Here is a 60,948-nt window from a genome sequence, read left to right as displayed (position 1 = left end):
ACGGCGAAGGAGGGATCCTGCTGGGCGTGCCGGGGGTAATTGCTCATGCAGCTCTTTCTCCCCCCAGCACGGCCACAGGTCTGGCACAGAGGGGGTCTTTTTGGAGCCCCCATCCTTGCAAATGGCTGGGCTGGCCTGGAGCGCTGAGCGGGGGCTTGTATCCGCCTCCACCCATGGTGAGAGGGGAGGAAATGTCCAGGCAAGGCGTTAGTGCCGCTGTGAGCCTCCCTCTCCGACATGCTCGGTGCCTGCACTGCTCGCCAGCCCCGCTCTCCAGCCCCTTGCTCTCCCTCCCGTTGCCCTTTGTGGCAGGATTCAGAGCAGGGAGCAGCCTCTCCTCGTTAGCTGGGCTGCGGATGTGCTCTGAGCGCCCTGAGCCAGGTAATTGGCCTCAAACAGGGCCGTGCCAGGAGAATCGCGGGAGTTGGCTCAGGGATAAGAGCTGAGACTCAAAAAGTGGTCCCAACAGATCTGGTCCTGCCTCCAGGATCTGCCCTTGCACCGGGAAAGAGAGAAAAAAATGGGTTGAGGTCTGGCAGTGTGGCAGTGGGGGTCTTTTGGGAACAGAGCAGCTGCTGGGGCTGGCCCTGGGTGCAGTCCTGGTCACCGGGAGATGGATCTGGGTCCAGGTGCATCCTCTAGCTGTCTCCTGCCCCAAAGCTCTTCAATATCAGAGGTTCCCCAGCAAAGAGCAAAACCAAGACAGAAAGGGAAGAAAGAAGAGCTTGGAAGCTTTGCTGACACCCTTGGGAAGCTGGGAGAGGAGAGGTGGCACCATGTCCCCATGTCCTGGTGGTGACACGAGCTCTTACCCCCTGTGGCCCTGGGGAAGCAGCAGCTTCACTGCTTCACACAAGCCAGAGCCTGGGCAGATGCCAGCAATGCTGAGCAGCCTGAGACCTGCCTGCCTGCCCCGGGGCTGGCTGCTTTCTGAGCTTTTGGGCTGGTTTGTGTTGCGACTTCAAGGCTCTCTCCATGAGCAAGAGCTCCAGCAAGCTGCTCCTGCTCAGAAGGAACGCCGAGGGACGGGGATAGCCGGCACTCGAGAGACGCAGCGAACCTCACGAGGCTGGTGCGAGTTGGCTGTTTGCGAAATGAGACTTGTGAGCAAACTCACGGCTGGAAGCCGGCTGCAGGTAGCCCTGAGGCAGCCGCCTGCACAGCAAGTACACACACACACACACACATACACACATGCACGCAGGGCTCAGATTTTGAGTCCCATTTTTTGCATTTGTTGAAATCCTGCAAAGCCAAGCTGGTGAGAAACCCCTCTCCAGCCAAACCGCAGCAGAGACGTGGCCTTGCCCTCCTGCAGCTTCCATCCACCCTGATGCTGGGGGGGGATTTTGTCAGCAAAACCGCTTTGTTAAGCTCCTGCCCCACTCGGAGCATGGCAGGTTTTGGTCAATGAAGCCCACCCCTGCTGAGCCCATGCAATCAGGAGCATCGCCAGCAGCGAGACAGAGGGGAACTCAGGGGGCTGGGAGAGGGAAAGGTGCAGATTTGGGAAACAGGGCTCTAAAATGAAGCAGAAATGCACAGAGAAATTTTTCTTCCCTCATTTGACTGGCAGAAGGTGACACTGGGCCTGTCACCCCCTTTCATTACATCTCCAAGGCTTTTCATGCAAATTCAGGCAAACAATTTCTCGGTTCCATTTTAGCGCTCCAGGAGGGCCGATTTCATTTCAGGAGCAGTGGGGGACAATAATCATCTTGAAGTGTCTTCCATCCTGAGAGACGCAGATAAGAGCCACGCAGTGGACTAACAGCACTAATTTGACGTTTTCAGCTGATAGCTTTGCAGATGACAAAAATCAGGCAACATAAAAGGACGGTAAACCCCAGAGCGGCAGCGTTACCTCCTCCTGTGCCCGCCGCCTGCTCCCCTCCTGTACCCCAAGAGCAAGATCAAGCCTCATTCCCTTGGGGCATCACTGCTCTTGCTGTGTTTTCAGCACGGACGAGGGCAGGTTTGGCTGGGGAAAGCAGGGGAAAGGAGCAGGACCTCGCTGAAGTGCACGGGGAAATGCGGGGCAGCCTGGCGCTTGGTCCTGCCCACTGGTGCTGCTCCAGTTCTTGGGTGAAAACATGCCTGCTATCTTCTGCTGTCTTTCTAACCAAGTCCCTGAGCACTTATCCAAAGGGAAAGCGATCAGTTTCAGCCCATCCCATCCTGTCGTAACCAGCAGAGGACGAAGAACAGACGCTTTCTTCCTTGCACTCACTTTTCCCATTATCACTTTGTTACTTCAGGCTAGTTTTGAGCCTAAAAGACCAGTTTTCTCAGCCCATTTTTTTTGTTTTCCACCCCTACATGGTAGAAAATGCCCAGATGGTTTTCTACCCCTACATTTCTTGCTGGTGCACGTGGGAGTCCAGCACAGCCAGAGCAACCTGGGTCATTCATGTGGGGTCCAGCCGGGCTGCAGGCATCCAGGATGGCAGATAATTAAACTGGCCATGCTGGGGGCAGGACACGCCGGGGAGAGCATGGATTTTGCTGATGCAAGTTCATTGCTGCCAGTTGGAAAATGAAGTCCCATCCCATGCTTGAGAATGTGATTTCAAAGCAATTTTTTTTGACCTGAATTGGGGCAAAATGCAATATCAGATTTTTTTTTTTTTTTTTTTATGGGAGGAGATGCTCAGAGTGGGTGGAAAAACAGCTTTAGGAGAGCTGCAGTGAGGTTTCACAGCACGACGCGTGACTGCTCAACCGGTGCCCATTAATTCTGTTTTCTCCCTGAAGGCAGAAATGGGACTAGACGAGTGTCTCCAGTTCTCCCATCCCTTCTCCCAGAGGAAATTCATAATTTTTCATCCATCTTGAAATTTTCCCAAAGGAAAAATTTTCATTTTTATGAGAGTGGCATTTTCAGCCAGCAAACTGTTCTCATGGGAAACTCCTACCTGGATTTAAATTCACCTCACTCTCCTGGGCTTCAATTTCTTCCTCTCTCCTTTTTTTTTTTTTTTTTAAATTTTGACCAAAGGCTGCTGAGGACAGGCACTGTTCTCCTGGAGCTGCTCTCAGCCTCCTGTGGGATGAAAGACAGACGTCCAGGACAGCCCACCAGCAGTTTGGGAGAGGTGAATTCTCAGCTGAGCCTTGACCAAGCATTTCTTTTACCAGCGTCCACAGCTCTGTTTTTATTGCACGTTTGCTCATGGTTTTTTTTTCTGATTGCTGATTACACTCCTTCAAGCATCCCTTCTCTCTGTTAACTCCTCCTGCCAAGCACGCTGCCTCTTCTAAAGCCTTGAAATGTCATTTTGCTCATATTTCCCCTGCTTAGCAGACTGGGTTTCAGTTGCATTGCACGTGCTGAGCCAGGCTCCGGTCATCCCTCACATCCTCAGCATCCCTCGCCCGGTGCTGGCAGCGCCCTGCCCTCTCCTCTCGCCCTCTCTGATGTTTATTGTGGCTCTGCCAAAGCTGGAAGAGAAATCAGGCCTATTTGTCCCTTGCAGGGAAACCACACAAGATTTCTTGTCTCGTTTCCAAACAGAATGGGGTAATGTCTTGCTGGCCTGGCTGGTGGTGGCTGTGGGGAGGGAGGTTTTGCTAATGGGGCACTGCTGCCCCACTGAGGTTGGCTATGTGTCACTGGGGAACCTGGGATCACTACCATTATTATTATTATTATTATTATTATTATTATTATTATTATTGTTTTGTTGTTGTTGTTATTATTGTTATTATTGCTATAATAATAATACTTATTGTTATTGTTATTGTTATTGTTATTGTTATTATTTGCATTGGCAGATTTGAAAGGAAGGGATCACGAGACATTACCAATTTCTGACTGAGAGATATTTGTCCACCCTGCTCTTAATTCCCCCTCCATCCCCCCTTGGGGTTGGGCTGCACATCCCAACGTCCCCCTCCTGCCACTCAGCTCCAGCCCCAGCCCCATCATTTTCCCCTCGCCCAGAGGCTGGGGAGGGCACCTCCAGCCCGTGAAGGCTGCTGGAACCCCAGGAGCAATTTCTGACAGCCCCTGGCTGCTGGGAAGCCCCCGAGGCTTCCCGTGGTGGCTGGCACCTGACAAGAGCTGGCTGTGACCATCCCAGAGCCCCGGCTCCATCATGTCCCCAAAGCTCTCCATCAAGGCAGAGATAACCAGCCCCGCTGGTCACTTCATCCTGGCTTTGGCTCATTCAGCATCACCCTGATCATGGTGTGGGGCCAAGCGATCTGCAGGGCTTTAGGAGCATGGAAAGCACGAGCAAAAACAACTTTTATTTTTTCTTTCTTTTTCTTTCTTCTTTTCCTTGAAGTCTTCTGGCACCTTGACGGAATTCCCTTCAGGGCGGCAGCTTGGTTTTGCTTGCACATAGCAGCCCAATCTCCCGGAGTGGACAGGGCGCTTAGACGTGTGAGATGCCGTCCTGAATTATTCACGCTGCCCAACGAGCAATTTCGCATTTTGCCGGAGGGAAGGACTTAATGACTCAGCCCTGCCATAGCCCAGCTGCTGCAGGGAGTGCTCCTGCTGGGGGAAAGGCTTTTTGTGCCAAGGCAGTTTGATCCTCCAGAAATCCCCTTTTTTTTCTTTTCCTTTTTTTTTTTCTCTGCTTGGAGTGGCCAGAAGGGAGCTGTGAGTGCTGGAAGTGCACCTGGAGATGAGCAGAGCCCATCCGAGGCGGGCAGCCCGCGTGGACCGAGGATGGGCCGGCCAAGCCGCTGCTTTTCCAAATTCTCACCGTGATCGCAGCTGAAGGAAGCTCTTTGCTCTCCCCTCCTCACAAAACCTCGGGGTCCTGTTAAGAAATAGCAGCCGGGTCCTCGTTATCCCCGTGCCAGCTTGTAGCCCCTGGCTTTGCTGCAACTCTTGGCTGCTTTTTCAGTCCCGTCCGGCCGTTCGAGGTGGCTGTGTTCATCCATAGCCTTCCAACAGAGCATGCTTTTCACTCTTGTCTCCTGTAAGCAGGGCTTCATCCAAGCTGATTTTAATGGGTGACAGCAAAAATACCTCAGGATACTTTTAAAACCCTGCTGTTCTTGAAACTTTTCTTTAGCTAGAGCAGCTCCTGCTTGGGTTGCTCTAACAACAGCTGGAGACTAATGTGTGCTGCGTCTCTTGGGGGCCACCAAAGCCAGAGAGAAAGGCCAGCAAGAGCAGTGACAGAAGTGATGATCTTGCTAAGAAAAGCTGTAATGGAAAACTCAGAGCTGCCCATAAATCCCATTGTCTTGTTATGCTGCTGAGCGAACCCCCAAAACAAGATAAAAACCCATCACAAAGCATGCCCTGCTGTAAAACCGGCATACTGTAAAACTCGGGATGTAAAAGTAATAACAGAACTGCAGGAAAATGTGGAGGCACGGGCTCAGTCCATGTGACGGTGGAGCATCGAGTCCCGTTGTGGTGGGGCAGGCAGCCCATCGGGTCCCCCCTGCCGGGCTGCAGGTCCCACCTGTGGAACTTGCTCTCCTCTATCTCCATCTAATTAAAATCCCTTGGACTACAGAACAACCACGTGCATTTGGAAATGTTCCCCACCCCTGCTAATATTTGAATTGCCGGCCACTCCCTGTTCCGGCTGGGGAAAGGGAAGGGAGAGTTGGAGGGAATTTTTGGGAGCAGCAGCCGGGGCCACGGGGCAGGGATTAGCACTCGGCACACGCCTGCACGCACGCACGCAGGCACAGCAGGGCTTCTCGCTGCGTGCCGAGGAGAAACCAGTTCAAACAACAGGTCTGGCATTAATATCTCCTTCTCTATAAATAAATCAATACAAGGAGAGCTGTTCGCCTGCTCCTCCTCCGAGTTGCTTTCATTCCACCCGATGCTTTAGGTCCTGCTTCATGCCTGGACTTTTCACTGCCCGGTCTGGAGTTAGAGAGACGGGGACATCGCTGTCCCCCTCTTGCATGGGTGGCAGTGGCGGTGGGCAGGACGCAGCCCCCTGTGGACCCCCAAATCTGTAGGTGCCCCATGCACCTCTGGGGGAGCAGCCTGGCTCAGGAGGGGGCCACCCCAAGAAGAGGAGCCTGCAGGTGTAGGGCTGTGCAGTCTGTTCCTATTATCAGCACTTTAAAGAGATGGAGCCAAAAAGGAGTCGTCTGAGCTTGTTTCTGAGTTAGAGAAATAAGTGACTCGGCAAAATTACTGGGGGAAAGGAATTTTGAGGGTGGTGGAGGGGCCAATGAAGAACCTCGAAAGACAAAAACATCACTTTACAAACTGCTGTGCAGGGCCAGGAGTAATTCCTGCTGCATGTTGAGAAGCAGCTGCACTTTGGATCATTCTGCCTCCAGTTGGTTTGCAAATTTAATAGGACACTCAAGAGAGCATAGACGGGAAACCCAAAACTTGCTTTTCCTTTTCTCCATATGTGCTTGCAGGCTCCCTGACATTTTTTTTTCCTGTGTGTTTGCTCTTTTTTTTCCAGCAGCTTATGTCTTAGTGAGGAAATCCGACCTAAAACTGAGGCTCTGACGGGCCGAGGCTGCACTCAGAGCAATGTCACGTAACGCCTCCCGTGGTGGGAGCTGGCAGATAATGTACTGAAACAGGGAGTTCAGGTGGTTTGAGATGAATAACATGAGCTGGGTTTTAATGTATTTACAGAGCTGATCTGGTTTTTGACGAAGGTGAGGAACTAGCCTTTCTCAGTCTGCAGCTCACCACGACCCTACAACCAAAATTATTGATACAAGCCATCAGCATGCAGCCCATGATCCCTGATGCTCCTGGGGGCTTCAGCATCTCTTGTATCCCGGCCTGACCCTACAGCAACAAGGCAATGTGCACAGGGGGAGGGCAGAGCTGAACTATTTATACTTGTGGAAAAGAAGGAACCCTTCCCTTGACCTCCAGCAGGCAATAAACAGCCTCCAACCCAAGTTAGGGCTTCATCCCAGGACCTGCTCATCAGTCTTAGGATGAGTCAGGAGCTTGCCGGTGCCAGCTTCATCACCATAAAGTCATAGAAAAGGGGGTTGCCCCCTGGGGATCCCCATTTGGGAGCTGCTGGAGGCAGCAGCAGCAGCGTGTTCCTGTGCCGGGGGAGCTCTGCAGGAGGAGCAGTGCTGTGCTCGCTCGCCTAAGCCATGCCAGCTGCAGCTTTGTGACAATTTTCAGGCGAAGTAACTCAAAGAAGTCCTTGGAGGAGGTCGCAGCCCCAGTCCCCAGGAGGAGCTCCAGTGGTCCTTGGGTGCTGGTCAGCCCTGTGCTCAGCATCTCCGAGGGCTCACGGCCGGGGTGGTGCCAGAGTGAGCCACACACCCGCGTGCTGGGAGCTGCGTGGGTCTGTGACACGCTGGGCACACTGAACACACCATGCTGGGCTCGCTTCAGATACACCGTGGCTACGCTCCTGACCCTAAAAGTCTTTAAGACCATAAATAAACAATACTGCTCTGTCTTCTCCTCTAGCTCTCAATGCCTGGTGAGTTCACCAGCGGACGAGCTGTGCTGTACTTGTGGAGAGCCTGTGCTCTGCTATCAGCTGGTAAATCCCCCCCGGACTGGGGGGTAATGGCTTCAGTGGCTGAATTTGGGACCGCATCCTGCCGGGGCAATGACAGCACAGGGAGCTGGAGCAGTGGGAGCCCTCTGCTCCTTTTGTAACACAGGAAGGATGTTTTGTTGGGGCACATCCTTCACAGTGGCCAGATATTGATGGCCTTCTAACTCCTGAGCGCTGGAGCGCAGCACACTCCTGGTGCGTTACAAAGTGATCGATAATGAGTGGAAATTAATGCAGTGGAAACGATGCATTCAGAGCCAGCTGGGAGTTTTGCCGCGGGCTGTTAGCATGGCTCTGCCTTGTGGGGACAGCAGGACATGGCACAGGATGCAGGTGGTGCCCTGGGCATCTCCCTGCATCTCCCTCGGGTCTGGGATGTGCAGGTTCCCAGAGAGAAAAACAAAGATTGTTATGGACTGGAGAGAAAGTTCAGCTCCTCTTCATGCTTTTTAGGAATAACTGGCCGCAGCCCAGCTGTGCTCTGGCAGCAGGGCATTTGGGACCTTCCCCCATCCCGTGGCACAGCCTCGCCTGCAACTGCTGCTGCCCTCCTCTTCCTCCTTGCTGCAGCCCTGGGGCAGGGCTGGGGCATTCCCAGCTCTGAGCAGCCACAGGACATAAATGTTGCCCTAATAATCAGATAGCTTTTCATCCTTTTAACTCACATCCTGCTCATGTTTCCTGCAGAAACAACCCAGAACCCATCCGCTCCCACCCCACTCATTTTCCGCTTGGTCTGCCCCTTTATTGCCCAATAAAGAGCTTCTGGTTCCATTTTGTGATCAGCCTGCTGGGGCCCCAGCCCTGTGCCCTGGGCGGGCTCCTTGCCCAGCCCCTGCAGCCCCAGTGGGTGGGGGGCTCCCGGTCTCACCCTGGGGACACGGGGACGTCGGCTGTGGGTCCCCTGAGCTCATCGGGGCATCGGGGAACCCTTCAGGGGCAGAGAGGCTGTGTTGTGCCTTTCTTCTCCTTGCATGGCCGGGCTTTGCCAGCCTTGTTGTCATCTGAGTAGCGATTTCGGTCTCTCCATTGACGTCTGCAGTGAGCAGAGACAGAGGGGCATGCATTTTTGGCAGCTGCTGAGACCGGGAGCCTGCAGGACGCCCCTGCCATCGTCTGCCGAGGTGAGCCTGTGGCTCCAAACGTCACCGCGAGTGGAGGAGCGAAGCGGCTCCTTGGCGGCTGAGCTGCTCCTCCCGGCCTTCACTGCAGCACTGTTACAAACATGGTATCTCCGGCAGGGCTGCGAAGGAGAAAGCTCAGCGTCACAAATACCTGCCCTTATAGTAAGATGGCCAAGCAAACAGCTTCCTGAGCAGTGCTCCCTTTTAAATGTTCTCAGCTGGGGTCTGATACAGCTTCTCGGGCTTCTCTTGTAAGGGAGGAAATGATTCTGGTTTTATTTTAAACTACAAAATCTTGGTCACTTTTCCTGCCCAGCTGTAGACTGGAACAGTGCTGGCATGACGAGTGCTTCGCCCAGGAGTGAGACAAGGTGCTGGTCTTGGTTCCCAGCCCCAGCTCCCCCTGCAGCCCTCCCCGGCTCTGCGCATCGCTCTCAGCAGCGGCACAGTGGCGAGGTTCCCTGAACACTTTTAGTGCATAATAGGACTGGTTCAATAATCCCATTACAGTCTGTCTTCGGGATGCCAGAACTAATTGGCAGGCACTGGGACCTTCTTCCCCAGCTGGAATTTTATTGCTCATCACAATTAACCACGATGCTGAAGTCTCTCTGCTGCACATGTGCCATTAGCTCAGTCTGGAGCTGTGTCCTCGCTGGGCACTTTCGGGTCCCCAGTGCACCCTGTCCCCAGCCTCTAGCAGGAAAAGTACATGGTTATTACCGTAGCCGATTTGCCTTTATTTCATGCCGTTTGCACTAATAGGATTTATTTTGCGCATGTCCAGTTGGAGCATCTTAATGCCTGAAATGCTGAAGGCGGCCGTGCCAGAGGCACTGGGAAGCTGGGGACAGCACTTGACATGTGCTCCACTCTGAGCACGGGCAGAGATTCAGCTCTCTCCAGCATGATGGACACATTTGTTTAAGCATTTTTTTTCCACTGAACTAAAGCTGTTAAACAGGCTTTGCAGCTCATCCTGGCTGCCTGTGTTCAGCTGCTCTGGGACGTGCCATTTCTGGGGCCCCGGGGAGAGCGGAGGGCTGAGGACGGGCTCTGGTAACGCAGCTGGGGCCATTTCGTTGCCTTTTGAGCAATTCTGACTTCAGAGACTCTGCTCCCACGGTGGCACTTTGCAGTGATGAGGAGCAAACTCTTGGCTTCAGTGTTCGTATTTCCCATCCCCACACGTGACCTGGATCACAGTGCCACCGACAGAGGCTCTGAAAGCACACGAGCCAGAGGAGAAACCTCCTCTTCCAGCGTTGACCAGAGACTTATTACCGGAAGATACTGCAAAAGCCCAAACTTTACAAGGCTTCAGAAAGTGATCAGACAAATTCTAGGAAATAAAAATCCATAAGGGGCTGTTAAGTGCCAAGACAAGCTCTGAGCTACAGGTTGGTGAAGCCAGGAGTCGTTGTGGGGAAGCAAGCCCAGGTCTGCGCGGTCCCTCCTGCTCTCTCCATCACACCCACGCGTGGCCAGGACTAGCGCCAGGGTGCTGGGATGAAGGGGCCTTGGTCTGTGCAGGGCTCGCGTTGTCATTTTAGCTTCTGGAGTTGTTTTAATCAAGAGCTACATGATATTTGAGCAGGACAGCAGGAGTATCTGCAGCACTGCAAAGGATGAGGCTCCACCAATGGAGCCAAACAGGGGAAGGCAAAGTGTGCCACTTCAGAAGACACTTGTTGAAAATAGGAGCAGAGGGAGGTTGGAAGAGATTTGTCTTGTTTTCCACAGCTGGCCTGTGGGGTGACAAAACCCCAAAAGCCGTGGGATCAGGACAGGAGGGCTGGGACACCAGGCTGCACCCTCGGCTGGGGCTGGGCGTCAGCAGCAGCCAGAGGCACCCTGCCTCAGTAACGATGGCATTTGTATTAAACACAGGCTGCAGGATCAGATTGCCACCCAGCAACAGCCTAAATTACACTTCATTCCTCTGTTGATTGCCTTTTAGGTTGGCTAAAACCCTGCCTCAGTCCATTTCTCCCAGCGATGGCTTTTAGTCAAAATAAAACCCTGCCCTGAATTCATTGCGCTCTGGTTCACGCTCTCAGTCCCCAGCTATCACCTCCAGCACCCTACACAGTGAGTTGCTGCGTGCCCCTCTGCCCAGCCTCAGCCCCAAAAATACAGCGGGATTGCTCCCTCTTTAGCATCTCCCCTCCGACAGCAAGTGGCTAGGGAATGCCCCCAGGATTATTTTATTTCCAAATAACTGAACCAGCCTCTTTTTCCCACTTGGGGGTCGGTCACCGTTTGGAGCAGAGGGATGCTGCTGGCGGCTCCGGGCTGCCCACCCCTGCCCGCTCCCATGCTGGGGGCCGGGGGGGGGGGGCTCGACAGCAGCTCTGGGGCCAGGGGAAGGTTTCCTTGGTCGGTGCTGAGGCTTTGATTCCAGCGTAGAGCCGCGTGCTGGGGCAGTATTTCATGCTTGCCGGTGTCGGCTGATAAACCTTTGATTTTCACTTCTGGGAATAATGGCACGGTAATGAATTATATTCACAAGAATAACTGTAATAGTCATAAAACTGCAAATAGAAGAAAACTGTAAATCAGTCATCCCCTTGTAATGTGCTTACTTCATTTGAATCACCCTCCCTGGGCAGATTATCAATTTTATTTGACTTTTCCATCCTAAACTTTTATTAAGTGGGGTGCCTCATGCGTAAAGATCCAGAGCACGAGCCATATGTTTAGGGGATTTATCTGTTTATTTTGCCTGCCTTCCTGCGTTCTCCCCCTCCTGCTCACAGCTCTCCAGACCTGCAGGCGGCTGACGTGGGCCCATAAAAGACACACATCCCTGGTGTGGCTTTACCTTTATTATGCAAAAAAATAGATGCCGTCATGCCGCACGGCGATGAGCGTGCCTTCCTTCGTGCTGTGCAGAGGTACCCAGGCACTGCTGCACATTCAGATTTCCATGTAATTAAAGCAGAAATCCATTAGCATAGCCCCAGAGTGATCAGGGGGATACATCGTGGACCACAACATACCTTGGGCTGGCAGCACGGAGCTGCTCCTGCCCCGTGGCATCGCGGGGAGGCTGGGGCAGCAGGGTCAGCATCGTGGAAAGGACGGTGAAGACTGACTGCTGCTTTGCTGAGCTGGAGCCCGGATGGGGAAGGTGGCTGTGAGGGCAAAGCTGCTGCACGGGGGGCTCCAGGTGTCCTCACTGCAGCATCTGACCTGCTCTCTCCTCAAAGGGAGGGAGCAGCATGGATCGGCTGGGCCCAGGGGTTTTCTCCTGCTGGGTGCAGGGAAATAACCTGGTAGCTTTTAGCAAAGAATCGTCACCTCCATTCCTCTTTTCTGGGGGGGAGTTATATAAAAAAATGCCTTTGTGTTTCTCTCACAACAGACCCCGCATCCTTTTCTGTTTCCCCTCAGCTGAGATCCACCGGTTAAATCAGTGTAAAACCACAGCAAGAGTAATGCTGAATCTGGCCCAGATGCAAAAGGCATTGACGCAGCCAAATGAGGCACAGCAGAGGTGCAAACTGCACCCAGCAAGATGCAGCTGCGGGGCTCAGGGACCTTTCCAAAGCCAAGCAGGGTTTGCTTCAGCTGGACGTGAACCTGCCAGGGCCCGCACCGCTTTTGGAAATCCCGGCTGCAATGTTCCACAGCCGCACAGCAGGGGAAAAGAGAAAAACCACAGAATGGGTTATTTACGAGGAGCTTCTCTTGGATATTTCTATCTGTGGTCTGAAATCACCATGTAATGTAGAGATCCAGAACTGCAGCTCCAAATCCTCCCGTCAAGCTGTGCTTTTGCCATCGTTTTCCTGCCCACATTGCTCCAGTCCTGAGTTCCCAGTCTCACTGGAGGAGGTCACAGCTGGAGCCTGGAGAGGTCCCAGCTCACCAGCCCTTTCCCAGCTGCTGCTGGAGCTGCTCCGGCTTTTCCAGAGCTCCTGTTTGGCCTGTGGTAGGGAAAACTGGAGCTGGCTGTGCAGCTTGAGCTGTTACCAGCTTTGGCAGAGCTGGAGAAGAGACAAAAAACAAACTGCCGAGGTGACTGAGATGGGGAGTGGGTGGAGGACAGGCAGAGAGCTCCATTATTTCCGTGATTCATGTGGGTGCTCCACTCGACACGCAGCAGGCGGTGTGATCCCGCACGGATCCCATCACGGAGCTTCAGCGGGGGAATTAAAAGCAACTGGAGCAAAGCTCCCGTGGAGCAATGGGGTCTGTGGGGTTTGGCTTTCCCATGCTGGTTCATGGCTCTGAAATTCTATTTCTGAACATCCCCGAGGCTGGGGGCAGCCAGCACAGGAGCTCAAAATCCCTCGTGGGAGCCATGTGGGGTGTGCAACCTGCCTCGCATCCCCCAGGCAGGTTTGGGGACCTGTATGGCCGCTTGCACTGCTCCTCAGCAAAGAGAGACTGAGCGGAGTCATGCTCAGAAGAAGGGGGAAAAAAATCAACCTCGTAGGAATCGGATTTTAAGGACAAGCCAGAATTTCAAAAGTAGCTGCGATTTGAACATAAATCTGCTCTTTGCAGCCAATTAGCCAGTCTGCGAGAGCAGCGGGAGCATCTCGTGTTGTGACAGCAGTGGAAAGGCACCGAAGCCAAACAGCGCGGGTTGTGTGTGCCTCCTATGCAAGCTGCTGCTCGGGCAGGCCCAGCCCCAGCACCAGGCCCCAGCACCAGCCCCAGCACCAGCGCCCAGCACCGGGCAGCAGCAGGATCCCACCCGCGGGGTGCTGCCGGCAGCTGCAAACAGCCTGGTTTGGGGAACTCTGGTGTCCGGGGCTCATGCGCATGCCCGTGCACAGTCCCTCTGGGATCTGCTCATAGCAAGGGCCTCTCCGTGCAGTTTCTTGTGGTTTCCTAGGGAAAAAAAAAGAGCTGATAACGCCGTGCAGGTGTGTCCATTGGTAGCTGTATTTCCTTCGGTGCTTTCAGATGCAGACAGGGGACAGCCGCCTCCCTTACCCCCAGTCACCAGAACCTCTCAGAAGGTCGGCAGCCAAAACACCCCACCTAGAAAAGAGGGCAGTGTGAGCTCAGCCACTGCAAGACCCAGGAGAATCTACACCCCCCAGCACCAGGGCAGGGTCCCTGGGATGTCCAGGCCCTCCCTGCTCATGCAAACCCCCGCGATGTGTTGGGAGCCTGTCCATGAGCATCCTCCGGGCAGAGCCGGCCAGGAGCCTGCAGCCTCCACCGGCCACCCATGCAGCTCGGAGGCAGGGCCTCCCCGAGCAGCTCCTGCTGCTGAAATCACATCCCCGATCCCTGCTCCGTGACCAAATTAGCGAGGAGCAGCCACGCGAGGCGCATCGCCCCCGCCTGCGCGCAGCGAGGGGGCGGCGGGGGAAGGCAGCCAGGGGGATGCTCTCGGTGAGTCAGTGCCCAGCTCCCGCTCGGGTGCTCGTTTTGGAGGTGAAGGCTGGAAAGCGGCTCCCTCCCTCCCTCCCCAAGCCAAAAAAAAAAAAAGCTGTGACAGCTTGATTTAGTGCTGGATAATGAGGCAATTGTGAGGAGGATGGGTACAGCGGGAGCCTGCGCTTGCCAAATCGTTTGGCTTAATTGATCAAATATTTTTATGCATCGTTTATTCCTTTAAGGCCTCCGTAAGCCGCCTCTCCTGCCGCACTGAACTGAAAAGAGCAGTGCTGGAAATCACCCAGGCTGAGCCCTGCTGTGACGGGGAGGGACGGGTGGCAGCTGAGGACCTCACGGACACCACGGACCCTCCTGGCTGCCCCTGCTGCCCACCCTGCTCATGCTGCAGGGCCAAGGAAATGGTGGGCAAGAGGATCCAGCCTCCCCAGGGCTCCCCAAGGCAGGCAGCAGGTGGGAACACAACCACGGACAGTATCCATATATCCAGGCTTGTCCTGAAGTGCTGGCCAGGGCACGCGGACAGCCCCGTGTGCCACCTGGGCTGTGCCTGCCCGTCCCCGCGCCAGCCCCGGCGTCCCCGCTGTTCGCGGTGCGATGCAAGTGCCCGGCTAGCCAAGCTGGGCAGACAAGGAATTGCTAGGAAAGGTTTCCCCCATGCAATTAAGTCACTGTAATCACTAAATCCTCCCGTCAAAGCCGGATCTGTTAATCTACGAAGAAAGAAGGACAAATCCTTCTTTGCTGGCTTTTATCTCCTGCCCTCCTGCTGCCAGGCTCCCCTGCCGTGCTGGGGGTCTCCTTGCCCCCCCCCGGCTCTAATGTGCCATATGTGTCCCCATGGGGAAAGCCGCTGCCGGATGGGACCCCCCGGTGGGCTGGGGGGCTGCAGGCCCTCGCTGGAGGATGGTGCTGGGCTCGGGCAGGCAGGGAGCCCCGCAGGGCAGTGCCTGGGCAGCCGCTCGGTGCCTGCGGGCTGCTTTCTCCATGCTCTAAACAAGAGCTGCCTCTAGCGGCAACGGAGACGGCCCTGGGGCTTGTGCCAGCTCCAGGAGAGGCAGCTCCTTCCCCACCTTGTGCTGGGGTTGGGGGGATGTGCCCCTGACACGCAGCAGCCTGGGGGCTGCACAGAGCAGGCCCCCAGGGCATCCCGGCCTGTCCAGCACCAGCATCTCCCCCAGCACTGCGCAGTCCCCGTCACGCCCTGCTTGTGTCCTGTCCTGCCCCTAAGGTAGCCTTTGAGGCCAGGAGATGCTGGAGCAGGCTGTGGCTGAGCTGGGAGATGGGGCAGCGGGTGGGTACAACATATCCCGCAGTGCTACTTTGGACTCTCCTGACACCCAAATTCTGTTTTCTCTTATTTAACCCCCCTCCACAACAAACTTTCACTCTAATTCTCCTAGAACTGTCTCAGAGCTCTCCTAGGAAACTAGCAGATAGAAAACGTCAGCATCCTGTTGGAGCTCCCCACTTGTTATCCAAGGCCAGGGGAGCTCCACCAGCGCCTCAGAGAGCAGAGGTCTCTCCTCCAAGTGCAGCCGGACCCTGCACCTTCCTTTTTGTGCAGCCGGACCCTGCACCTTCCTTTTTGTTCCCAGCAGGTCCAGTGACGTGGGATTTCCCTGACGGCACACCCAGGGGTGCTCCTCTATACTTCTATTCTCTAGAAATAAGGAAGACCATGAAGAAGAAAGCTGGAAATCCTGCAGACACCTAAAATGAAATGCAGGTAGGGAGATAATCGAATGGAGGTGTGTTGACAGCCAGGGCTGGGACTCCCAGCCCCGAGTCCCTGGGGAGAGGTGGCCGGGCTGTGCTCGGTGCCGCCAGGCGAGGACCCTGCTGGGAGCACGTCGGGAAGAACTGCCGTTCTTTATGGCCACTAATGGTATTTGCAGCTCCCCATTTAAAGATGATGATAAAGGTAATCAAACTGTCAGGGACGAAGACAGATGGGGAGCTCGCTGCAGTCAGCGAGGGATTCCCCGCCTCGGGTTAGCAGCTGTGATTTATATTTCCTTCGTACCTGCGCACTCAGAGCAGGGAGCAGGGCAGCGGGGCTTCACAAAACCCTGTACGGAGTGCAGTGACACTGAATTTATCTGCATTGAGCTCCAAGGCCTATTATGCTTTCTTTAGCCATCACCATGAAATATCGCTGGGATTATAAACTTTTCCTAGAAAATATTTAGTGAGTAGGATTGGCTGACAGCGATGAATAGCTCAGCTTCCTGCAGCCAGATGTGTCCCAGCCAGCAGCAAGCCCCTTTCCCTTCCTTCTCCATCCACACAAGGATTCGAAAGGGCCCTGGCAGAGCAGGCACTGAGGTCCTTATCACCCATCTGAGCTATGAAGTACTTGGTTCACTCGGAGGTGCAGGTTACAAGAGCATCAGCCGTGACGAAGGAAGGGGATGGAGGTGCAAGGACCCCCCCAGATGCATTGCCATTGACCTGGACCTGCCTGCAAGCCACGGCTCGGACCTCTACTGGCTGTGGATCCCTACCTGTAAATCAGAGAACAAAGGGCAGCCCTCCCTTGCTCTTCTCCAAGCTCTTGCCTCATCATGGCTCTGGCGTTCCTCCTTTTCTATCCCCAGACATTGTCTCTTTTCTCATCTTTCCGTTGTGCACTGTCACACCGACAATAGGGACAGCCACCAGCCTCGCCCTCGTTGTAACACAACGTCACTCAGCGGGGCTCTGTGCCGGCGCTGATACCGTAGCCATGCAACCCGTGTTTGTGTTTCAGGGATTGTGTTTGCTTTATTTCCCTGGATTAAAAAGCGGTAAGAAAACAGCCTCACCAAGAAGAGTTCGAGCAGTTAATTAGTTTCAACATTGAAAGGGCCGCTGCCCAGCAGCTAAAAAATCATCGTGTTTGAATGGTGAATTAAGTCAGCCAGCCAATAAATCTGAGCAACAAAACAGTCCCTTTAGCCCAGAGGAGCTCTCTTTCCTCAAAACACTGATAAATGGCTTTTTCTCAGAGCCCACAAGGTCATCAAATTAATAAAGCATTTCAAGTAATGTACGGAAGCGAAGTGACACCCTGTTGCAAGAGATTTGCTGTTGAAACCGACTCTCTATAACAGAGTGTGATGCATAGAGGATTTCCAAAGCAAACCCATCCTCTAATTTAGGGCAGTTGTCCAAACTCCTTCATGTCTTCTGGTCCATTGTCTTCCCCCCTAGTCGTTACTTAGGAGAGCTAAGCTTGGGAAAAATGCACAGAAAAAAAAAAGAAAATGAAAATTCACGATTTTCCCATTGACCAGGCAAAAAACTCAAGATACTTACTGTGAAATATAAGAGAAAGTAAGTGAAATGCTGAAAAGCTCTTAAAATGACGGCAGGACACAATCCCATCCTTTGCAGGGGCTCCTTTCCAAGCCCACACGAAGCCAGGTCTGGGCACCGCGTGGTGCTGGGGATGTAGCTGTGGCAGGCATGGACAGGACGAGATGAGTGATGGATTTAGAGCTGCTCGGGGGCAGATGTTAGGGAAATCTTTCCAGCAGTCAGGATAGTTTAGCAAGGGAACAGATTGCCTGGGAGATGAGGCAGCTCTGCCCCTGGCTCTTTCTACGGCATCTGCCAGTGGCTGCGAGCGCGTCCTGGTGGCCTTGCTGCCTTCCAGCCCAGGGCTCTTCTCAGTGCCCTGCTCTTCAGAGGAGGTAGCACGGGACACAATTTTCACTTTCCCCTCTTCCAGATGGCCGTAGCAGGCCTTGCAGCAGACGCAGAGATGGAAAAGGCACCTCCAGCCAGCTATCTCCAACTGATTTACTTGAAGTTCGTGGTGGGAGCCTCTCCCCTAATCTTAAGGCTGGGTATGTCCCCTCGCTCTCCACTGTAATAGCTTTCTGCAAGCTTCTGTTACACTTGAAACAATTTAATATGAAATATATACTTAATAACAGGCAGCACAAAGAGGCACCCAACAGGCCAAACATAAAAAATCAGAGCTAGCAATAACCTCTGCATGTTGTATCCACTGGGTACCCTTCGTCATGAAATCCTAGCCTGGCTTTCGTTTGCCTTTGAGTTACTTGGAGCACAAACCTCTCGAGGCAGCCTCCGGTCCGTGCACACCCCGCAGCATCCTGCGAGTGCTGTCCCAGCACACGGCTCCTAACCACGGCGCTGCCTGGGGCGCACGCGGACGGCGACCTCCGAGGGGACGCGCATCTCGCCCAGCTCCTGACATCCAAAGCTGGCAGCACGCACACAGCGACAGCTCCAGCCTCTTTGCGAGCTCATTGACATGCAGCAGGAGCCCCGGGTAGCATATGGAGCGTGGAGGCAGATGGATGGACATATGTATAATCTGTGTGCATCTCCGCTGATGTAAACGTCCCGGCACGGGCGTTAACACTCGACTACATGCCTTGCGTTCGGGGCACAAGAGAATTTTTCTCCCATAAAATAAATAAAGTATGTTCCGAGCATCTTGGGATGCAGCCATTCTAATCCTTTTATTCCTTCCAAAGGAAAATGATTCCATATTCAGGGCACTGTGCAAACAATTAATTAGCCTAATGAAAATGAAAGGCCTAATTGCTTGATATTATTATGATCATTGGCAGCCAGGCGTGACCAGGCACTGTCCTATCAGTGAGAAAGCTCCACTTTCTGGCTTTTCAGGTTTTTTATGACATTTGAATATCTAAAAATATATATATATATTTTGTTTTCTTTTTTTTGGGAGCGATAGTGTAACCTCCCTTCCACATGCAAAAAAGCTGGCAGTATTTGGGGACATCTGAACGAGCTGCTGTATAATTAAAAAATGAACAGAAGAGATACCCAGCTGGTTTGAAATGGCCTGGCTGAACAGAAGTCAATAAAGCTGTAACTTGCCTGAGTTGAATGATATGGTGGTGTCTCCAAAGCACGTCTCCTGCAGGAGACTGCACTCACAAGACAAGAGCGCTGCAACATGAGAAAGGTTATCTTTTTTAAGGAACAAACCCAAAATTAAAGTACAATTGCCCTTAACCCAACTCCCTTTTCAATTATCTGTTGTTATCCAAATGGAAAAGTGCTGTAAGCTCATGCAGATGAACTTTTTCACTGTGGTTAGGATCATGAGGAGTCCAGTTACAGGAGTCTAAGAAAACGACCCTTTATCATTGATGCTTATCTCACAATGTAGGGATAGAAAGCAGATGCTGACTAAACACTGACTCAGCCTGAGGAGCATGGGTCCAATAATTCTTCCTTTAAGCAACTGATTCTCACAGGAAAATCCCCAAGATTCAGCTTTAATTCTACTCTCTTCCTTGTGCAGAGACTGGCAACCAGAGACTTTAAAAACAGCGTGGGCAAAGTCAGCTCTCGTTTGCTCAAACAACCCCACTGACTACACTATTGAGGGTTTCTCAGGATGCTGTATTTTGGGTGGGGAGGGAGAAATTGCAATTTAAGCTTTTTTAGGGGTATTTTTACTCTGTGCTCCAGGCTGGCACCCAGAGCTGCAGGAGAAGCCCATACAGAAGATGTTCATAGCCGTGCAGCATCAGGTACTCAGAGGGGAAATAGGGCTCCCTGCTGCAACCAGTGGTGATAGGTCAGCTCCTCACTTACAGCCTTGGGATATCCCTGGGCAGAGTTAATGCTTTGAATTGATTGCAAAGCAATCAGGAATCCAAGTCTGGCCACTGAAATGAGGTGAAGTCTAGTCACCAAAATGAGGTGGAGTGGGCCCGCTCCCTCATGCTCTTTGATGTTTTTCCTTCCCCAGGTAATTTAACTTACTGCTGGCTAGCAAAGAGGAAGGGCAAAGTCAAACCTACACCTCTGTTAGCACGAGGTGAGAGCAGCCCACATGCTCCTCTAGGCACAGAAGAAGAAGTTTCTTTATGCCATCTCAGCAGCTTGCTGGGAAAACAGCAGTAGACTTGGTCACTTGAAGACTTTGGCAACTCCACATTTGTATTGTGCTGACTTTTATGAGATGAGCTGTCCCCAAATATATAATTTTCTGAGGATTAAAATAAAAAGAGGTGATTATACTATAGACTTGTACAATCATGTAAAAATGTAAGAATAGAAAATAAAGGTTTGTGGCTGAGGGTCCCTGCACTCCACAATTAACTTTTTACCTTGCAAAAGTGAAACTGAGAATGCATGGGCCTTACTGAGACCATTTCAGGTCTGCAACTATTTGTTTTTGCAGCTGGCAACAATTACTACAGATGCTGCTGGGGACTTTGAGACAGGGAAAACATCAAACCCAAAGACATCATAGCAGGAACTGTCTGTCAGATGGCTGAATGTCCTGGCAACCTTTATCAGGGTTGCTAACAGCATTTGCAGAGTTGAACACAGCTGCTACTTAACCTCAGACGGACTGTTGCTCACCACCCCTTACTGATAAAAAATAAAAAATAAAACCCTAACAAAACAAGGTTTTTGTTTTTAATTTATTTTGCAAATCTACCAATTCATTTTATGAAAGTATGAAATCCTATGTGGTTACATTAAACAGTTACATTACAATCCATGTAATACAAATAACCACTACAAAGTTATTTTTAGGTACTCTTGGGTAGCAAGTAGATTTTACGTTATTTAAAATAAAAAGAAGTTACAAAGAAGAGAGAAAATAGCCTTGCGATTGTCAAAGAATTTAGTTTAAACCAAGGAAACCACTGTAGAATCTCCTTGTGCTACAAAAGGTTAGAGAGAAACACTGATGTTTACAGAATCTTTCAATGTTAATTTTCAATTAGTCACATCAAGCAAATTTAAGTGCACACATCTAGTTAATGTAACAAGAATAGTTCACAAGTTGTTTGGAAACCACTGTCGGGTTTCATTCTCTGGAAATTACGTTTACTGTATAACATCACCACCATCCTCGCTTTCAGATGCATAAAGATCCTGCGATACTGGTTGTAAAACACACTAGAGCTTCCACTTTGCTCTAATTGAGTTCGGTGGGAGTAGAATCAGTTCCTACATTTAATAAGTAGCACTGATATGCTGAAATTCTTGCAAAACAGCCTCATTCCCAGGAATGAAATTAATTCAGTGAACAAAATATTGTAATAATTTAGGACAATTCTTAGTTTTACCATTCTGGCAATTGACATGGCAGCTGCATTTCTGAGGACCTTTATGTACGATCATTCCTTCCTCTCCAGCAGCAACAAGGACACACGAAGACAATGAGTATCTGTGCTTAGTAAGTACTCGAAGCTATGTAAATAAAGTATAAAAATCAAAGAACAGATTGAATTAATCTAGAAACTGCTCTCCTGACACCCATCTGACACACCTCTAGTGTCATTCTGCTGCCTGTAAGCTGCCACGTCTGATGAGACATCTGTCAATCACAGTTGCATAACTGCTTCTTCAGAAGCAATTAAATGGAGCTTCGATTTTGTAGCTGCACCTCTACATTGCATATATAGTATGCGGGAAAATGTCAAAGATGCTACTGCTACATGTAATGCAACAGCTTCACAGAAGCAAGGAGAGCTGTTTCAGGGAAAAAAAGGCAGGTGTGGATACAATCCCAAAGGCATGTGGCACAAAGGAGATTAAAACAGGTTATCCTCTCTTGCGGCCACCATCTCTTTCAAACAGGACATCCAAAAATGGTGCAAACCGCCAAATCTACACTCATGCACGTGCAATAAACCTGCAGAGCTGGCTGTAGTACAGAAGTGAAGCCAGCAGCATCTCAGCAGGGCTTCTAAGAGAACTACGCCTTTATCCACAAGAGTATCTTTTAACACTGATCACCAAAAACTTTTGAAGAAACCAGACAGGTTACACAAAACTACACAAACTTCTCACCTGGACATAAAGTGCCATCAAGCTATGGAAGCTAAGAAGTTACTGCTGAGGGCAGTATCTATTGTAAGTGTCTACAGCAGGCTTTATTCCCCTGAAGCAGATAATGTTTGCTACAGACTGGGAAATGGCACCAGGTTGGTCAGAGCACTGCTATAACCAAGGCTAGCAATTTTAATTCTTCCTGAAAAACACAGCTCTTACCCAAAACGCCAAAGCCACCCAGGCTGCATTTACCGGTGGTGGGCTGCAGAACTTTCCCCAGGAGGTATTTTAAAATAGTAATAGATGCTTCAGTTTCCCGTCCGTTGATATGATATGATATGATAATCTGTTTAGACCCTTTTTTATGAGGAAGCATTACAACAGGAGGCCCCATCCTGTTATTACCACTGTGCCTGCTTGTTTTCCATCTCTAGTCATGTAGTGTCAATTCCTGTTAAGAATCCTGAACAGCCTTCCAGAATCACTTTTCAACTGACATTTCTGTAATAATAAGGAAAAGAAAAAAGAGTTGTGGGAAATTAAATGGTGCTCCTGTTGCCAAGTTGTTAAAATTATATGGCAATATGGTTCCAGTAGTTGTACAAAATTAATTTATGGAGTGCTTGCAAGCCTTACATCTACTAAATCTCAACAGGATATAAAATGCTATTTAAGTGATACAACCTATAAATGCTAAGGAGAAAAAAATCAGCACCAACGAGTGAAAGGAGAAACTTGATTCTTGTCTGCACTCAACTTCCACAAGGCTGGATCTCTAAGGCTGAGGAAGCCGTGCAGGAGATCCTCGGTGCAGTACATCTGTGCTGTGTAGGCAGGGATGTGAGCACTCGCACCTCACCCTTCTGCCACTCCTTCGGCAGACAGGAGAGGGCATGCTACCGAGTTACTCCAGTCCTGTAAGCAACGCTGGGCAAGCAGCTCAGTCAGCCCCTCTGCTAAGCTCTCTCTCTTCCGCTGCTTTCTGAAAGTATGAGCCAGAGCAAAGTGAGTGTCGTTGCTTTTCCCCTCTTTTATTATAATTCTGCTCAGAAAGAACTGCCTGAGATATCATCTGTAGACAAATTCATGTTTAAGTTATGTCACTAGATGATTACTGTCATTCCTTTCTCACAACAATGTCAAAAACAACGCAAAACTCTGGATTTTCTATAGTGAGTGAAATCAGCAGAGGCAGAAGACAGACGGTGCCAGCAGTACCGCTCACTGCTCTGCAAGACAGAACCAGGGTAAGGCGCTTTGGCAGTCAGCACCAAGGTTAAGTGACAAGCTTTGTAACAACTCGCTTTCCACACACCGGAGTACACACAAGTTTTCTGCAGACGCATGGAAAACTGAGATCCCCTGGTTGTTCTCTAAGCTGCTTTGAAACTATACCAATGCGTTTCATGCACCAGCCGATCCTGGTACCATTCTTTTTCTAAGTACAGTACATTGTGATAGCAACATAGAAGCACACCACACAAAACAGATTTGTTCAAGCTCACCGTGGTTCTGACGGGCTACACGCACCAAAAGGCAATTCAAAAAGAGCACACAACTCATCAGGACAGTAACATTGGCTAAAAGGGATTCTGGTTTCGCTTTGTGAAGGAAGTAAGAGTTCACAAAGGAAAAGATCTTATTGCAAGTTGTTTTGCTCAGCTTGACCACTTCTAATACAGATCAGAAGTGTCGGAAACTACCAAGGAGACAAGGACAAAGAATTCCTGTCTTGTAAATATTTTAAGTTTAGTAAGCTTGCTTCAAAAATAAAAGCCACAGATATTTCAAACGGCCTTCTCTAACAGACTTGAAACTGTTAGATCAACACAGAGGAACACTGGTGGAAAATACAGATTTCAGTAGTAGTTCTGGCACCTTGAAATTTGGAAAAAAACAACTCTTGCACACATGGGATGAGGCAGCTTGTTTGCAGATCCCTTTCTCACAGTGTCCTAGAGTCACTCACACTTCTTTCACAAGTGTGTCGCTGCTCTCAGCAGGTGCCTTCCTCAGAAGGAGCAAACTGGCAGCTGTCATGAGAAACAGTGTCGATGCTCTGCACTTCCGACTGCGGGTGGATGGACACCTGAACGGCTATCTCTTGACCTTGCTCATTCATGGATCCATCGTCTGAATCCCCGGCTGGCGAATCGCTGCGCTTGATCTCTGGGTTGATGGGGTATATCGCAGCTTGGGTACCACACGCCTGGGTTTGCTTTTCCTCCTCGCCGACTTCATCAGGGTCATCAACTCGCACAGCCTCAAAGATCTCTTCCATGAACGCCCTGCAGTTAAGGATCAGTGGTGGAAGGGGAATGCTTCTGGCAAGCTCTTCAATGTACCGAGCGAACTCCATGGTCTTAAACTGAGTGACTTTGGCCAACTCTAGCGTTTTGGCAGATGTAATGATAGGGATACGCTTGGCTATCTCGAAAGCCTTCTGAAGCTTCTCAGCCCCTTCCGTCCTGAAGAACTCATTAATAGCCTTCTCTGTTTTGCGGAGGTGGCTGCTCATCATGCACAGACGGGTTATGTTTAAAATGAGGGTGATAGCAAAGGCAACGAGGCACACAATCATGTAGTAGATACTCATGTCTCCCGAGGTGAAGATAACTCTCAGGGTGACTGTGTAGTACGAGGTGTCGTTACGATTAACGGCTGCACACGTGTATCGCCCTCGATCAGCAAAGCTGACCTTTGTGATGTTAAGGGAATTATCAGCAATCTTCCACCGTCCACCTGGAGATTCAAAAGAAATAAGCTGAGCTAATGAAACAAAAATGACTAGGCGAGCTAGACACGTGCTGCTTGCTCCATAAACAGGAGCCAGAGCTTTGAAGCAAGCAGCCCACTCCTAGCATTCCACAAAATATGCCAAGAATGGAAATTTCCTTTTCATGCTTGTGACACGGAAAGCCCTAACTCAGGTACCAATCGTACTGCTTAATGGTAAATTATTCTGTGCACTTGCTACTCTGGTTCTTCTGTTTTCTCTCATCTGCACTTTCTTGAGCGCTTTTGCATTTCTAGTTCTTTCTGGCGAGGAACCTAATTCTTAAGCAGAACTTGTCACCCACTGAAATACAGTGCGTTGAAAGACTGTCTGCCATAAAGCGTAATTTTCTGTATATTCTCAGTCAAAGGTCAAGTGACCCAAGAAAATGATCAGAATCTGTAAATGGCTCAGCTGGCAAAAGAACACAGGATTTTCTTGAGATGCAGCTTTCTGCTGAGCACGCAGTGCTGATATACAAAACTCGTGTAAAAGGAAATCAATAAAAGAAGCTAGCTTTATACAGCATTTCCTACGGGTTTATAACTTGGAAGAAAAACTGTTTTCATAACTCATTTTTCTAATTAGTCTACTTTGAACTAATTTCCAGATAGCATTCTAACTGCAAAGAGGTTACTGAATACTAAAAGCATGGCCTCTGAGAAGATCCTATCAATTAGCTTGATGACCTTCATTAATACTAATAGAGGATACCACATGCATCTCTAAAAGACATTATTTTTTTTAACTGAAAAACAGGAGGGACAGAGCTATAAAAGCCAACGCTTCAAAAATATGTTCTTCCTCTGTATGAAAGGGTTAAATATCATGTATTTCTTCCTTGGCCATTACAAACTGTGTTGGTTTCCGCAGTCTCAGTGGTGCATAAACCAGAAAGTAAATGCAGTTAAGTTATCCCATGCTTTATAAAATCCTCTAACAAAATTAAAGCACTGTTTGCCAGCTCAAAAAGGTCACAGTTGTGGAGAAGCGTGTTTAATTCATGCATTTGGGAAGTTAAAATATAAACCAGAGCAATAATAAATAAAAACATCAGTTAGTATCTGGTAGGATGCAGACAGTTCTTTTGCACTGCGTACTGGATGCCTCTTGAACAAAATGATTCTGTAGGGCACCATAGCAGGATGGACAGGCTAGGACACACGAACCCAGGTATAATCCCTGCTACACCACATGCAGAAGGGCAAAGAGCCCTTTTTTTGGGCTTGTTCTCTCCCTGTTTCCAAACTGTAAAAATGGGAGGATAGGAAAAGAAAACAACAATAAAATCTCAGAGGTTTTCATATATCATATAAAAGCAGAATGCCCAAGGGCTTAAAATAGCTGAAAAGCTCACCTTCATCTTTCTGTTCAAGCAGGTGTCCTCTGGAGTTATACCAAAGGATATATTCATATTGGCTGATGTTCAGTTTACATTCAATTAAAATACTGGTCCCCTCTTTGGCTATGATATCATGGTGTGCTGGGGAACTTAGTAAAGCTTGAGGCACCGGTTGAAGTGATGTATTGAAAGACCCAAAGGCAGATGTTCCATTAGAAGCTACATTTTCCAGTGTAAATCCAATCGAAAGATCAACACTAAAAGTCAAAATTAACAGGCAGCAGCTGGGCTTCATGGAAAGCTAGAGGAAAATCTTTTTTCATTTAATTTGGAGAAGTGAGGTCATAAGATATTAAACTGTCTGTACTGCTCTGAGATAGGAGAGGAGGCTCTTGATTTGTTCGGTGATAGAAAATGTCTTGGATCCAAATGCACTTTCAAGACCATCAATATTAGGAGAGGAAAGTGGAAATCCAACTGAAAAAAAAAAAGAATTAAGTTTATTAATGACAGCAAGCTTACAGCGTATTTAAATTTCATTTCCAGTAAACATATTTCGATTAGCATAATATAAACTGTCAGCCGAGAGGTTCCAAATCAGAGCTTTGCTCAGACCACAGCAATGAAGCGAGGGTAAGAAGGCATTAACACAACCTTCGGTCCTCTAGATGTTCATCTTCCCATGCAAATAAATAATCTCAGGAACAATAATCATTAAGAGAAAGAAGGTTTTAAAAAAGGACAATTTGTACTGACTACTCAAAATGCATAACTATCTTTATGGTCAGAAAGCGGATTCTGCACTTGTTAATGGGAAAAAAGTGCTTTCTTAATAGATACAGAAAAGCAAGAAAGAGGATATAATTTCTGCCTCCTTCCGCACGGACATCAAAGTCCTTTTAAGCCCTGGTTTTTCAATACTGGTTTTCCATTTAGCATCTAGAAATAAAGCACTCACGCATCTCATTTTTAGCATTTATACATCTACTTACTCGATTTTAAGGCACGATCAGTGTTAAATGTCTAAATACTATTTAATATGCTAATCGTTTCTTGCGTTGAGAAAATTCTCTTGGCAGTTGTCTACAAAGAGAGGAAGTCCCTTTCTGAATATCAGGACAGGATTGTCTAAACATACTTCCTTTTTATTTTATTTTTTGCAAACTCCCTTGCTTCTGTATTCTTTGTTGCTGTTGTTGTTGCTGTTTTACAGCAAACTGCTGTTGAAAATCTTCTGCTTTTTGCTGCTACATCTCAGCTGTCATATCTTGCTTATTATCTCCACTACACCAAATTGTGCCCCATATTTCAAAACAGATTGAAAAATTGTTTTGTCTAGGGACAGAATTCACACTTCAAATTTACATGTGCACGAGATATTTGAAGACGTTGGGATACAGACTTTAACTTGAGGCTCTTTGCACACAAGGATTTTTCTTTTTTAAAAGCCAGAATAAAGCCAACTTGTAATGAAATGAGATGATGCTGTTAAGAGAAAATCTGTTATCAATTTTCCTGGAAGCCTGATTCAAGAAAATTTCTAATCCAATGTGCATTCCCTGAAGTTATGAGTCCATCTAAACTGCTCCAGAGCCCTAACAGAAACATTAACAAAGTATAGAAGCCACAAGTTAAAATGTTATCCTAAAGAATATCTGACTTCACCCCACTGTCTGGGTGACTTCAGATGTACCATTATTTTCTACCAATAACAAATGCTAATAGAATTGAATTTCATAAATATCACAATACAAAGGAATACATTTTCTTAATAAATAATGCAGACACTCCCTGTGTCCTTCCAGAATCACTAGCTAACACTGCCTAAAGCAGAAATAATTTGTATCGCTTATGAAAAATAATTTACTATAAATAAGTACAGCTGATTTGTACTGTCTGTCCAGTAGAGAGCAATTAAGCGGATTCAGGAATGGGAACGTTTGCTGCTAACACACTGCCCAGACCAGGAGTTTTTTCAGTTCAAGATAACTTGTCGAAGGTCAAACCAGACTCTGGATTTGACATCTGATGAGAAACATGTATCTGACCCATTTCTGTTGCAGCTGTTGCCAAAACCAGCTCAACAAAGAAGGCAAGAAGACAGCTGCGTCCAGCTCTCCTTCAAGCTTGACTGACTGACTCACCCACTGAATCCTGCAAGGGAAACTGGAAAACCTGCACTCTACTTGTTTCTCTGTGAACAGCAATCTTTTCTTTTCATTTTTTTTTGGCCCCACTATTTTTGATCATGCCTCTTGCCTGTTCACTTAAGATGGGATGAGCACTGAGAACGCAGCTACACCACTGTAAAAAAAAACACCGACCAAACAAAACAACTACCAAGGCTTCTTTTGTTCCTGTTTTCGACCTTTCCACCAGTGACACTTTGGGGAAACGTGTTACTGACTTCTGCTGCCTCTGGAGAACGGCATCGCAGCCACATCGACTGCACAAAGTCTGAAAAAGCAACACGAAGGTTGCTGCTGCACAACAGCTATTTGTTTGTCCGAAGGAGCGGTTTCAACCTTTCTTTTTTTGGACGTGTAATGTTTTCAGAGGGTTTCAGGGCCCTCCGAAGGCTGCTGACAACAGACTTGCTCATTTGGGTAACCTCGTGCAGCTTTCTTTAACGTATGGTGAGGACTTTGAGCGCTGCGGACCGCTGCCACCTGACCTGACTTCACAAGATTCGATGCCGCTCCGACTGACCGCAGCTCTGAAGTGAAGATAAACCCTGGTCTTCATTACTGAATCGAACACATGGAATAACTTCCAACCTTCCAAAACAATAATCTCCCAATTAACAGTGCTTCAGATTTATTAGAAAATAATTCCAGCACCTTCTCTACTTTGCTTGTGTCATTTTTATCACTTTAAATTATTAAATTTAAATTATTAGATTTCCAAGTGTCTGCGACTTTCCTTCTAAAACGACATTAGAAACCTCAGTCAATTATTTAACACAAGAAATACTGAGCAACATTTTCCCTCATAAGAATAAGATAATTATCTTTGGTAATTGCATAGGCTCTCTGCTATATCTGCGCTGAGCTTGCATAATGCATAAAACATTGGTGAAGGGTCATTGAATTTTACTGTTAAACTCTTTAAAAAGGCCTGATTTATTAGAAATTGTTTGCCACGTTTCACTTTTGGAAAACCCATTCCTGTTAAGCAGACAACGCCGTCTTATTGCTGAACGCTGGGGAAAACGATTTGCAAAACCCACATTCTTCGACCACCACACTTATGCAAAACAGCTGCTGGAGCTGATAAAGGATCCAGAAAGGATAAAGCGCGAGCGGTGCCAACGGTTCGATTCTTCAGGAAGGCGCTGGAGCCAAGCAAGACGAAAGGTGCAGGACAGAAACTGGCGAGCTTACAGCCAGACCCCAGGTTGAGCTCAACGCATTCAACCTTTGTGAAACCGAGTTGTAACAACGCGTAGCAGCGCAAAGATGAAAATCCACGATGCGTATGCTTGCGGGAGTCATCGCTGGCTCTTAGCCTGAAAATACGCGTGTTTAACTTCAAGAACTCTAACTAGTCCCACTGAGGTCAGTGGGAGTACTAAGAACACTTAAAACCGCACATATTTATAAAGTGCTGCAAAAGTGGGGCCCGAGAGGTTCTTTGGCTTTATGGTCAGGGCTCACAGCACGGTCAGTAACCCCAAAATGTGAGTTTGGGTGACGTTGGGGGTGATACGGGCGTGATGCTGGGGAGAGCCACCGCTGCCAGCACGGGCATGCCCGCAGGGAGAGCTCGCCCGTGGCCTGCAGCGGCTCTGGAGAAACACCGAAAACCCCCAAACCAGCCCAAAGAGCTGCAAAACCCCCAACCCCCCCCAAACCAGCCCCAACACCAGCGGGAGGTGCGAGCCTGGGGGAAGGGGCCCAGGAGGACCCAGGGCTCGCGCTGTGGCCAGCAACAACCCGCACCCCCGTAACTGCTAAAACCCGCGAAAAACCGGATAAAAAGTCCTAAAAATTGGATAAAATGCGCTAAAAAGTGCTAAAAAGTGCTAAAAACTGCCAAATTCCCACCGCGGGGGCAGGAAAACCGAGCGGCCCCGGCCCCGGGCGCAGGGACAGAGCCACGACGTGTAACAGCCCGATGGCCTCGGGGGCGTGACGTCACGGGGGCGTGACGTCACCGGGCTCTGACGTCACAGGGCGTGACGTCACGCCAGAATATTCCCCCCTCCCCCCCCCCCCCCAAATAAACCACCGAGCAGCCGCCGCCGCGCCTCTCCCCGCCCGGCTCCGACAGGCAGGGAAGGCCGCGCCGCTGCCGCCGTGAGGAGCTCGGGGGGGGGCGGTCCCGGCCGCAGCCCCGCGTACCTCCGGTACCGGCACCCGCACACCGACACCGCCAGCTCCGGCCCCGCCGCCGCCGCCCGGACGCGTTTCCCCCCGCTCGCCCTTCCGGGCCCCGCTCCGCTTCCGGGTTGAGCCGGCCGGGGCCGCTCTGCGCCTCGTCTCGATGGTGCGGTCCGCCCGGCCCCGGGGTGAGGGATGGGGCGGGGGGGGGGGGTTTAGGGAGTCCCGGGGTGCTCTGAGGGGCCGCGGCTGTGGGGTGGGAGCACGGGGGGCGCTGGGTGGCCGGTAGCTCGGGACCGGCCTCGGGCCGGCCCCGGGAGGGCCCTGGGAGTGGGGTCGGGGGGCTGCTGGGGCTCTTGGGGCTCCTCAGGCACCTGGGGCTCCTCTGGGGTTCATCTCGTGTCCTGGGTGGCTCAAACACCCTGAAGAATCTCAGCCCTAAATACTGAACCAAACGACCCTCAGCCTCCCCACCACTCACTTTCATTGCTCTCCCCTTCGGGATCCAGCACCCTCCAGAGCAGCCGCCCCACACGATTTGGTTCCCCCCCTGCATTTTATTTTTTTTGGAGAAGCAGGTCACGGATTTAATCATCTGAGGACCTTTTGTACCTCTCCATTTGTTTTTCAGAGTTAACAGCCCGTCTTTTTCGTGTGGTGGTGAGGTAAAGCCACGTGTTCCCGTGGGACTTTAAACTTCCAGGTGTGACATTTCGTGCAGCCAGACGTAACGCGGTGTGCAGGCTCGCTTAAAAATATAATCTGTTCATGCAGGTATGTGTGGCAACAAGAAGGGATCTGAATCGTGTTTAATTATTTAAAACTAATGTCAGTGTGTACATGGGAGTGATTGTTTTATCTTCTGTGCTTTCTGTGATTGTCATAGTCATGTCTGAAAAAGACAACGGTGAAAATCTGGAAGAGGAAGCTTCTTATGAAAATGAACAAAAATCAGAAGAACTTGGCCATGCTGAGAGCAGCAAAGAGAAAGAGCAAGAGCCTGTGCCTATGACTCGGAAAAGACCTGAACCCAAACCCCCATGTCAGTCTGCTGCCACAGAAAAGTCCACTGCTGACACCCTCAAGGTATGTTTCTGTGCTAGGTCTGAATGACATGACTTCATGTTTCACGGCTTTATGCTCCGAAAAATTCTGACTGTAAGCCTTACTCCTTTTCTGAAAACTGACATCGCTGTTTATTTGAAAAGAAAAAGTGTCACAAAAGTTATGCATCACAAGCTGATTGTGTTCCTCTTGACACCATCATATCTGCATCACTGTCTTCTGCTTTTCTTCATTAAAGGCCTCAGATTCTCCTTCCGCAGCTCAGACAGGATGGGGGTACTGGGGAAGCTGGGGGAAATCTCTTCTGTCAACTGCATCTGCCACTGTAGCTACTGTAGGTAAGTCTCTTTCTGGTATTTGATAAATGTTGTAACCATATGTCACGTTACAAGCTAACGCTTTTGAGCTTGTTTCTAGAGAATGGGTTTTCTGTTATAGAAGCAAGTATTGGAAAATGCCAAGAGAACTGTTCAAGTGAAGGGAAAACCTGTACCAAAAGGTACAATAACATTAAAGAGAAGTGCACAAACAAAACTACTTTCAAGTTTTTGAGGCGTTTGCATAATTTTCAGTTGACGTTTTAAAGCTTTGCCACTTGAGATGAAATTTTTGCAAACCTGAGATGAAACCTGAGTTCATTAAACTGGCAAGCAAGCAAGACGGAGAGTAGTAGGTGTTAGTGCAGGTTAAACTGTTTTGAACAGGAGGAAGCCAGAACAGTAGAGAAACAATATACAACCCTGATCCTGTTTCTGCTCTAATGAGGAATAAAACGTATCTCATGGTTAAAGTAACACTGCTATCTTCTCTAGGTCAAGGTATTTCAAATGTCATAGAAAAAGCAGAAACAACCCTTGGGATCCCCAGTCCTAGTGAAATTTCTTCGGAGACCAGAGATGCTACAAGAGGTCAGTTTTTATTGCATAAGAATAACACTGAAACATATCTTATAATATAATCAGCCCCAAAATATCATAACGTGACTCCGTATCTTTCATATTGTCGTAGATAACTAAGTGCTAAAACAACACATTATTGCTTACTGGTGTTAGTTCTGAAAAGTAGGTGGGAGAATAATAGCAATTCTAGGCCTGATCCTGACTGACAGTTTGCATTTGTTAATTTTCTCCACTCAGCAGGTGACAGGATCTTTTTGGGGGAGTGAGGAAGTTAATTTTCTACCTTCTATTGCAGGAAGTGAGAATCCTGATGATAACAGCACAGATGCAATTGCTGATGGCAGTCCCTTTCCTATTGCTGGGGCTCTTGGTGTTTTATCAACCATCTCTACTGCTGTCCAAAGCACAGTGAGTGAGTTGGGAAGGCAGAAAAAATGTGCTTGAGAGCATTGTCTGAAGTATCTTATCAGGAAACTTTTAATTTTGGCTTTTGTGGCGTAAATGGTGAGAGACTATCTCAGCGTTCAGACAGTCTTTATCTCATGCCATGCTTCTAACTGGCACTTGATGTGTCAGTTGTTTTGAATTTTGTTAGTTTTATATTAAATGCCGATGCATAACAAAGATGCCCAACATTGGACTGTGTGGTGTGTGCATTGCCATGCATGTCACCTCTATACTCTGTTATCATGCTCTCTTCCTTTAGAGTATGTGGCCAAATGGAGGGTCAGACTAATTCATGGAATACTTTCACTGATTTTCACAGAACTGTCTAGAGATGAAATCCATTCTCGGGTTCAAAAACGTCTGTGAAACTGGCCTCAATTGCTTGGAAATCGGCTTGCTCCTGTGACCATGAGAAATACACTTCAAAGAACCCATTACCCTTAGAAACTGCGCTTTTGTGATCTACTGTCTTGTCAATTTGCCCATGAATCTGAAAGAGCTGCAGATGGAAAGCTTGCTTCTGCTTTTAGGGCTTGAACAAGAATTTAGCAACCAACACAGCCCATAGGTCTAGCGTTTTCTGATTGGAGCAATTAAAAACTAAATACTTAAATGTGCTGAGAACCAGCTCCTTCACAAAATAAAAATGTTTCCCATCAGATTGCTGCAGCTGTCTGAGTGCTATATTAAACTGTTGGATGATAGTGTATTGTGGCTCTTTCCATGCCTCTCTGCTCTGATTTTGGTGATTAGTGTTGAATTCTAGAGTGATAAGGACCAGTTCGGCTTGTATGTGAGTGCCTAGCATGATGCAGACTGTATAAAGCCCCCAATATAAGCTGTTTAGTCTTCTGTGACTCTGCAGCACTGACTGTATCCAAATCTGCTTCCTAGGGGAAAAGTGTGATTAGTGGAGGTCTAGATGCCTTGGAATTCATCGGAAAAAAGACAATGGATGTGATAGCTGAGGGAGACCCTGGATTCAAAAAAACAAAGGGCCTAATGAACAGAAACTCTACGTTATCTCAGGTATGGCTGTTTCATATCAACTCCTTGTTGATTCTTGTTTGTTCTTCCTTCTTTTGCGGTCCTGTCATTAAGCAGCCATTTCTTATTGTTAAACCATAAGTCTTCTCTTCCCTATTCCATATGTTCTGGTGCTGATCTGAGTCCTTTGGTTTTCTTTTTCAGGTCTTACGAGAGGCAAAGGAGAAAGAAGAGCAGCAGACAGCTACTGAGGTTACCATGGCTACGGAGAAGAAAGCCCATTATGGATTACTGTTTGACGAGTTTCAGGGTCTTTCGCATCTGGAGGCCTTAGAGATGCTTTCCAGAGAGAGTGAATCAAAGGTAATGGCCTTGAGCAATTTTCCTTCTATTTTTGAGTTCAGCTGGGCGAGAAAAAAGATCGGAAATGTCTGTACACACATGCAAAATCAAGTGGTCAGAACTTGGAACTTGCTACAAAATGATTAATTGCACAACGTCACTTTGACCCCTGCATTATGACCTAGTGTTTACCTTGGGAGCATTCTGTCCTATCCTCAGCTCCTAGAATGATCCTCTTTACCTAACTAGCCTCACTTCCTGCACTTCTTCAACAGCTTATCACAAGTTACTCTTTCCTCACATCAGCTTGTTTGCTCTGTGGTCTTTAAGAGAGTACTGCAGGCAAAGCTGAGATCGTCTTCTGTCTTGGAGCAGGGAGGGGCTGGTTCAACATATCATTTCAGAAGTCATTCAGTTTTTTATAAAGGAAATTATTTGGATAACTCCATAAGAATCCATTGGTACCTAATAGGTCTTTTCCCTGGTATTTTCCTAATGTTGCTCTGTAATGTTTTTACACACAATGTAAATGAGTGCTGCATCTTCCATCCTGTTTCTTTTCTTTACTGGACTTACGATTCTCTCTTTGGCTGTGCTGCCCCTAATTAGGTGAAATTGGTTCTAAGTGCCCTCTCTGGCAAAGAGTTGGACACGCTGAAGGAGGAAACGGAGCAACTCAAAGAAGCGTTTTCTTTAGCTGAATTCTTTGAAGAAGAAGAGGAAGAAAAGAAGGGTAAGAGCCTTGGGTTCTGGGAGGAGAAGCTGGTTCTAAATGAAATTCTCAGAGCAGAACCAGCCAGTCCTGAGAGCACTAGCATTGGGCATGATGCCACAGTTAAGTTATTCTTTAGCTGGATGCTTAATCCTAAAGCTGCCTGTGGCCAGGAGCATGACAGGTAGCAATGCTCTTCATCTTTGGAAAGCTTCTATGCATTAATTCTGTTGCAGAAATCGTTTGATTTCTTGCCAGAGCAGGATTAGATCTGCTTGATTCCTGGGCATTTCCTACAACTGACCTTAAGCCAAGATGCAAATGCAAAGAGATGCTGGGTTTCCCTGTTCATAAAGGAAGGACTTTGAATAGAGTTGTCTAACCTGTGGGAGAGATTTTTTTTTTTTTTTTTAAATGAGAATTAGCAGCAAAGACCAAAAGACTTAGAGGTGTCTCCATACAGAGGAGCCATCTGATTCTTGAGGATTACACAGATTTAAATGTAAATGTCTTGCATTGCTTTTACTTTGATGGCTCATCAGGGAGGGCTCACACCTGCGCTTGCTAGCATTTAACATTTAATGCATCTTTTATATTTCTCACAGCATCCCTCCCACTGTTAACATCTGCCCTGCCATGTATAATAGGAGAACCGTGGGCTTTAAGCAATATTTCATACTCTCCAAGGTGATGCACAAGTTAGTGCATTGTAAAATGCTGTGTTTATTTGATGGATTGTGGACTGCTTGCCTGTAAAAAAAATAAATAAATAAATAAATAAAAAAAATAAAGGAATTACCTTAGGTAAAGAACCAGGATTGAGAAAGCAAAAGGTAGTCTTTTGGCATTGATGTCTCTGCCTTTTCAGAACTTAACTTACAAGTTGTATTAAAATGACCAGATGTGATGCGTCCTTTCCTGAATCAATGATTCAAGGAGAAATATAGGAAACAGTTGGTAGACTTGTGCAGAACTAGCTGTGCGTTGAAGTCCTGCTTTCTTCCCCTGTATCTGTACTTTCTGGGGATTCATTAGCCTTTTCTTTAGGAGATGAGGAGTTCACAAAGGAAGTAACAGAGCTGTTTTCGGAATTGCATATCTCCACAAAGCCGGACAAACTGATCATGGTGAGTTATTTCCCATTCTCTAAAAGCTGGAGAGATTTCTCTCAGGAACTGCTTCTCCATCCTGCTTTGCTGATGAAAATATGAAAGACATGAATACAAGCAGTGTTTTAGATCCTTTGACACTGGTAGTGAAAGAAATAGGCCTTTACCTTTGACTTTATGAGGCAAAACCATGCTCTGCACTGCCTCTGGCTCTGAAGCAGTAGGCACTAGTGTGTCTTTGCCCTGTCACTGGGCAGTAATATCTGGTGGCAAAGACAACTGAGCAGTAAGACATTAGCCAACACAGTGAAATCAACCTACAGTCGTGAATTGCAGCCCTCCTCTTGGTACAAAGCAACTGTTTTTACTACGTTCAGAAGCTGGGAGGAAGAATCCTTCCTTTCCTTCCTTTCACTACCCTTCAGATCCACCAAGTGGCAGCAGCATTCTGCAGACGTGTTTTTAAAACTCCTCTGTTAGTCATGGCCCTGGTGTTAGAGAAATGACTGCCTTCAACTGCATGAGTGCAGCCAACTCTCTACAGGTCCTGGAGGCGCTAGGATAATTTGTTCTTGTTCTCTTCATGTAGCTGTTTCCTTCCCCTAGAGATCCAGCACTCTGTGTTTTGTTGTGGGGAAGGGGGATTCATTCTGCTCCATGAATACTATGGCGCATCTTCATACAGGTGAGGACATCTGCTCATGAATGGATAGCACAATTCAATAGTAGTCTTCCAAAAGAAGAAAAAGAGAGTGAAGATGACCAAGAAGTAGAAGCTGGAGATGGTGACCATGATGCTAAGAAGTCAGTAGAGGTAACTGAGCAATGGAGGAGGACAATATCTGACCACAGAGTGTTTTATCTGGCTGTTAAGTTACAGTTGTGATTACTGGAGCTTACAGGTTTCTATTTCTGTGCAGATTCTGCGGTCCAAAATGGCAGATAGAACATTGTGTGATTTACTTGTTTTAAATAATAAAAGCTGCTAGTGTTTGTATGGTATAGGGGATCTTTTTAACTCTTGCAGGATATTCATGCGTTTGCCATTAGAAGCCTGGCAGAACTGACAGCATACTCCATTGAAATGTTTCACAAAACTGCAGCTTTGTTCCTTCATGGTCAGAAAGAAGAGGTGACTGCTACAGACAGAGCCAAGTCGCTTTCACAGTAAGTTCATATCTTCGTAAACATGTGGCATGCAATAACTTGCTTACCGATGAAACTGTCTGATGATTCTTGGCAATTCTGAGGGATGCGGGGCTCTTGAATTCTGCATAGGTGTTCACCGTTGCTACGGGTGGCTATCTCCCAGCATAATTCAGCTGGCTTTATCTAGTTCAAAGACGTTCCTTGACAAGAAAGAAGAAACCCTACTTGAAAACTTATATAGCCAAGGAGAATATTTGCTCCAAGCTTGTGCTAGTTAGTAGATAGCCATTTAAAATATGACAAAACAGTTATATAAAAATGATTTTTGATTACCTCTTTGCTGGTCATTTAGTGTACTAGGTACATGGTTATTGTAAAATTACTGCAGTAATTAATAGACTGATCTTACCAGTAATGCATAACAGGAGAGGATTTTTTGTTATATCAGAATGTACTTGGCAAGTATATGAAATACGCAATACTTCCTCATTCAGAAAATGGTACTTGTCAGTGATAAAGCAAGTTAGTACAGTTCCTTTTTGAATGGCTGGGTCTATCTTCTGAATGCGGTTTCAGATCTTCAGCTTTAGTTGACCATTTTTTTTTCACCTTTCCATTCCTCAGTTTTTTCATAGAACTTCTAAACAGTTCATGAAGATACAGATGCTGTATATCAATTTTGGTTTAATTTAGCTTTATAGACGTGGAAACAAGGTATTTGTGTTTTACAGGAATGCTAAAAGAAAGTTATTCTTCATAGATTGTGTTTACTACATAGCTTTTCCACTTTTCTTGCACAGACTGACGATTGTGCTGTGTAAAGAACTGTCAGCTTTCTCTAAAGAGTTCACTACATGCTTAACAGTTGCAGGGGTAAGTCTTGCATCATAGTTCTTTGGGATGAGATGTAATTAGTTGATTGCAACCTTGGGATCTTTGCCATAAAGTGCTTCTTGTGCTCGCTCATTTATGCGTGCAGTTTTTTGCCCTGTGAACTGATCTCCTAGACCCGTGTTTTCCAGGCTGTGGCAGCTGAACATAGCCTGAGCTTTTGACTGCCTCCTGAGGTATTCAGCCTGGCACGGAACGGTGATGGGGGTTGGTGCTGACAGTACTAATGAGGCAGAAGAAAATAAGGTTGTAGATACTACAAAGCACTCAGGTGTCATTGAAGATAATATCCTTATCTCTAAATCTTCCAGCAGTCCACAGTTCATGTGGAGATGTAATGTGTGTCTTCGTGTAGGTCTTGCATTGTGCCTATGTGGGTTACTTTGTTATCTGCACACTGCAGGGCGATTCCTCTGCAGCTTGGGACTTGGCTTCCAAGGGAGCAGTGGTGTTTTTAACCTTACTGAGGGTTTGGCTTTATCTTGCTTGAAGAAATTTGATCAAATTTTCAATCAGGATAATATATGTCTGATCTCTGCAGGTCAAAGAGAAAGCAGATGTGCTTAATCCCTTGATCACTGGAGTGTTTTTGGAGGTCAGTTATGCTGAAGTTAAAACTTTAAGCTAATACTTAGAAAATAAATGCACTGTTTTTTCCACTTCTGTATCATTAGCATGCAAAGTTCTCTAGCTCATGATCTAAGATTCTACTTACCTTGCTAATAACTTAGAAATGTTAATAAATGCTCATAAATCTTCACAAGACATGAATGTTAGTGAAGAGTGAGCCTTATATGGTCTCAGCTGACAGTTATGTTGGGTCAGAAGACACATACTAGACGTTCATCAGCCTGTTTTCTAGCATTTTAGTGGGAATTTAAATGCCTGAAGTCAAACCTCAGACAATCTCATAAATTAGCGTGCGAGAGTCCCAGCTGTTCAGTTGGTTCTCAGTGCTTGTAAACTCCTGAGGTGTGGCAGGAAACGGGTGTTTCTGTTGGTGTGTCCTTCCTTCCTGCCACAGCATAACATTTACTTTGCTTTGAAATAAATGCTTCTCATCTATTATACAAAGTAGTATCGTACGTTTGGATTGCACCTGATCTTGTATGGCAGCTTTTAAGGCAGGTGCTTTTTTGCTGAGTGGCATAAAGCCCCTCAAAAAATTAATATTGAATTGATTTCTAGAATGAAGCCTTAAAGACCCAACAAGCAATAGGTTTCTGTTTCTTACGTATGTTAATCAGTGCTGTTTGAAATGAATATATGGTTAGTAAAGCTGACTGGTAGTATAATTATTCATGCATGTTTTTTTCTTTTTTTAATTATTTTCATAGGCTTCAAACAGTGCTTCATATATCCAAGATGCCTTCCAGCTTTTGCTGCCTGTACTGCAGATCTCTCTTGTTGAGGCTAGAACGGAACCATCACAGCAATAAAAATCCTTCTAATTAAGAACTTTCGACCTTCCCACTTTGTATTTCCATGCTGGAGAATGATGTAATGGCTGATATTAAAGGGAAAAAGATTAACTGATCACTGCTACTGCAAGAACGGTGATTAAGTGCAGTCTGGCAATGACAGCTCTTAGAGCTCATTGAGAGATGTGATTAGCATAGTCCAGGCTGGTGGGCAACATGACAGACTTTAAAATGCAGTCAGCTTCCCTGTTTTCATAGACTGTATCTTTTCACTGAAATCCCTGTGCTGTATGTGTTAACAAGCTCTTTGGAGAAGCTCTCTGGACTGTGGAGACAATGCTGAAGAAAAGAGCAGCAGCTGGCTAGTTAAAGAGTTAGCTAAAGTCATGGTGTGATTTTAAGTCAGACATAATTAGGCTCCTGAAAGCTCTGCATTGAAATGAACTTTGGATTGGAGATGCAAGAAAAGGCAAATATTTATGATTATCACCCTTGCAATTTCCAGGCTGGCTGGAAAGAATAGAACGGAGAGGATGCCTTACCGAGCTGCTGTTGCTGAAGAGAAGCCCCAGCTTCCTAAGGGTGTCTGCTAAAGACTCAGGGATGTGGGACTGGGACTCTCACTAGGGTGCTGTTACTCACTCCTTTGCAGAATGCTTGCTTCAGCATGAGGTGGAAAAATGCTGATCTGGCCCTAAGAATGTGGGTACTTTGCTTTATAGCAATAAATGAGAACTGGCTAAAAGGGATTGATTCTTGTTTGGGCAATCTAATGCAAGAATGGAGTGGGAGGATTCTCTTTTTATTTAATGCAATTTGACATGTCAGCCACAGACTGTTCAGATTCAGATACCACTCTCTTTTCCATTTCTTTGCAAAAACACTATAATGTAATGCTCCTTTTTGGAAGATATATGAAAGTAGGTGGAGAGTAAGCAATTTGCTTCTGTTAGCAGGGGTCCTAATTTGTCTCAGAAGCTGCTTCACATTATCTGTTTCTTTGTGCTGTGAAAGTTCCCTGTTCTGTTCCTTTTTACAATTCCTATCTTTTGAGCTTTCCCATTCTGAGGGAACAGCCTCTGATGGAATCACAAGAGCAGAAACACAGATTAAATGCAACTTAAGTCCAGAACAGCAAACCGGAGGTGACTGAGTGTTGTTTCTAGCAGGTCTTGCAAATTTCTGCAGTACTGAAGGCTTAGCATTCCTCTGCTCTGTTGTGAAGTAGAAATGTTCTTAAGCATTAGCCAAAAGGTATTCTAATAATCTGTGATTTTATATATATGGAAAAACCCTTGCCTTAGTCCTTGTTAGACTGATCAGGTCTTTAAAAGTAAAGTATTTATTTTGATTTTTAAAGAAAACCGGACTTGAAAGGAGTGTGATTGGATGGAAAAAAATCTGCACTACAATAAACTATATACTTTTTCTTTACCCTGATAACATTTTTAAAGAAGGATTTGCTTTGACAACAGTTTCAGGTGCAAGCTATCCAAGGTAGTGTGGGGCACTAACCAAGCAGGAGGAAAGACCCATGTGTGTGCTTTCTTCACACCCCTGACCAGTTTCTGGGGCAGGGCTCAGTGCTGCTGTGGGGCAGAGACAACTGGGGCCTCTCTCATGGCAGGGTATCCTTTCATAGAAAAGAGTTCTAAACGCAGGCTGGGGAGTGAGAGCTCCCACAGCTGAGCTCTAAATTCCTGCATCAGTGCAAAATCTCAGCTTGGCTCCTGACACAAAGCCACATTTTACTGAAATGTCAGAAGAGAAGAAATAATGATAACAGGGTTTTCTGAAGCAGCAGCTGCTTTTTTTTTTTTTCCCAGATAAATTGTCTACTCAAGCTGACCTGCAGTGCTTAAGTGTAGAGTAGTTTAATAATTAAAGGAGAGGAGGTGATTTTTTTTTTTTGATGCAGATGGTAATTTTCTCAGTCATATGCTCACCTGGATTTTGTTAGAGCAGCCAATAACCAAGCATGAACCGACTTCACTTGTGTGCCAGTGCAGAGACTGCAGTAGCCTGCCAACGAGAACAGCCATACAGTTGTTGAAATCTTCCTACCCAAAGGATTCATCAGAACTCAGCATCCAACTGTCTGGAGGTCTTTTTGCTTGGCCTCGCCTTGCTTATGAACCTAATGAGAGCTGGCAGTAATTTGAGCACTTCTGGTTGTGTTTGGGGAGGTGAGAGGTGGCTGAGAATAGATAAGAGTTAGCTAAGATGCTGGCAGTGACTGGGAGGAGAAAAAAGCCACAATTATTTTCTCTCCTTAGGAAAGAGAGCCCGTTACTTGCAGCTGTAAAAGCTGCTTCCTGGCAGCTGCCGTGGAAAGCTTTAAAACATGAAAAAGGCTTGGTCCTCCCGGTGGGCTTAGGGATGTGCTCCCAGCCCTTGCCCAGCCAGCTTCCCCAGGATTCGTTTTTTCATTAGGAAAACACACACGTTCAGCAGCAGCAAAACCTCTGACACAGGCGCGATGAGCAGTTGTCCTGTTCCTGTGGAAGAAGCAGGAGCTATGCTGCCAGGAGTGCTGGTGGCTGTGAGCAAGGGGACAGCTGTCCCAGGTCACCCGCAGCACAAATTAAGTGCTCTGACCCAGAGGCAGGAAGGGGAGAGCTCAGGGCAGGAGGAGGAGGAAAGCTCCGGCATTTCTTTCCCAGGTGTGCACACCAGATCATAAATAAACAGCTGTCGACAGCGATGTGATTTAAGGAGAAAGATTGGTCTTCTGCAGCCAAAGGCTCCTTGGCACAGATAAAAGATCTAGCATGGGAGGGCGTAAATGCCCGGTACTGTGCTAATTAACGTTTTCTGGGGGTGTTGCTAGTCCCTCACAGCTCTGCGCTTTGACAGCAGCTCGGCTGCAGCCCTGTGCTGCTGTTTTGAGTGCTGGCTGCAAGGTTCCCTTCCCTTCTTTGAGGGCAGATTTGTGCCTGCTGCCGGGTGAGATCTGAGCTCGTGTGTGGGCTGGGGCCTGGGCATGGAAGTGACTGCCCCCCTCCAGTGTACTGGTGGTGGTGGCAACCAGCGCCGTACTGTGAGGTGCTGCTGGCTGGGGCGGTCCCTAGAGCCAGTTCCCTGGGGTGCTGCTTCGTGTCCCCACGTCCACGCAGGGCTGGGCCATGGGCTGCTCTGGCTGGAGGATGCTGAGCGCTTTGGTCCCTTGCAGCCGTGTGCTGCGAGCCTTGGCTGGGGCTGGCAAGGAGCAGCAGCTCCTGCATCGGGGTCACCGTTTAAAAACAAGGTTAAGTGCTGTGCTTGGAGGGGTGGATCCTCCTAAGGAGGTGGCAGGAGCTGTTTGGACAAGCAGGATTGGATTCCAGCCGTTCCTGACACCAAAAAATCCTCCCCAGTGCTGCTGGGGTACCGGTGGTGTGCTCTCTGTCCCCATCCTTGCCCCAGGTGCCTCGATCTGGGCAGGACTGCTGTGATCACTCGCTCCCAAACAATTCCATGAATGATTTGTGCATGAACTGCAGCATCTCTGCTAGCAAACAACCGCTATTGCTTCTGAAACTAGCAGCAAGGAGGACTCTGCCACCAGCCTTGCTGAACTCCCACGGGGTTTGTCCACCCTTGCCCTCAAAAACCCCTCCCTTAGTCCTGATCTAACCTAGCTGTATTTGGGGCCAGAGGCGGGCGGGTTTTGGGGTGGATGACCTGTGTGCCTGCCCCTCTGCGAGGTACCGGGGTCAGTCTCATGTGGAGTGGGGGACACCACGTGCGCAGCAATTTCAGCTGTAAAATTACTGTGGGAGCAACTTTGCTGTGGAGTTGAAGGGTTTAAATGGCGCAAATCTTGTGGGAGAGGTAATACCTTTTATTAGGTGGAGAAAACAAATTAGCTTTCAGGTACACAAGCCCTTCTTGCCATTATTGTTCCTGTTATTATCCCATATTGGTGCTATTAGGAACGAGGGCATTGCATTAGAGGGGAAGCACATTATGCAAGTGTTAAGACCTGCTGGTAACTGCTCTCTGCTGACAGGCACTTGCTTAATGATGTGTTGGGGCGAAAGCCAGCGGCAAGGACGAGCACCAGAAGGATCTGGGAGTGCTGAGCCCTGCCTCGCACCGGGCAGCCGTGGCTGGGCCCCGATGCCCTCCTGCCACCTCCCCATGAAGGGGAGAGAAAGGACCTGGTGGAGGTTCCTGCCACCACGGCTTTAAGGACACTCCCAAATCCCCTCCTTTTTACATCAAACAATGTCCTGAGCACAGCAGGGCCCCGGGACAGGTTCCCTGCGGCCTGCAGAGCCGCCCTGGCTTGCTGGCAGAGGGTCAGGAGGGCTGGGTGCTCCTGCCCACGCTGGAGGCAGAGATGTCTGTGAGGCTCTCATGGGTTTGAAGAGGACCAGTCACGTTCTGGGCGTCAGGCGGTGACCGGGGCGGGCGGCAGAGCCAGTTTTACTGCTCTGAAAGTGGGGCTGGGGAGGAGACGGCGACACTCAAATACCCAGGGCCCTGCACGCTGCCAGCCAGGCGTGGAGGAGGCCGCTCGCCTTTCCCTGCTGCGGGTAAGGTTCTTCCCTGCGTCCTCCGTGTCACCAGGGGGACTTACAGACAACCTTACTTATCTCAGGGGCTGGGGAAGAGGGGGGGAAATGTGGGCTGAAGCAGGGGGTTGTGGCAGGAGCATCCCTGGGGCAGGTCTTGAGTGGTGTGAGGGATGGAGATGGGACGTGGTGCCTGATCCTCGCTGGGAAGGGATTCAGTCCTCCCCGCTGAGAGGAGCAGGAAAGCGCCTCCAAGAGTGTTCCCAAGGCCCAAGGCACACTCTTCCCCCAGACATGGAGGCATGATGTGGGGGCACCCCATGGGCATGGGGCTGGGCATGAGCTGTGGGGCCACAGAGAAGCTTTGGTGCAGGACCCCATGGCAGAGAATTGGCTGCACCTTCTTGTGCACCTTCCTAGGGGCTGCCTTTCCTTTTTTGCTAATGTTTGATTATTTTTAATGATTTCAGATTAAAAAGTAATTATTTTCAATTAGGAGTTGCACTTCTTAATTACGGAGATGAATTAGATAGCTATTCGTTACTAATTAGATTTTAACTCCGCACTGATAGTCCCTTTTATCCATCCCTATCTGCTTTCTGCCCATCCCACCTGCCTCTACCCCAAAGCTGCCCCAGCCCTGCAGCATCCCTTGGCTTTTACAACTGTTTAGAAAATACACATCAATGTTATCATCCCAGAGGCTGTCTGGTTCTTTCAAGGGTAAAAATCCCGACCACAGATGGTGTCATTTCGTGGGCTTAAAAACATTAATTGAAAGCATTAATATCCTGCCTCCCTCCATCGGCAGCTGGGGCAGAAACCGTGCCCGAATTGCGTGCTGAGCTCAAACGATGACCCTGCTTTTCCCCGCCAGCAGAAGGAACCCGTTCCCTTGTCCCTGCCGCCTTTTTTCCGCCACAAGTGGCAATTTTGCCATTTGTGTGTGACAGAGAGGGTTTGACCTGCCTGTGCTGTTTCTTGGACTTTGTTTCTGCTATTTTTAAAGAAAGCTGTCGGCTTTCTTTTGAGCTGCTTTCTTTGCCATGTCACCTTTTGGACGTTAATCAATGCTCAGAGTTTTCTCACTGTTGCTCATTGCTGTCTCTGTTTCTCTCTTCTACCATCCTGTCCATGGGGAAGCTCTCATCTCTGGTTTCCTGAGAACCCCAAAGCCTGGTCTTTACCCTTAGTTATAAATATTTTATATATTTCTTTAATTTTCACTTGTTCCAAGGTGGGTTTGGAAGTGGTTTTAAGGCATCTCTCTGCATATTTGAAAAGAAAACCAAACGGTGGGGACCAGGAAGGTGTCTTAATCCCTGAAAAGCCCACGTTATTCCCCCCTCCAGTCGCTCTTCTCTGTGCCACAGGCGTGAGCACCTCGTGTCCCAGAGCCCTTTGGCTGCGGCGAAATGTCGACGATCCTGAAATGTGAGTGTGGGGTAGGAGCTGGGGTGGGACAGCGACCTGCAGCCCCCTCCTGTGGGTGCACGTGTGCTGGGTGCTGCTGGTAATGACCCTCAGCCTGTGCCTGTCATAGGGTTTGGACGGGAAGATAAGGAGAGAGAGGAGAAGGGCACTGAAGAAGAGAAGGAAAAGGAGGAGGAGAAAGAAGAGGAAAAGGTAGGGGAATGATGGAACTTTCCACAGATCGGTTGCTGAACCATTTCCCAGAGGATTTCCAGCCCCAAAGTCCCCAGCACAATTCTCAGGGTGAGCCCAGCACTTCCCAAATCAGCTGTGTTGGGGAACCTCCATGTCCGTGGCTGTGCAGCACCCACAAGGCACCCAGCACCCTGAGCAGGGTGCACAGCGGGGATGTGCACAGGGCAGGGCTCCCGGCTTCCCACTGAGTACCAAAAATGCCTGGTACAAGCGTGGGAGGCAGCCAGGGCTTGTAGGGTGTTAGAAAGCACCTACCCCGCCTGATTTACATCCAGGCTGCAATGACTCATGGCATCCACACGCCTCTGGTGGATGGTGCTGTGCCATCTGCAGCCTGGAAATCACACTGTGTGCGTGGCTTTTCCGCTGAGAGGCAGCTCTCACTTCGCTCCTGCTGTTCCCGGTTAGTTCTCCCTCCTTTTCCTCCCGTTTCAATCTAGACAAGACACCGTGGTGGCCACTGAATCCTTGCTCTCGGCTCTGGAGGCCTCTGCAGGGTGATGGTCACTCGTGAGTCCGTGGTGGCACTGTGGGGGCAGAGCCTGGCTCTCCATACAACCTGCCACCTCTCTGTCCCAAATGGGGCAAATGGGGTGTCAGGGCCCTGGTGACATTTATCCTTCCTTCTGCCCCTGCAGGGAGATGGGGAAGGTGGCGACAGGAGTAGCAGCATCTCCCACAGTGGCTCAGAGGAGGTAACTCCCCAAACTGCTCGCCAACACCCCCAGCCCTCGTGTGGGTGCTGGTTTTGGGTGGCATGCAGTACCTAGAGGTACCAAGAGACGGGGTGCCCAGCACTCTGCTCACCTGGTGTTGCTTTTCTTCTTGTTCCTGCCCCAGGAGCACAGCAGCGACAAGGACGAAGAGAAGGAAGCCGCAGATTAGCCTTGCTGTGCACCCCCAGGAGGTGGGGATGCTGGTGGCAGCACTTTGGATGGGGGGACTGGCCGCTTTTAGCCAAATAAAAGAGTTTGCGGGCTCCAAAGAGAGATGCTATTTATTCGTGCTGGCAGGCTGCCTCCCCAGAGCTGTGTGGCCAAGGAAAAGCAGGTGATGGGGAGCTGGCATCTGGGGGAGCACAAGCAGGTTTTGTTCAAGATCATGAAAGGGAATGGAGAGAAATCCAGCAGCCCTGGCTGCCTGGCTCTGGATAGCCCCTGAAATGGAGAAACCTGCTCCCTGTCCTCTGCGTGCCTCTCGCTCCGGGGCTGTGCAGCAGGCGGCTTCAGCTGCCTGAGGCTGTGCTGAGCTGTTACAACCTGCTGTGATTTTCAACGGATCCCAAACCACACGAAAAGCAGTCAGAGGCGGGGAGAAAAGCCCCAAACCCCGCTTTCTGCCAGGCTGCCGGCAGAGAGGGGGCTGAGGATGCCCCTGCCCCACGCCCGCCTGCGGCTGGGAGAGGGCGCAGCGCCAGGAAAAAGGGGAAAAAATGGGAAAAATGAGCTGTCACCGCCATCTACCGGGGCTGGGACGTGTGGCAGCAGGGGCCAGGGTTTCGTAACCGCTCGGCTGTTTGGTAAGGCTTCCTGAGAAGGGCGTTATTCCTTGGGTAATGCAGAGTTCAGAGAAACTTGGGGTTAGCAGTCAACGCCGGGGAGGATTTTACCTGGAACCGCAGGACGCGGAGTGAACGCAGCCGGTTCCCGTACAATCCCAGCAAGCAGCAGGAGCGATGCTGAGGAATGTTTTCTTAGTGATCCAGTGCAGAGATTAAAGGGAAAACATGAAGAGAGAAAATAAACAGACAACGCCAAAAGCTAAACCAGGTTTCAGAAGGCTGAGTTTATTGCCTTGTTGTCACATGAACGGGGACACCCCGATGTAAAATAGTGCCCTGGGGCCCCTGTGGCTTCCACTGCTCTCTGCGCAAGTACGCGGGACCCTTGCACAAGACAAAGCCTACTTCCAAACAGCACACGGAGCAGTTTGCATTCCCCTCAGGCCACGCTCTCGCAGGATGGGAATCTCTGGGAATAAATTCAATGTACCTGAACATGAAAGGGTGGCCCTACCTTTGCTTTTTAAGTTTGGGAATTTCCCCACGTGTGCTGTGCCAGGTCATTTTTCTGAGGTCAAATGTGCCTGTGGGTGCTCGGTTGGAGCTTAGCAGTACTGCATCTCTTTTCACCTGATGGCAGATTTCTTGCCCTGGGATGGGCTGAAGAGATTCAAAGCTCTAAAACTGCCTCTGCACCTTGTGGCACAGCTCCCAGCATTGAAATTCGTAAGCAGCTGTCTGCAGCTGAGCCTGCCATGTCCTCACACTGCCCCAAATCCCAGTACTTCACGTCCTCGGAGCCAGAGGTTTATGCATACATAAACCCCACATTGCTGGGTGTTGGTGAGCATCAAGACAGGGAAAGTCTTACTGTTTGTGGGCTTTGGGCCACTGCACAAAACCTCTGTGCAAACAGAGAGTGTTTTCCCTCTGCCCCCACGTGCTGCCTTGATTTGAACTGAAGAGGTTTCCCCAATTATCTGCAGTCCCTAATTCCTCATTGCATCTCAGCCCTGGCTTGAATCCAGGTGACATGAATGGACTTATAGCATGAACATCCATGACAGCTACCTGGATCAGGGCTTTAAAAACACTCAGCGGAGGGGACAAAAAGCAGGCCAAACATTTGGCGTTTGGGGATGCTGAAGATGAGCCCTGCAACGCCATAGGGGACAGTGGCTGTCCTGCGGGACACGGCTGGGGATAGCTGGGTATGCCCCAGCATGACCTCAGTGCTTGCCCACAGCCTTGATGGCCAAGAGCTTCCCAAGCACTGCTGGACATACCGTCTAGCTCCACTGGGGTGTTTAACCACCAAACGTGCTTGAAACATCCTCATGGTTCAACCTGGGCCTCCCTGGACATGCCTTTGGCCAGCTGAGAGTGGAGCACAGACAGGGCCATGCTGAGCATCTGTCACGTCCAGCTCGTGGAGGGGTGGAGTAGGAAAAGAAGACCAGCAAGAGAAACTGGCAGCCGTGACATTACTTAAGCAAGCCTTGTTTACACACATTTAATCTTCTTTATATAATCGCCCAGAGGCAGCAGGAGGGGTTGTGCTGCCCCTGCTCACACCAGGGGCGGCTGCAGGGACCCTGCACGGCACGTGGCCACCCGGGGCCTTGCAGAGATACAGGTACCAGGAGCCCCTGGGCATGGAGAAAGAAGTGATTGCCATGCCATTCCATGCAGAGATGGCCCCGAATTAAGGCATTTTTTGCTAAATATCGATAATTTCAGAACAGTAAGGTTGGACCTTTATTTTGCTCTGAAATTTTCCATCTTGCACTTAGGGGCTGCATTGAGTAAACATGGGTGTTTTGTTATGTAACGTGTCCTGTTAGGGAAACAAGCCTCTCTTAAGGTAGAGATCAAACAGAAATCTTTCCTTTGTTCCCAAGTGGTCTTCTTCGTGGAAAATTTCAAGCTGCTTTTTCATTCCACCAAAAAGTGGGAACAGTAAGAAATCCTGACTTTCCCGGCAAAGCTGATTCCTGCAGCCCTGCTTACGATCTACTAATCTCTGCAGGGCGCCAGGCAGAGGTTTCCTACAAACCAACTCTTCTATTTTTGTGCTGAATAATAAGAAAAGCAAAACCAGAGCAGAACACGTGTCTCACAAGTGGAGGGTGTTTTGGGAGGTCAAATCTCTCCTCCCACCCCTGCTTCCTGGAGACTCTCTGTGCTGAGTCCTTCTGCAATTTGTCCTCTCATTCTCAATATCTGTAAATTAAAGGCTTGTTGCCATGTTAATTAAAAGCTGGAAGTTACACCAGAGCTTTATTCACTGCGGTGCTTGGGATTCATTTTCATAAAAATGGCTGTAAGTGTACAAACCCTGCACCCTTTTCTCCCCTGCAAACGTTCTCTTCTGAGAGTCCTGCATTGGCTCTTTCAGAAGAGCAGAGAGGGGTCTTTGTTCCCCAAACCCGACTGCAATACATTCATAACACCCACAAAGAAGCAGCACCAGGCTCATTGTGAAGGAACACCCGTGGTTTGCTTCAGCAGATCTGATGGGACGTGTTTCTGGGTGACAGACCTTCTGCGGAACAAGAGCAGCTGGACCCTGTGGAAGGGTCCACAGCTCCTGCACCCAAAGGCTGTTCACCTGCAGTCTGAATTTCAGGGAGAGGTGGGAGCAAGCCAGCACAGGAAGATGGCACGGCCAGAAATGTTGCTCCCAGAGCATGGCGTTGCAGATGTCGGGGAAGCAGAAAGCTCTGCCCAGGCCACCAGCACTGCAGCGAGCCCCCAAGCAATGGGCTATAATTGTGGCATGCATATCCTGGCTCATCCTGCCCGAAATCCAGCCCTGTCCCTGTGTTTAGTGCTCCCCACCGCTTGGTGTGGGGATGGGGGCTGCTCAGCGCCTTCCTGAAGCCCTCTGCATGGCTCCCTGAGTCTTTGAGGTGCTTCCTTTTCTGTCATGTTCACACGCAGGGCTTTGCTGGAATTTGGCCCACTGGCTTCACAAGAGCTCTTTGTCCTTGTCAGAGAAGGACACCGAGGTATCAGGCTGGTGGGGTGGAGATTGCAGAGAATCACTGCGAGCTCACAGCATCCTGCCCTGCAGACCGTGGCCTTGTCACCTGTCCTAGGGTAACTGGACAATTCTGACCTTGCTTTTACCTGGCATGGCTCATACGTGCCCACGGTTTTCTCCATGCTTTTTATGTGGGATGTGCTCCAAGACCAAGTGACAATATTCTGTCGAACTTTGCCAAGACGTTTGGCCCAAGAGAGTAAAATGAGCCAGATGGGGATCGGGGCCCTCCCCACTCGCCTCTCAGGTTTCCAGGACTCGAGGCAGGAGCAGGGTTACGTGAGCACTGCGACAACCTTACATCGCAGCAGTGTGTCTGGCCAGTCCATGTGACATTCAACGCATTTCTCTAGGAATGACGATGCCTTGGGCAAAGCCTGCGTGACTCAGAAAGGAAAATATTGAAGTTTTCTTAAATCGCCTACCCTGTTTACCTCCAATCCTCCTTACTGAGAGTCGGGGCCTCTCTGAGCTCTCAGCCAGCTGAGTTTCGGGACTGAGGAACAGCACCATGTAATTTGTGTGGTTGTTCCCTGCCCAGTGCCCAGTCAGCACAGCTCAGACCTCCAATACCAGACATCAAGGAGCAGTGTGGCAATCCGCTGCGTCTGCCAGAGAGAAAACCAGGCATGGAGCAGCTGCCCTCGTCGGACGCAGGGACCTGGAGCAAAAGGTGCTTGTTACAAAAGACAGCTGTGACTGCGGACAGAAGTCTCCTGCACCACCTGCTTCCACTTCCTCTTGCTCCATTTACCAGGACCGTCTTTGAACTGCGTGTGGCAAACGGAGAAACCCGGCAGCCGAACAATATCCTGGATACAGAAATACTGTGGGGCAAAGAAAGCAAAAATGCCAGGAAGCTGATGTGCTTGTAGACACATTGGGAGGCGTATGATGCAGATGACTCCCTGCGTGCTATTTGCACGTACCGAGGTGTAAAAACAATTCCTTGTGCCAACCCCCAAGGACACGGGGCTGGGCTCCAGCCCCAGCTGGGACCCAGAGGGGCACGAGCGGGGCTGCACAGGTGCTGAGCCTGGTCCTAGCTCTTTGCCCGAGCAGGAATAAAGCTTGGAGCCTTATCCTGTGCCGGCTGACTCCTGCACATCCCCGCTGCCTCCAGCCCAGCCCGTCTCCTGATGTGGCAGCACCGCAGCCCCTGTGCTGCTTCTCCTTGGCTGGGTGCTGACTCTTTCCTCTTTTGAGTGTTTTTGAAAGAGAAAAACTTGTTTTACCTCTGTGCAACAGGACTTGCAGGTCTGATGGTGACAGCCCCATCCACACAGGAGGGAAGAGCAGGATAGGCGTGTGACGGGGACATGGCAGGCACAGGGCACGTCTCTGCCCAGCAGCTGCTGGTGGCGCCTCTGCAGACACCCCGAGGAGCACCCTGGTCTCCCCTGCCAGCACTGTGAAGGCGCCACAGGTAGGTGCTGTCACCTCTGTGCCACTCCTTCCTGTCAAACGTGTCAAAACCCAGTGTCAACACTGGCAGCAAATATTTACGTGCTGGAACCAAGCACACAACTGTCTGGCATGAAGGCACCGAGTCCCATGTTGCAGCTCCGCACCAAGGAGCATCAAGGAGCCTGTGCCAGAGCCGGGGCACCAGCGGCGTGATGGCAGGGAGATGGGGGAGCCAAGGGGCTGCTTGTCCCTAGGACACCCCGTGCAGCTCTCCAGCCTGGCTGGGCCCCACCTTTAAAGTAGAAAGAGAAAAATCTGATAGTGCTCTGCAAAACGTACCTGAGCACAGTGTGAGCTGTTCTGCAAAGCACTAAGTCCTCATCTGGTCAGCAGAATAGTTAACATCAGGTATTGTATTTTATTTTATTTTATTTTATTTTATTTTATTTTATTTTATTTTATTTTATTTTATTTCATTTCATTTCATTTCATTTATTTTATTGTATTTATTTTATTTTATTTTATTTTATTTATTTTATTTTATTTTATTTTATTTCATTTCAGCACGTACCGAGTCAGCACAAGCACACCAGTGACAAGCAAAAGCATTCAGACTTCACCACCTGCTCAGCTCTCTATAGACCAAAGAAAACGCACTGCTCTCACGCTGGTGCCAGCGAGGCCCGGTTTCCAGCGCGTGTACATATTGTGGCTGAGTGATTTTTAAGTGCGTTACGCAAAGGCAGCGGCGCGGCCTCGCTGCTGGCGAGGCGCTGGGCCCGCACGCGCGAGGATGCCTGCGGAGTGAATCAGGAGGTGAGCAGCAGAGCAGGCAGGGCCCGGGAGCAGCCCAGCATCACCTGGAGGGGCCCGTTGGGGTGGTGAAAGGTGTCCCCCACCTGCTGCTGGCTCCCAGCGAGCTGCTGCTCCCGGCTGAGCCGCAGCAGCAGATTTTGGGATTGCTCTTCACAGCGCTGCCCACTGGGCTGTGGTGCCTGAAATCGCCCTCGGGTCACGGCTCAGCAACGTGTCCTGCTGGAGGGTAAGCTGGGTGGTCAGGGCTCCCTGGTGGCAGTGTTATGTTTTAGTCATTATTCAGGTTTTGGTGGAAAAACTAGCCACTGGGGAACTAAAACATGAGATGACAGCGTCGGTTGTAAGTGAGCTTTGTGCATCTGAGAAAGGTCCGGGAGTGTGGCAGGCAGGAGGCCTGGTGGGACACCCCAGGGGCAACTGATGTGGGTGGCTTTGACCCTACCCAAAGCAGATGGGGGACACGGAGGCTGTCCCCAATGGGGCAGGGTCCTGGGCAGCCCCACAGTGCTCCGGGGGTGACTGCGGTCGCCAGTGCCCCGCGGGATGGAGGGCTGGGGAAGGAGGTGCTCGGGGCTGTGCTGCTGAGCAGGGCCAGGGTTTCCACCCGTCTGCAGAGACTGCTTACAAAGATCCCGAACGAACTGCAAGGCCTTCAAAGCCCACAGAAAATAATTAGCTTTTGAACTTTTAAAACCACTCGTGAGTTGTTCAATGAAATCACAGTAGGTTTTGAAACAAAACCTGTTCCACAGCCCCAGCCTCTGCCAGCCACTCCCTCAGTGGGACAGGGGTTGCACCAGCACCGCCGGCTCACCAGTGATCTCCCTCCCTGAGCATCCCTGCCAGCGTGCTCCTGTCTTTGTTTGGCTTTTAGGGACATGCAAAAGAGCCTGTGGAGAGCTGTGCATCATCCTTACATAAAGTCTGATCTGCTAAGCTGTTTTTCCCAGCACCAGCTATCTGAGAGCTGCCATAGCCTTGCTGCTGGGATGAGTGGCAGGGGGATGCTTCCCCCCTGTCCTGGGGGGCTGTGAGCAGGAAGGGGACCTCCCCACCCAGGTCCCTGCTGGTTCAGCTCCCAAAGAGCACCTGGGGAAGACGCAGTGTCCCACCTGCACCGGAGGGACCCTGCTTCGCCCCGTGCACCCTGCAGTGAGGCGGCTGCAGAGTGGGGGCTGCAGGGGCACACTTGGGGTCCCCCAGCCTCACCAACCTCCCAGGCACCCTGCACCCCATCCGACCCACGGGGCTCTCCAGCACCCCACAGCGGGGCTGCACCCCGAGCACCCCAACAAACCCCTGCACCCCGCTTCGTCCAGAGCCCCCCAGCACCCCGCACCGGGAACCGGCCCCGGATCCCCCATCCTCCCCCCATTCCCCCATCCCTCCCGGGTCTCACCTCGGTGCCCGGTGCCTCCGAGCACCCCGTCCCCCGCCCCGTTCCCCGTTACGAAACGCGCCCGGGGCGGGGCGGGGCGGGCGCAGCGCAGCGGCGGCTGCAGCCAGTGGTGCCCCCGCCGGTTACGGGGGGGGGACACACGGTAGGAGCCCTGTCCCGGCCGTGCCGTGCCATACCGTGCCGTGCCGTGCCGTGCCCGGGCTCCGCAGCCCTTTGCCACCGTCCCCCGCCTCCCGTGGGGAGGATGGGCTGAGCCCGGTGGCACTGGGGGGGGGGGCCGGCGGCGGCGGCTCCCGGGATGTGCGCGCACCGCCGGCCCTGGCAGCAGCTCCCCGGCTCCTTTTGAAGGGCAGCAGCGATGAACCGCGGCCCCCCGAGCCCGCCCAGCGGGGGTAGCCCCGTCCGGTGCCCCCCGGGGAGCGGGGAGATGCTGCGCTGCCCGTCCTGCCGCCTGCACCTCTGGGAGCCGGTGACGGTGTCGTGCGGCCACTCGCTGTGCACGCCGTGCCTCGGGGGGGCCGTGCCCGCCCGCTGCCCCCTCTGCCAGGAGAAGCTCAAGCTGCTGGGAGTCGGGGGGCCGAGGCGCAACGTGGTGCTCTGCAGCCTGCTGGAGAAGTGCGAGGACCAAGGCGGGCGGCTGGCGGGGTTGGTGGCCCGTGTCCGGCACCATCTGACCCGTGGGGAGGCGAAGGAAGCGCTGGGGATGGCTCAGAAAGGCGTCGAGCTGGGTAAGCATCCCCTGGGTCCAGGGGGGCTTGGGGGGCAGGTTGGGGCTGGTGGTCCCAGGAGGGGCCGGGTGTGTTGTCCAGCTGGGGTGGGGATGCGCGGATGGTGCTGGTGGGGCAGGTGGGTACTGGCGTGGGTCGCTTTGTCCCCATGTCACGGTGTCCCCCATGCCAGCATGAGCTGGGAGACCTGGGGAGCTCATTTGGAGTGCTGGAAGTGCTGAGGAGGGATGGGGAGGGGGTGTACAGAAGCTGGGCTTTTCTCCTGCACCTGCAGGTGTAAGGGACTCATCCCCACCCCTGCCAAAGAGCATCAGCAGAAGGGGGACGTGGCCTTCTGGGGCTATGGTGGCCGGGTTGAGTCCTGATGTTTGTCCCTAGTGCCAGGGCCGTGGGCAGGATGGGGTGCACAGCCGTGTCCCGACAGCCCTGGCTCCTGGCATTAGTGGGCAGCTGGGGAGGAAGGAGCTCCATGGTGATAGCCGAGACGTCAGCAGCTTCCCAGGGGTGTCCGGCAATGTTTCAGCATCAGGGGAAGAGTTTGGGGGCTTGCAATCATTATATAAAACGGCTGGGACTTTTCCACTGTGAGACAGACATGTCTGAGCCCCCCACGGCAAGCAGCGGGGTCCCCCAGCCCCCTTCTGCGCCCAGCCCCACCGAGACATTCATCTGCAGGATCAGGATCAGGCCGGGGGGGGGGGGTCGGTCTGCTTTAACACACAGCCGTAAGTGGATTTCTTAGAGAGTACCGCTGAACTAAAAGGGGTTACACAACGTGGCCGGAGAGCAGGGGACTGGGGCGGCGGAGGCAGGAGGTCCTCTGGCGTTTCGATGACAGCGCTGTGCGGGCAGCACCGAGCTCCGCTCCCGCTGCAGGCACTCACTCCTTGCTCACTGCTACTGCCAGACAAGTGCCAGGGGTGCACGGCGCGGCTGAGGGGCCAGCGGTCCCGGTGCTGGCAGCGGAGCGTGGGTCCCTTTGTGCAGCCTCCCCGGGCACCCCCTTCACATCCTCCACGCCCTTTGTGCAAAGCAAACACATATGCGCCGTCCTCTGCTACTCTTTTCATTAGTGCCAGGCCTTTGTCTTATTGGGCTGTACGCTTAGGTGTTTCTTTTTAAAAAGCCTCCGCGAGGAGAAAGAGCAAACTGCTGCAAGCTCTGTCCTTGGCCTTTCTTCACTACGTGCTCGGCTCCCCGGCGGTCAGGGGAAGCTGGGTTGGGGCAGCGAGGAAGCATAAATCGGCTGCAGCTCCCATAAACCTGTGTGTGTCGGTGCTGATTGGGCTCTGCGATGTGGGTGGTGCTTTTGGGGCAGGATTCCCACCCCCTGAAGCCTGCTGACCACTTTTAGGCTGCTCAGCTTCTTCTGGGCTCCTCTTAAAACCGAAGGTTAATAAAAGCTCGCCGGGTGGGAACGTGCATGCTGGTTTGCACAGTCCTGCTCCGTGCTGCCCAGGGCAGGGACCCTCGGCTTTGCACAAAACTCGCTGCCAGACGGAGCAGCTCTCTGCTTGGCAGAGACTGCGTGGCTAAAGCGAGCAGAAAACCAGAAGGTAACAAGTTGACAAAGTGAACAGAAAGGCGCAGTGTAACACAGGAGGGCTCCCGATGTGCCAGGAGCGCTGTCAGTCACTCCGCAGCCGCCGGTCTGCCAGCTGGCTCCCGTCCTCAATGTCTAATGATATCATAGATCAAAAATAGCTGCAGCACCAGAGAAATGCAGAATTCGTAGCCTGCTTTTACACATCTTGTTTTTGCCAAAGCGAACACTTTATTACCAGGCAGTGCAAATGTTCAAATGCGTTTGCCCATGTGGAAAATAAGCCCCTGGACTTTGTACCTGTGTTTTTATCTCCGCGTGTCACTGCGAGCTGGAGCATTTCATCTCTAGATGTGTGCCTGAGGGACGGGTCACGGCACAGCAAGTTCCCCTGCTTCCTGCTCCGGGTGCCAAGGTCATGGCTGTCATCACGCACGCACGTGGGCTTGAAGGGAGCACACGGTGCCCTCTCAGCCTGGCTGCTGCAGGGCAGCTTGGGATGGGAGGTCTGACTTGCACCTGGAGCAGGGCAGAGAGCGGGGTCCTGCTGTGCCCCACACTGGGCACGGGGGTGGAAAGAGGCAGGAGCTGCCCTGGAGCTTCCTCCTCATGGCTGGACATGGCAGGTGCCTGGGCACGGTGGCAGCGGTGGCAGGTAGATGCCAGGTTCCTGCACCGTGCTGTCACGGGGCTGCGAGTCGGGACCTGCTGGGTGCTGGCACGGCTGCATCAGCGCCTGGTGTGAACCGGGGCTGGGAGGAAAAGCTGCCAGGGCTGGGAGTGCGGGAGACATCGCCAGCATTGCTGTCTGGCTTCAAAGTGACCCTGGATGCTGGCCCTACCGTCATCCCACGGGGAGCCAGCAGGGACAGACGTGATGACAGCGGTGTCCTGCCCAGAGGGACCGGGGTTGCAGCTGTGCTTTCCCCACCGCAGCGTGTCCCCGGCCCCAGCCCTTGGCAGCCATCGGGTGATGCTCGCCGCTGGGGGAGGCGCGGGGCCGCTGCCTTGGCTGGCAGTCAGCAGCAGATGTAGGTCACCTCCGTGGCTGTGATATAATGGGGTGGGTCTGCGAATCCTGCACGGTTCAAACCCACAAAGCATCGCCACACCTGGCTGAGTCGTGCTGCCTGGGATTTCGGAGTGCTGGTTTCCGAGAGGGGCTGCTCTGCACCACGCCACCCGCAGTGTCCTGGCCAGCAGCGCCTGCACGCTGAGGTCCCACCAGTGACATTGTGATAATGCAGGCCTGGGTGCCCAGTTCCCTTCCTCTGTTTAGGGAAACCTCAGCCTTTTCTTGTGCTGGGGGGCCCAGAGCCATGTGGTGGGGTGGATCTGGAACCTTCCTTGCTCCCCCAGGGTCTCTCCTCACCCTGCGGAGAGCACATGTGTGGTACAGCCTTTTTGCTGCACCCCAAAAGGATGGATGAGAGCCCAGATCCCACTGCAGCTGAAGCTGAGCCCCAGGGCAGCAGTGGGGCCCCCGGCTGAGGAAAGATGGGGAAAAACACAGGGAAGAGGCTCAGAGTTTAACACAGATATTTGGGGAAAGGACTTTCTTGCAGAGTTATGGGGCTGGTGGCTCGTGCCAAAGAGGAGCTCGTGTTTGGCTCGAGCTGCCTGCGCAGCCCATGTGCCCCCTGGCCGTGTGGTCCTGCACGGGCTTGTGGCACAAGCCCCCACCTTTCTCTTCCCAGCCCCAGATGACACCTCCCTGCGGCGGTGCCGGGCAGAGGCGTTCGTGGCCCTGGGGCAGTACCCGGAGGCGCTGGAAGACCTGGAGGCTGTGTGCAAGGCTGAGCCCACAGAGCACGAGGTGAGCGGAGGGGAGGCTGGAGAAGCCTTGGAGCCACATCCCTCTGCATACGGGAGCTAATCCTCCCAGAGGATTTCCCCTTGCTGTCCCAATGTCCCTTGGAAAGCTCGCTCCCCTGATCACAGAAGGCAGAGGAAATTTTGGCTGTAGGGACACAGATAATTTACCTTTAATCCAAAGGCCTTAATCACAGTCTCTTGCCAGCCACTGATTGCTGGGCCCAGCGTGTGGTTCACAGGCGATCCTGAGTTCTCATAGCCATTGGATTCATCCTGCCCAGAAATTCACTGCCCAGATCCACGAAGCTGCAGACACAGGACGCAAGCACTATGTAACATTAACAGGAGCGCATTGCCCAGCAGTAAAGATCCAGCACCGTGTGCCTGTGCACACGCATCCTCGGTGAGGACGCTGGTGTGAGGGGTCCCAGCTTTGCGCTGGGGAAATGCTGGCTGCGGGCTGAGCTGCCCCTGAAGACACCAGACCTGGGAGCTCACTTGCTGATTTGCACTTGTTGGCAATAGCTTTGCAGCGTCAAAGGCAGAAGCCCTTTGACCCCTTCTCTGGGTCTCTGCAGGGTTTACTTGCTTGGCTGTTGCAACGGTGGAGCCCCGTTTGATGTGGTGCATGGGTCTGGTGGGTAAAATGACCAGTCTGAGTGTGGGGCCAGCGATGTGACCGGGTACTTCAGCCCAGGATGGGAGTGGGCAGGATGCTGGAGGGAGAATCCCTTGGCACTGGGAGCTCGGGGTGCACACAGGAGCTGAAGGGACACTCTCAGCTGTCCACCGTCTCATAGTCAGCGCAGGTTTTTCTGCTTTACAGGGCTTCTTCAGGAAAGGGAAGGTGCTTCTGGAGATGGGACGCAGAACTGAAGCCCTGCTGGCATGGGAGCACTGCCTGACACTGTGTCCCCATTTCCAGCCCGCACAGAGCGAGATGGAGAAGGTGTGTGGGCCCATGGCGTGGCGTGGTCCCGTGCCCTCCTGTCACTCAGGGAGGTGCCCTGTTCCTCTGAAGGACTCGTGTCCCTCACGGTCCTGCTGCTCTGGGTTGGTTTCGGGAGAAAGGGAAGTTGGGTCCTGGTCCAGGAGTTTCCCATTGCCCCGATGTGAGTTTGCTGAAAGCTGTCACTGGAGATCTGGCGTCACTTCATTTTGGTGTCATTCAGGCCAGCACCCACCTGTGTGCCAAAATATTGTCACCGCTGGCAGTGTCCCCAGCATGAGGACTTCATGCCATGAGTGGACGTTTGCCCTCCAGGAGGGAAAGGGCAGGGGAATGAGGAATGACCCTGTGCTCTCCACTGCGCACTTCCTTCCTGCTTTTTTTGGGTAATGGAAAACAGGTCCCAGACCTTAAAATAGACTCTTTTATGCAGTGCCTCCTGCTGCCATCTTCCTTCTGCCAAACTAACACCTTAGGGTATAGCTCAGCCAGCATGTCCTTCTCCCAGTGCCCCGCCGAGCCCCATTTCTCCTTGTAGATCCTCGCCCAGGAGGATGCTCCTTGGCCACGCGCTGCCCACCGGTGCTCGACTGGTCCCCAGGCAGTGGGGGACGGAGGGGACCCTGCATCCTCCTCTGCAGGAGCTCAGGTAAGAGACAATGATGGGACTTGGTGTCCCTTTGGGACATCCCAAACTGGGATTTTCAAGTGATGGGAACAGAGGTGCGGGAAAGGGAGGCCGGGCAGGGCCACACCCAGGGGTGGGCAGCTGCAGGTAGCAGGGGGTGGGAGAGCAAAAACACCCTCAGAAATGGTGCTGAGGGGCTGGGGGAGCAGAGGAGGCTCCTACTGGTTTCCAGTCCTCTCCTAGTTTTGTTCTGCAGTAATTTCCACAAGATTTTAGACCCTTGTGTTTAAAACACAAAAGCCACATTACATTCAGAAAAATAAAAGAGAAAATTTCAGTCTTAATGGCAGTTTTTCATCCAAAAAATACATCTGAGAACAGCTCAGACCACTAGGAGCCATTAAGGAAAACTCATTTTCTGCTCTTTGTCTCCTAAGGAGGAATTTGGCAGGTTTGGAGAGAGGGAAAATGGGAGCAATGGGTTCAAACACACCCCAGTGCCCGGCGGTACATCTGGGCAGGGAAAGCCCGTGTTTTAACCATGAGATAAACCATGCCCTGAATGCATGCTCTGTGCCCCGGTTCTTGGGCTGTTTGTGTTTCCTCCCAGAAAAGTAAAATTTGGCTCCCAGATGCTGTTGGGGGGTTGAACAGGGATGTCTGTCAGGGGCACGCTCTGCTGATGCAAGATGTTAACAGACAGCAATGTGCCAGAAAACATCCTGGTGTCATTGGTCTCGGTGGGGCGGATGGGTTTGTATTCAAAGGAGGAAGGGGTGTCGGGCTCGATTTTCTCCTTGCTGTGTCCAGGACCAGGAGGGAGAGCCAGAGGCCGGCAGAGGGGCCGCGGTGTCTGAGCATGGCCAGGGGACCCCCACCCAAGGGCGACAGCAGGAGCCGGGGGCTGCGGCAGAGAGGCAGCACAGGCTGTTGGCCGGTGAGTGTCTGCAGAGGCTCCAGAACCTCTTCTCCTGCAGAATAACCCTTAACAAGATGTTTTGGCACTGTAATCTCAGTGTTTGTGCCGTGTGCCGGACCAGTGAGCAGAGACGGGCTTTAGATCAGAAGATCCTTGTGAGGGACGTGACATATCACATTTTGGGGAGGCAGCACCTCTGCTGGCATTGGCTTGCCACCAGCACCCAGCCCGATGGCTGCTGTACACCTGGGTTTGCCCAAAGCAGTGGCGATCCCTCGTGGCAGCCACCCAGGCCTCCAGAGACCTCTGTGTAGGAGCTTCTTTGGGTCACTGCACCGCCTGGTGCCTCAGTTTCCCCGCCTGCAAAAGGAGGTGGAGATACTGCCTTCTTCTGCCAAGTGCTGGGCAAGCTGTGGGTGAACACACGTGGGTTAACGGCTGGGTTTATGTCACATTTATATTACGTTTTTGCTTTTAATCTTCAAAGCACTCATGTAGCAGCTAATTCCCTACACCTCAGAACAAGGCCAGAAAGCAAAGATTAATTCTCAGTATGAAAATGGGGGGTCTTTCTTCCCTTCTCTTCTTTTGCCACCAGGTAACGAAGAGGAGGCAGAGGCAGCAAAGTGTAACCAGCTGTACCTCGGGGAGCTGCTGAGCATTTCTGACTTGGAGTGTTCCCTCTGCATACGGTGAGTCCTTCGGCTGGGGAGCTTTGGGGACGAGGAATTGGCACCTTCCCAGTTCTGTTCCCTGGTTTGAATCTTTCTTCCCCTCTTAATAGCAAACTCAGTCCCTGGTACTG

The 60,948-nt window shown here is 50.4% G+C and overlaps 3 protein-coding genes across 6 annotated transcripts in view; 2 read left to right on the top strand and 1 right to left on the bottom strand.

Moving 5' to 3' along the window:
* Positions 1-18,678: 18,678 nt before the first annotated feature.
* Positions 18,679-30,343, bottom strand: MFAP3 (microfibril associated protein 3). The gene is made up of 3 exons (XM_035559568.2): positions 30,225-30,343; positions 25,897-26,358; positions 18,679-24,505 (listed from the first exon to the last, which is right to left on the bottom strand). Exons 2-3 carry the CDS (start codon positions 26,174-26,176, stop codon positions 23,760-23,762), a joined length of 1,026 nt encoding a protein of 341 aa, XP_035415461.1. The 5' UTR covers positions 26,177-26,358; positions 30,225-30,343; the 3' UTR covers positions 18,679-23,759.
* On the top strand, positions 30,243-40,364 carry FAM114A2 (family with sequence similarity 114 member A2). Of its 2 annotated transcripts, none has more exons than XM_035559567.2 (15): positions 30,243-30,369; positions 30,835-30,977; positions 31,090-31,289; positions 31,507-31,606; positions 32,081-32,176; positions 32,463-32,575; positions 33,509-33,643; positions 33,806-33,964; positions 34,553-34,676; positions 35,703-35,782; positions 36,450-36,578; positions 36,792-36,931; positions 37,714-37,786; positions 38,346-38,399; positions 39,142-40,364. In XM_035559567.2, the coding sequence occupies exons 3-15, from the start codon at positions 31,092-31,094 to the stop codon at positions 39,241-39,243; spliced, it is 1,503 nt and encodes a 500-aa protein (XP_035415460.1). In that variant the 5' UTR covers positions 30,243-30,369; positions 30,835-30,977; positions 31,090-31,091; the 3' UTR covers positions 39,244-40,364. The 2 variants fall into 2 exon arrangements, with proteins under 2 accessions (XP_035415460.1, XP_035415459.1); XM_035559566.2 differs by having other exon boundaries at positions 30,248-30,391.
* A 13,275-nt stretch (positions 40,365-53,639) lies between these two features.
* The window catches only part of LOC118254533 (LON peptidase N-terminal domain and RING finger protein 1-like), a 13,591-nt gene continuing 6,282 nt past the window's right edge, over positions 53,640-60,948 (top strand). For 2 of the 3 annotated variants that reach the window (XM_035559835.2, XM_035559836.2), the window contains exons 1-6: positions 53,674-54,289; positions 57,530-57,648; positions 58,474-58,596; positions 59,135-59,245; positions 60,035-60,161; positions 60,742-60,835. In XM_035559835.2, coding sequence (XP_035415728.1) covers positions 53,920-54,289; positions 57,530-57,648; positions 58,474-58,596; positions 59,135-59,245; positions 60,035-60,161; positions 60,742-60,835 — 944 coding nt within the window. In that variant the 5' untranslated portion in view covers positions 53,674-53,919. Of the gene's footprint in view, positions 54,290-57,529; positions 57,649-58,473; positions 58,597-59,134; positions 59,246-60,034; positions 60,162-60,741; positions 60,836-60,948 lie in introns of all 3 variants that reach the window. The other variant, XM_035559837.2, reaches the window with a different exon arrangement.

This window comes from Cygnus atratus, chromosome 14 (genome assembly GCF_013377495.2).
Source record: "Cygnus atratus isolate AKBS03 ecotype Queensland, Australia chromosome 14, CAtr_DNAZoo_HiC_assembly, whole genome shotgun sequence".
In the NCBI taxonomy this organism is placed as follows: domain Eukaryota; kingdom Metazoa; phylum Chordata; class Aves; order Anseriformes; family Anatidae; genus Cygnus; species Cygnus atratus.
The sequence above is the reverse complement of the archived record's forward strand: the minus strand, read 5'-3'. Positions and strand labels throughout refer to the sequence as shown.

Excerpts from the sequence above, each read along its gene's own strand:
- MFAP3 (XM_035559568.2), bottom strand. The coding sequence starts at position 26,176 with ATGAAGCCCAGCTGCTGCCTGTTAATTTTGACTTTTAGTGTTGATCTT. Across the intron at positions 24,506-25,896 it reads GCTTGAACAGAAAGATGAAG|GTGGACGGTGGAAGATTGCT; the intron begins GTGAGCTTTTCA and ends TTGAATCTCCAG.
- FAM114A2 (XM_035559567.2), top strand. The coding sequence starts at position 31,092 with ATGTCTGAAAAAGACAACGGTGAAAATCTGGAAGAGGAAGCTTCTTAT. Across the intron at positions 33,965-34,552 it reads CCAGAGAGAGTGAATCAAAG|GTGAAATTGGTTCTAAGTGC; the intron begins GTAATGGCCTTG and ends GCCCCTAATTAG. Across the intron at positions 35,783-36,449 it reads AGCCGGACAAACTGATCATG|GTGAGGACATCTGCTCATGA; the intron begins GTGAGTTATTTC and ends ATCTTCATACAG.